This window comes from Saccopteryx leptura, chromosome 1 (genome assembly GCF_036850995.1).
Source record: "Saccopteryx leptura isolate mSacLep1 chromosome 1, mSacLep1_pri_phased_curated, whole genome shotgun sequence".
Classification (NCBI taxonomy): domain Eukaryota; kingdom Metazoa; phylum Chordata; class Mammalia; order Chiroptera; family Emballonuridae; genus Saccopteryx; species Saccopteryx leptura.
The window spans coordinates 147,389,221-147,461,309 of NC_089503.1; positions in this window are offsets into that span (position 1 = coordinate 147,389,221).

The following is a 72,089-nucleotide window of genomic DNA, read 5'->3' on the forward strand; positions in this document are numbered from 1 at the left end:
ATTGAAGAAATTGCTAGGACACATCAGGCTCATGTTTCTCATAAACACAAGAATAAAAAAACTTAACACATTCGTGCCAGGACCTGTCGAATTTATTAAGTCTTACTAAAAATGTATCTATCTATCTATATAAAGATAACTTTTTTGTTTTTTTTTATTTTTTAACCCCTCTTTTTTATGAATTCTAAAAAGCATAATTCAAAAAATATAACATAAAAATGTTTCTTAATGTCAGAATAAATTTAATTTTGTTGTATTTATTTTGTTTAATTACCATAAAAGCATGCTTGGGCTTTATATATTTTTCTTTATATTTGACTTAATTATTATAACATATTTCTCAGAAATTTGTATATAGTGTGCCTACAATTATTTGTAGGACTTTAAATGTTCCCCGACTTCAAAACCTTTGAGAACCACTAGGGGATGATGCTCTGCCCATTTGGGCCGTTGCTCTTTTACAACTGGAGCCATTATAGCACCTGAGGTGGAGGCCATAATGATAAAGCCATCCTCAGCACCTGGGCCAACTGTGCTTCAATGTAGCTTTGGCTGCTGGAGGGGAAGAGAGAGACAGAGAGAAAGGAGAGGGGGAAGGGTGGAGAAGCAGACAAGCACTCCTCCTGTGTGCCTAGGCCAAAAATTGAACTCAGGACTTACCCACACTGGGCCAATGCTGTACCACTAAGCCAGCCAGGGCCTATACCACAGCTTTTTAATCCACTCATCCACTGATGGACAATTAGGCTGTTTCCAAATTTTGGCTATTGTTAACAATGCTACAGTAAACATGGGGGGTACATATCTTCTTTTAAATCAGTGATTTGGTATTCTTAGGATATATCCCTAAATGTGGGATAGCTGGGTCAAAAGCAGTTCCATTTTTAATATTTTGAGGAAATGCCACATTATTTCAACAGCAGATGCACAAGTCTGCATTCCCACCAGCAGTGCAGGAGGGTTCCCTTTTCTCCACACCCTTGTCAGTACTTATTGTGTGTTGATATCTTAATGAGCAATATTCTGACAGGTGGGAGGTGGTATTTCATTGTAGTTTTAATTTGCATTTCTCTGATGATTAGTGACATTGAATATTTTTTCATATTTCTATTGGCCATCTGTATGTCCTCTTTGGAGAAGTGTCTATTCAGTTCTTTTGTCCATTTTTTAGTTGGATTGTTTACCTTCCTGGTGTTGAGTTTTAGAAGTTCTTTATAAATTTTAATTATTAACCCCTTATCAGTCATATTGGTGAATATGTTCTCCCATTGTGTGGGTTATCTTTTTGTTTTATTCACGGTGTCTTTTTTTGAGTGAAAGTTTTTTAGTTTGATACAGTCTCATTTGTTCATTCTGTCCTTTATTTAACTTGCCCATGGAGATAAATCGGCAAAAATATTGTTATGAGAGATAACGGAGAGTTTACTATGTTTTCTTCCAAGATGTTTATGGTTTCACAACTTACATTTAAGTCTTTTACCCACTTTGAGTTTATATTTGTGAATGGTGTAAATTAGTGGTCTAATTTCAATTTTGCAAGTACCTGTCCAATTTCTCAACACCATTTATTAAAGAGACTGTCTTTACTCCATTGTATGTTCTTACCTCCTTTGTCAAATATCAATTGACCATAAAGGCATAGATTTATTTCTGGGTTCTCTGTTCTGTTCCTTTGATCTGTATGCCTGTTCTTATGCCAGAACCAAGCTGTTTTGAGTACAGTGGCCTTGTAGTATAATTTGATATCAGGAAGTATGATACCTCCCACTTTATTCTTAATTTTCAAGATTGCTAAAGCTATTTGTGTTATTTTTTGGTCCCATATAAATTTTTGAAATCTTTGTTCTATATCTTTGAAGTATGCCATTGGTATTTGAGTGGGAATTACATAGAATTTATAGACTGCTTTGGGTAATATAGACATTTTAAAAATGTTTATTCTTCCTATCCAACATCCCTGTTTATACAAAGTGACCCCTTGCTCAAGTGGTATATGCTTCCACTTGTTTGTATCTTCCTTGATTACTCTTTTAAATGTTTTATAATTTTCTGAGTACAAATGTTTTACCTTGTTGGTTAAGTTTACTCCTAGGTACTTTATTTTTGTTGTTGTTGCAATTGTAAAGGGGATTGTTTCCTTAATTTCTCTGTCAGATAGTTTATTCTTGGTGTATAAAAATGCTACTGATTTTTTAATATTAATTTTATATCTTGCCACCATTCTGAATTCATTTATCAGGTCTAGTAATTTTTTGACTGAGACTTTAGGGTTTCTATGTACAATATCATCTCATCAACAAATAACAATAATTTTACTTTTTTTCAATTTGGATGCCTTTTATTTCTTTTTCTTGTCTGATTGCTGTGGCTAGAACTTCCAGAACTATGTTAAATAGGAGTGGTGAAAGGGGACACTCCTGCTTTGTTCCTGATCTTAAGGAAATTGCTTTTAATTTTTTCCCATTGAGTATGATGTTGGCTGTGGGTTTATCATAGATGGCCTTTATTATGTTGATTTATGTTCCTTGTATTACCACTTTGCTGAGAGTTTTGATCATAAATATGTGCTGGATTTTGGGGGGGGCAGAGACAGAGAGAGGAACAGATAGGGACAGACAGATAGGAAGGGAGGGATATGAGAAACATTAATTCTTTGTTGTGGTTCCTTAGTTGTTCATTGATTGATTTCTCATATGTGCCTTGACCAGGGGGCTAGAGCAGACCGAGTGACCCCTTGCTCAAGCAAGTGACCTTGGGCTCAAGCTGGTGAGCCTTGCTCAAACCACATGAACCTGTGCTCAAGCTGGCAACCTCGGGATCTCGAACCTGGGTCCTCCATATCCCATTCTGACTCTTTATCCACTGCACCACTACCTGGTCAGGCTGTGTGCTGGATTTTATCAAATGCTTTTTCTGCATCTATTGATATTATCATATGATTTTTATCCTTCCTTTTGTTTACGTGATGAATCACTTTTATTGACTTACAAATATTGTACCAGCCTTGTCTCCCCAGAATGAATCCAACTTGATCATGTTTTTCATGTATTGCTGGATCCAGTGTGCTAATATTTTATTGGAATTTTAGCATCTAAGTTCATTAGGGATATTGGCCTGTAGTTTTCTTTCTTTGTAGTGTCTTTAACTGGTTTTGGAATGAGGATTATTCTTGCTTTATAAGAGGAGCTTGGAAGTCTTCAGTCCTCTTGAATTTTTTGAAAAAGCTTGAGAAGGATAGGTGTTTTTTAAATATTTGGTAAAATTCACCTGTGAAGCCATCCAGTCCAGGACTTTTGTTGGCTGTAATTTTTAGATAACTGTTTCAATTTCATTTGTTTTTTTTGTTTTGTTTTGTTTTGTTTTTGTATTTTTCTGAAGCTGGAAACGGGGAGAGACAGTCAGACAGACTCCCGCATGCGCCCGACCGGGATCCACCCGGCACGCCCACCAGGGGCGACGCTCTGCCCACCAGGGGGCGATGCTCTGCCCCTCCGGGGCGTCGCTCTGCCGCCTGGGGCAGAGGCCAAGGAGCCATCCCCAGCGCCTGGGCCATCTCTGCTCCAATGGAGTCTTGGCTGCGGGAGGGGAAGAGAGAGACAGAGAGGAAGGAAGGGGGGTGGAGAAGCAAATGGGCGCTTCTCCTATGTACCCTGGCTGGAATCAAACCCGGGTCCCCCACACGCCAGGCCGACACTCTACCGCTGAGCCAACCGGTCAGGGCCTCTGACTGGTTCTTTTATATAATTTCAATGTCCTTTTTGATGCCTGCTATCTCTTTATTTAGGTGCTCATTATGTCCATTCACTGTTGCTCTAAGATCCTTGAGCATCCTAAAACTCATTATTTTAAACTTGGCATCTGGTAGTTTGGTTACTTCCACTTCATTTAGTTCTTTTTCTGGGGATTTCTCTTGTTGATTCATTTGGGTCACATTTCTTTGTCTGCCCATTTTGTCTGTGTATTAGGTAGCATTGTCTGAGATTGACTTTTTGTGGTGTCTTTATGAGGAAGATGGGCTCAATGGTACTGACCTCCAGGTGACCTGTTTTTCTTGTTCTAGGAGTTCTTCTTGAGGGTACTATTTTTCCTCCTGTTGTCTGGGAGTATTGAATTCAGTTGGTTCTTTCTTGGGTACAGTTATTACTTTAGTCTGGCTGGCTCTATGGGTCAACCTTGATTATGTGTATTACACTCTGTGCAATATCCATCTTGTTTGGTGTATTTATTCTCCAGTGTCTGGTGCCTGCTAGACTCCTCCCTTTTTTTCTGTGAGCTAGGCATGCTGCTTGTGTAGCTAGCTGAGTCTAGGGTTTGTGCTGTCTGCCACACACTAGCAGTAGTGTTACTTCTAGATCTTCTTGGGTTGGCATCAGCTGTTGTTTGTAACCTGCTGTGGGCTACTTGTCTACAGCTACTGCTCTTTTTGCTGTTTGTGTCTTTTTTTCTGGCCTGGGTAGTGTGGGAGGTGCCAAACTATTTATAAGGATCACCTTTCTCCTGCTTAGAGATGACAGCAGCTCCATAAAAGCCCCAAGCTCCATACAATTTGCCTCCACTTTTCAGCTGCTTCACCACCTCTTGTAGCTGCTTGGTCTTTCCACAGAGTTTTCTGTAGAAAGACTTTAGTGTGGGCCCAGACGAACCCCACCTGACAAACCCCTCTGCAGGTTGCAATATTATTTGGTTAGGGAAGCTAAGGTTGGGAATATAATGTTACTGGGACCTTCAGGGGTCTCTTGGTCAGTAGTTCAGTGAGGAGAATGTGGCTCCTACTCTAGAGCCTAATCCTTCAGCCACTGCTGGATGCTCAAATTTTATTTCTCCCCAACAAAGTGAGCAGCAGGTTCAAATCAAAGTGGGGCCGACAGTCCCCTCTGCAGAGGTTTTTACAGCTGGTGAGACCTTAGTCTCAAAAAGGAAGACTGTGAGAGTCCTCTCCTGGGGTTGACTGTGTCCCCCCAGAAAGTGGCTAAGCTCTTCAACCAGATCTAACAATAGAGTCACAGGGACCCATGCTTTAAATGTCCATGCTCTAAGTCTCTCTCTTTCCCCCTGTGGAATCTAGCCCAGCAGGGCAGGATATCCAGCACCCAGGCCAGCTGATTGTGAAACTCCACCCAACCCAATGCACATGAACCGCTATGTAGGTGCTGATCACAGAGAGTGAAATTAGCCTCAGCTGGGCCAGATGTGAGGAGGCCTTCCTTTGGATACCACTCTAGCAAGGGCTGTTAGGTCCTGAACTGATGCTCTCCACAGCTGGCCCCTGGTTGTGCCAGCCCTGGGCCTCCATGGCCAGAACCTGGCCAGACCAGTGGGAGACAGTGCCCATGACTGGCCCTCAGCAACCTTTTGAAGCTACAAGCAATACCGAGTTTGTGGCTGCCTCTACTGGGCTCAGGTGCCCATGAAAATACCAAATTGCACAGCTAGGTTGGCTTTTACCCTCTGTGGGCCTGGAGAATGGTCTTCTTAAAAGGGCAAGTTTCCCTGAATCCCACCTCCTACATCCTCTCTCTGCTGGCTGCTTGTTGGTCTCAGCCACTGAAAAAAACCTCTGCTAGAGTCTAGAGCCTGTGGCAATTCAGGGATTAGGAAGGGTGGTAAGTGTGGCTTTGCCCCAGATGTCAGTCTGTCCAGACTTTTTTTTACAGTCATCAATAGGGTGTGGCCCCAGGGACTCAGTGGGTATGGCCTCTGAGACCCAGAGGTGTGGTCTGCCTGCACTCTGGACAGTTTCCACTGAGTCTCCTGTGATATGGCATTATCAGTCTTAGACTCAGTAGCATGGGGTTGGCAGGGGGTAGGTGAAGCTCCAGCCTCAACACCAGGAAATTGAGTCACTGACATGCCCCTGCCTCCTGGCTTCTCAGCATGACCCAGTTACCATTTACTGGAGCAGGAGAGACTCCCAAAAGTGGAGCAGTTGCTTCCCCCAGGCTGGTGCCACTCAGAGGGGATTGCTCTACCCAAGAAAGATGGTGACTGCAGTACTGGAGAATAATTTAGAGACTAACTCAGCACAGGGGTTCTGGTGGCCATCCCCCACAGTGTCTCTCCCTGGACCTCCAACTTTATACTCTCCTCCTGCAACTCTAGTCCTCTCAGCTCTCACTTCATTGGAGCCCCGAGTAAGTGATTGTGAATTAGATTTTCTGTGTGGGCCCTTTAAGACAGAGTCTGCTCCTCTGAGAGTGCCGTCACTTTCTTGCAGACAGAAACCTGGCTTTTTTCACTGCCAAATGCTGTGTGGATGCCTCTTCTAGGCTCTGGGGCTCCAGGCTGGGGCTCCAGGCCTGGGGCTAAGAACCCACACCTCTCAGGGTGACCCTCCCTGCAGTGAGAGTCCCTCCAGACCCTCAGCCACCACTCGCTCCTGGGAGTAGGGCAACCCTTTCCGCATCTCTACCCTTCCTACTAGTCTCAGTGTGGCTTCTTCTGTGATCCTTGGTTATAGACTCCTCTTCATTTAGTCCAAAGTTGGTTTTTCAAGATGATTATTCTTAAATTAAGTTGTAATCCAATTTGGTCCTGGGAGGTAGCAGCTGAAACGTCCGCCTACTTCATCGCCACCTTTGAATCCTGGAATTTTATTCTATTTATAAGTTATCAAGTTAGCTTGCCAGTTTCATGGATGCTGGCAGAGGATGCAGAGACTTCTGGATCAGAGATGAAAGATATTTCTTACAAAATAGCTATAACTAGGGGAGCCTTCTTTTCTTATGTCAGTTCCCTAAGCTCCAATTTCCATGGGGGTGACATGAGGAGGCCCTGGGTAACTGCAGTGGGTTGTTCTGCAGTAGAGAAATTTTGAGCTTGGGAAACCTGGATCACTATAGTGAGCTATAAACAGATACTCCTCTTGCTACAAAGGGAGACATTATTTCTATCTGCTAAGACTGACCTCTATACCAGTATTGCGTTTGTCAGCTTCATTCACATTGTTGCAGATAGCTCTAGATTATATAATATTCCACTTATGAACATTCCACAACTTATTTTTTATCCATTCTACTGTTGATGGACATTTGGGTAATCTTCAGTTTATGGTTATTGTGGATAGTGTTGTTACAAACACTATAGTGCATGTCTTCTGATAAACATATGACTGAACTTCTGTTGGGTAGAGTGATTGGATTATATGTTATGCTTATATTTAGTTTTCATAAGTGCTGTGAAACATTTTTCCAAAGTGGTCGCAGTAATTTACACCACTCAGAAGTATATGAGAATTTTGATAGCTCCACATCCTTGCCAACACTTGATATTTTTCATCTTTTCATATTGGCCATCCTAGTGGCTATAAATGGCTATAAGTGAGTGTTAAGCTTGGTGTGGTTTAAACATGAAGCAATTTTATTTTTCTAGCCTCTGCTTTCAATCAGGCTGTCAAAACCAACTTTCTCATCACTTAATGGTATCTTGGGAAATTCCCATAACTTTTAGGTCCTTTTAGTTCTTGAAATTTAGTTTGATTCATTTTAAAATTTCAGCCCCTATCTGATTCAGAGTTCTTTCCCTTTAGTCCAGAGGAGTCTTGTGGCTTGAGAGGCTTGGAGTGGAGAGGCATGTGCTCTTTTACACCCTCTCCTCCGTTGTATATAGGTTCTGGTTAGGGGGCAGAAAAGAAGAATAGAATTTATAAAATGTCTTACTACTTAGTTATATGAGCTCACAATCATCTTCTGTTGGTTGCTGGCTGTTTTTTCAGCTATCACTGGTGAGATATAATGAAGAAAATATCTGGTCTTTGGTCCTAGTGCCTGGCACAGAGCTTCAGAAACCCTTGGAATCCCCAGAGTAATAGGAATGATGCCTTTGGTATGCTAATGAGATCACTCTACTGGGTTCCTAGATAGCTTCAGGATGAAGGCTGATCACCAGAAATACCAATCACGTGATTAGAGAATTGGAACTTCTGTTGAGCCTGATTTCTTGGAGAGGGAAGGAGCTGAAGATTGAGTTAAATCGTGTGGCAATGATTTAATCAACCATGGCTGTTCAATGAAAATCCAATAAAAGCTCTGGACACCAGTGCTCAGTGAAGCTTCATGGTTGGTGAATACACTGATGTGCTGGTGGGGTGCTGTGTCCTGATTCCAGGCAGAGAGGATGTGAATCTCTGCATTCCCTCCCAGAACCCACACCGTGTGTACCCTTTATAATAAAACTATTGTCATAATTATAGTGCTTTCTTGAGTTCTGTGAGTTATTCTAGTGAATTATTGAACTGAGGGGGTTGTGGGAACCACTGTATTTGCATTCAGTCAGTCAAAATTATAGGAGGCTTGGGGATCCCATATACAGCTGTTATCTGAAGTGAGTGCATTTTTTGCTGGGGACCATGCCTTTAATCTTGTGGAGTCTGATGTTAACTCAGGATAGTTAGTGTGAAAATTGGAGTTTAATATACCTCAGCTGGGGTGGAAACACAGTAACTGGTTTGTTACCAGTTGTCTTCATGGTCAGTGTCCAGAGGCTGGCTCTATCATGGAGTGGCATAGTGAATTCAACAGAAGCCTGCGAAGCCTTTCTAGCACATGACAGATCTAGCTCCAGGCTGACCACTGCCGCCTTCTTCAGCTCTCAACACTGGCAGCCCCACCACGAGCCTTTTGCTGCTACACTACCTAGAGAGCAGACAGTCCTAGTAGATGAGAGATTGACAATGTATGTGCCCCAGGAACCTCACAGGTGAGAGTGCAGAGAGCTCCAGCAATGCTCCTTCCTGCCTCTTGGCCATCCCACTCCTGATGCCACAGAGACAGGGCATTCAGCCCATTGGCTAAGTTGATGTCCAAACTAGGACAGAAATGCCAGTCACTCCTTGCAGGTGCTCCAATATCTTTACAAATAATGCTCTTGGGGCTTCTCCACACCCCATTTGGATTAAGAAAGGGAAATAATGACTCTGTCAAACATCCATGCCCCTCCCCCCACATTTAGATTTCCAGTAACTCTCTCTCTTTCCAATTTTTCAATATGAGCTATGGAGGGATAGTTGATTGATAATAGCAGGCCTCACTCTGCCAGCTACTAGTAAAACCTGCAGGGAGATGCCTCGGCCATTATTCTTGTGGAAACAGAGACCTCTTATGAATTAACAAACAAACAAATAAACAAAGGCCAAACCAATGAGCAAATATATTTTGAACACCTATTTCACACACTAGACTATAGAATAAAGATGAAAAAAGAATCTAGGGTTGGTTGTAAGAAATCTTAGGAGGGAAGATAAATAGCTATCTAAGAGATAGAATTTGGAAGGTGAATACAAGAGGGACAATTGGTCTTCACTGGGGACTAGATGTAACTCCATATTGGCAGTCTATCTGGTCCCCCTCCTGGTCTCCCGCTGTAGCGACACTAATTACAGGCAGGGGAAGGTGAACCCTGCGTAACTAAACTGGATTATTTTTATTGTTTCCACAGGAACCACACCATGTGGGAAATGTTTGTTCAGGGAATATGCTGTGCTTTTGTTCATTTCATTCAATTGTCCACAAGAGTGATTTAATTTTATGTCCTATAACTTTAATACCACAAAATAGGCTTGAAATACATTGACTTTAAACAGGACATAAATTTCCAAACTCCTGAATTCCCTCTTTGTACTGCCTTCCCGTGTCCTTGTGCTCTGTGATTATTTTATTTAGTTGAACTTTTTAAATCTCCCATTCAGCTTTTTAAAAATTTAGAAGCCCAGAGGCCATTTTGCAAACCCTGCCATTTGACTGGGGACTCAGCCTTTCTGCCCAGGGGTCATCTCCCTGAAGAGGCTCAGAACGCCATGGGGCTTCTGTTCCGCCATACTGTGGGACCTGGAAGGGCATGGACAGCAGGGCATGGAGAGTCAGGGGTGGGAGGTTAGGCTTCACCTGGCTCAAATTCATGTGCCCCCACTTAGCAGCCCAGTGACCTTGGGAATTTGCTTATGCTTCCTACTCCTTCATTGAATTATTTGTACATAACACGTTACCTCCCTAACAGGGCTGTTGGGAGGTTTAGATGAGATAATGCACAGAAATCCCTAAGGCAGTGCCTGAGACATAATCACACTTAATAAACATGACATGCTGTTCTGAATAGGAGGGGTAAGAAGGGGTGGAGAAGGAATGTTCTTAGTAAATGTGTACAGAGTCACTACAAATTTTATAAGTGCTACAGCATTTTTGTGGACTACGCTGTCTCCAAGAGGGATATATAGCTTTTCATTAGGTTGGAGGGCCTTCTCTGTGAAGAAGGAAATTATCTCATCAGGGTTCATGTTCTGCGGTTGCAGTGCCTGCTGATGTTGATTTAGCTCACTTACAAAGCCACACACCACGCAGCAGCGTTCATCGCCCTCCACATTAGCTTATTAATCCTCCAGTTACTCCTCTATGGTTCAAGGGCATATTTGCTTTCCAGTAGAGGCTCCAAGAGGCGAAATAACGTGTCCCTGCTGGGAGGGAGAGGGAGTGGCCGAGATAGCTCCGCTGCTCCTTCAGCCCATCTCGCTTGGAGTTTGCATCTGCACCAAAGACTTTGCTCCCTGAAATCAATGTTTTACTTGTAGGCTTTTTATTTGCTGAGTGAGAAAGAAGCAGTGGGGAATAATAGAGTGTAAACTGGACCGGTAATCAGCTTTGGCTTTTAGTCCCTTCCATGCCCTCCCTGTGACCGGGTACCAAGAATCACACAACTTTCTAGCCCTCAGTCTCCCATCTCTACAGTGCAGGACCAAGCTTATTCAATCTCACAGTTCCTTTCCTATGTGAATACTCCATGGTTTGACCTTTTGGAGAAGGGAAATGGCCCCTTCTAAGGGCTCTAAAATCTTATTAAATTAGGAGAGATTTTAATTTCACAACTATCTGCAAGTGACTGTAGAGTACTGTTCTGGGCATCTTTGGACCCAAAGGAAACACAAGGCAAACAAGAGAAAGGGGTCTCAGCTGCACCAAGGCTGAGCATCCCATTGTGGGCCACCTTGACCCTGCTGGCTTTATCCAGATGCTGTGGGTGGTGCTTCCTGGCAGCTGCTGCTCTGAGAGCCCTGTGTCTGAGGGTTGCCAAAGACAGTGAGCTCATGGCACAGCCACCTGGCCCAGCATTCAGCTCCAACTGTTCTTTTCAGCAAAGGGCTCTCCCCATCCCCCTCTTAGGCAAGTGTACAACTGGCTTACACAGCATCTAACTTTATGTAGTATAATCACTCAACTGTCCGCAGAAAATATTTGGGATGCAGTTCTATCCTCTTAACGCCATGACAATGCCCGTGGTTGTGTCTTCCAGTCCCTTGTGGTAGTGTGCTGTTGTTCCCATGAATACACCCAAAAGGCAGATGCTCCAGGAAGTTATTGGCAAGTCCGGGTCCATTGGCCCAGATTCTGCTTTCTCTGTGCTTAGAGTTTCTGAGGGAGAAGTCCTGGGTAATTCTGCAGAGATTGCAGAGGTTGGTCTTTCTCCCTATAGTTCCCTGCAAAGGTAAGTAAACTCCAATCTCCCTGACCTCCTCACTACCAGCTCTCCCGTGAAGCCAAATACTTGGCTATCCAAACTGGAAATATTGTTTCTGATGGGAAAAGTGAAGTGGATGGTAATAGTAGTAAGAACACTATTGTTTGAGCATCTTATATATCAAACACACCTGTTATTATCACCATCTTAGCAATCAGAAAACTAAAGACCAGGAGGATGCCTTTCTCAAGACCACAAAGCTTATAAATGGCAAAACTGGAATTTAAATTAGAGCGAATGTAGTTCAGAAGCCAAAAGGGAAGGTACCCATGGTGGGGGCTGGTGCTTAATCAGCAGACAGTCCCTGCAGCCCCAGAGGGACCGCGGAGACTCTTGTTTCATGGAAAGCTGCTGTCCTTACACAGGACATGTGGAGGTGCCTTGCACTGGTTACTCACTCCCTGGGCACTCACTTCTGGAAGTACTCATCAAGCTCCTATTAGAGGTAATATGAGGGCTGCTAGACCTTGTCCAGTGCTGGGGAAGAAAGGAGCCTGCAAATGAAGCTGCTGCTCTTCTCCAGAAAGGGCTCCCCACTACCCAAAATACCCACAAGGTGCTGTAGAAATCCCTGTGGAGCTGGGGCCAGCGCTCTATGGGGGAATAAACCAGCATTTGTTGTCCCTACTCTGGCTCAGCTTCTGCTTTCTCAATTTAAATTTTCCCATCAGTCTTCATATTTTTAAGTAACTTTTAACTATAGTATAACATATATATGCAAAGTATATAACATATATATATCCTAAGTATGCAGCTTGATAATTTTGTTCACACACTGAATGCTCTTGTCCTAATCAGCATCCAGCCTGAGAAATAGAGCATTAGTAACACCTCAGAAACCTCTGTTTACCCCCATTTGCAGAGATGACCACTCTCCTGACTTCTGTCACCATAGATCAGGTTGGTTGTTTTTGCACTTTGTAAGTACACTATAAGTAATTATAAGTAGACTAATATATTGGTGCTCCTTTATGTCTGATTTCTCCTGCTTACCATCACATTTGTGAGATTCACCAGTAGTATTGCATGAAGTTGTAGGTCATTCATTCTCCTTGCTACCAAGTGTTCCATTGTGTGAACATAGCAATTTATCTATCCATTCTTCAGTTGATGTACATTTAAGTTTTCATTTAGGGGCCGTTGTGAGTAGTTAGGTGCCTTAATTTTTTTTTTCTTTTATTCAGTGAGAGAAGTGGAGGCAAAGAGACAGACTTCCACATGCATCCTGACCAGGATCCACCCAGAAAGCCCACTAGGGGGCGATGCTCTGCCCATCTGGGGTGTTGCTCTGTTGCTCAGCAACCAAGCTCTTCGTAGTGCCTGAGACAGAGGCCATGGAGCCATCCTCAGTATCTGAGCCAACTCACTTCAATTGAGCCATTAGATGCCTTAATTTTTAAAAAGAATTTGGTAAAGCTTCACCTTAGGTGCTGAGTAATTAAGATTCTAGCATGATCACCTCTGTCTCTCCTCACTTTAACCTTAGGGTTAGCAGGTAAAGTCAGTAAGTATGGGAAGCCTACAGTGCCAAGTTTATTTCAGATAGGTGCTATAGAAACAGACCTAGGTGGGAAAGAATATGGGTCAGCTCATGTCCTGAGATGCTATCAAATATACCATGGGTGCCTGAGATCTTCTGGTAGCCAAAAATCTTGCTGGTCTCTTCTCTGTAACACAGAGAAGACTGTGTTACAACCAAAAGTATTTGAGACAATCAGGAACATTATAATTAATGGCCTAGATCACTCACATTTCATGACATAGAGGATAGGGATCTTGGAGTCTGCAGATTACGGTTTGAGGTAAAACTCTGTGACCACAAATTCAGTGTTGTTTTCTGCAGCAAGCATTTCAGGGAAGGCTGGGCTACAAGCAGCCTTGAATGGCCAGCATTTTAAGCTACATATTTTAAGTTACAGCATAGCTTGCAAGATAGAACTACATAAACAAAGGATGTTCTACTAGTTTTTAGTCTTTGGAAAATATCCAGTTACATATCAGACTGTATTCGGAAAAACAGAACAAAACCAACAGAGCCAGAGAATCTGATAGTAGTGAACAGAGTATGAGGAAAAGCACTGTAAATGGTGGCTTTATACACACGACTACCTGAAACAGAAGGACATATTTTAAGTTATTGTGATTTCATAAATTAATTTTTTCTTTCTTCCCTCATCCCACACTGCTTTTTACAAAAACGGTAATAGATATAAAATTTCTCTGACCTAATGGCATTAAAAATGTGTTTTCTGACTCATAAGTAACACAAAATCACTTGAGCAAAATTAGATCCTAAGAAATGTATAAAGAAGAAAACAACACCGTGGTCCCATCATCCGCAGATAGCTCTGTTAGCATATTGGTAGCTTTCTCACAGTCATCTTGGTTTTCATCTCTCTCCCTCACAGAGTCTATACATACGATCCCTGACTTGACGATGGTTTGGCTTATGATTTTTGACTTCTCGATGATGTGAAAGTGATACACATTCAATAGAAACCATACCTCGAATGCGGAATTTTGGTCTTTTCTCAGACTAGCAATATGCTGTATGATACTCTTGTGATGCAGGGCCGAGGCAGCGAGATCATTTTGCTCTGCTGCCGGCTGACTAAAGGAAGTGTTCTGAGCATGTTTAAGGTAGGCTAGACTAAGCTTTGATGTTTGGTAGGTTAGGTGTATTAAAAGCATTTTTTCTTTCTTTTTTTAAATTTAGAAATTAAATTGAATGAGGTGACATTGATCGACAAGAATACATAGGTTTCAGGTAAACATCTCTATAACATTTGAACAGTTGATTGTGTTGTGTACCCATCACCCAAAGTCAGATCATTTTCTGTCACTGTATATTTTTACTCCCCCACATCACCCTCCCCCTGGTCACCACTTCACTTTTGTCTGTGTCCATGGGTCTCAGTTTTATATCACACTTATGTGTGAAATAATATAGTTCTTAGGTTTTTCTGATTTATTTATTTCACTTAGAATAATGTTCTCAGGGTCCATCCATGTTATCATAAATGGCAATATGTCATTATTTCTTATGACTGAGTGGTATTCCATTGTATATATGTACCACATCTTCTTTATCCAATACTCTGTCAAGGGCCACTTTGGTTGTTTCCATGTTTTGGCCATCGTGAATAATGCTGCGATGAAAATGGGGGTGCATGTGTCTTTACATACCAATGTTTTCAAGTTTTTTTTAGGTGGATACCCAAAAGAGCATTTTTAACTTATAATATTTTAAATTTAAAATGGGCTTATTGAGTCATAACCCCATCATAAGTCAAGGAGCATCGGTAATTGGAGTCATACTGCATAATAGCCATTTAAGTCCTCTTTATAACTTCCTTTTAGATTATGAATATCTTCAACAATTTCATTTAAATAGACTTGAAAAGAAGCATTTTTGTTTATCATATCGATGTGTCCAATTTATTTAATTTCTTTCCACCCAATATTATGGGTGATAGTATTACCTACCTTGCTGCTTTCTGGTTCCATATTATCAGTTAGATTCTCCCAAATTATAATTTAAACATATGAAATTACTCTTATTAGTTAGTTAAGAATGTAACTGTGTATCTTCTTTCTTGTTTTCTCTGAAGGGAGGCAAAACTGTGATTTGTGTCTTTTCTTATAACAAACATGTCTGCTCACAATTGTGGTGAGATCTATTTACTAGAGCTCTTGGTTAAAAAGCCCATGAACTTGCTACCCAGAATCAAGATGTCAGCCAGGAGGGGGGTCAGGGGGGTTGACATGCTGAGGGGCCGGGTACAGTGCCACTCTTCTCGCCCTTCTCCAATGCAGGTATCCCTCACAAGAGAAACTGAACACTACCACATCCACTGTGTAGCTGACAGTGTGCAATAGAATGAAGCGGACTAATGCATTACCTACAGTGATACTCTGAGATTATCATCGGAGCTTCTCTTCCCAGGCCCATTGCTTCTCTCACTCAACATTCAGGAGGTCCACTTCCCTCCCAGAGCCTGCAGACCAAACATGTGAAACTGATATCCAGATTAGAGCTAGCTTCAGAGAATCACAGGCAGGTTAGCAGCCCAGTAGCTGTCCCTGAGAGAGGAAGGAAACAGACTTCCCAGGGAAGTGGTGTGGGTCTCCGTCTAGGATAAGAAGGGAACACAACTCAACTCAGGCAGACTGTGCAGCATAATCGCTCAGAGGATGCGGGCCAGTCCTGGTGAGGTCTGAATGACCCCCAGGAATTTGTCCAATGCTATATAGGCTTTCAGTCCCCTCAGAGACACAGCGGCCTCTGGACAGGCCAAGAATCTGACATCACTCATTCTGCACACACCCCTCTACACACCCCAGCTCTAGCTTCAACTGGGCCAGGATGTGTTTCCGTGACATGCAGACAGGCAGAGTCTTGCTGCAGCAAGAGTTAAACTGCCTCTTCCAGCAGAAGCATGTGGTCCCCCAGATGGCTGTGTCCTTTTCTTGGTGTGTATAGCCACACCACTTTAGCCTCAGGCTACTGGTGTCCTTTTGCTCCCCTTCCAGTTTCTCTGTTCAACCAGAATTGTTGGCCTCTTCTCAGCCTCCCCATCAGATTATTACTAATGTTGGTGTAGAAACATTCCTGCTACCTGGAGTCACCTCTCTGTAGTTTCCCTTTGTTCCCTTTCAAAGCACAGCAGGGCACCACAATTTTCTCCCTTTCTGTTAATAAAAACTAAGCAATCAATTTCCTTCCCCTCCATTACACCTAATTCCCTCTGTAACTCAATTATTACTGCAACTCTGGCAAGTGCTTTGCAAGGCAGATGGCAGGGAAGACACATTGCCAAAATAAAGGGCATTGTTTACAGAGGAACATTGTGTATGTAGAGGTGATGACACTCCTTCCAGCACATATAATGCACTATAAGAACCATAAAAATACTTAATACACACTATATTTCTTATTTGGTGGTTTTAAGAAGTTAGGATCAATGTATTATATGACTTTTTATTCTGAGAACAATAAATCCAATGGATGCACTGATGTGTGTGTGTGTGTATGTGTGTGTGTGTTAAAATATCTGACTTGTAAAGGTGTTCCAGACTCTACGTATTATATTTGTCACATTAGAGAGCAAGCTTGGTAAGTTGGTCTTCTGTAATGATACTCAAGAAAATCCAGTGTGGTCAGGAATGGCAGAAGGGCCCCTGTGCTAGTGTAAACGCCAAGTGGTTGATTGTCAATGACCACCACGCTGAAATGGGAGGGCGTCCAGAGAGGAGGACAAGCATCCTTTGTAATGTCTGGCTCCTGGGAAAGCCCAGGGACACAGGAAGGGAGATCATTCTAAGGCAGTCTTTCTGTCTAAGGTGAGGCCCTGCAGAGTTTCAGTGGGCACTTTCTGTACTGCATTAGGTATGACTGTAAAATAGGCTGTTTTCTCTAAGCTAGCAATAAAACCAATTTTCTTATTTTATAATTGCACAATATTTATATCATTCTCTGCCTTGTTTGTAGAAACACCTGCATTTCTCCCTGCCCCTGACTTTCTGAGTCACTGCTTCTAGTAACTTGGTTCTCCCAGAAAACATGGGAGTACCTGAATATCAGATCTCAGGATCAAAATTTCTACCAGTGTAGATAGAGTTCTGCTAACTCACCTCCCTGCATTCAGGAGAACCTAGACATCTGTGTCCTGGTTGTTCTCAGAGTGCATGTGAGCTTATCAAAACACATGAGGCTGTAGCATTGGGCTAGAATTTTCCTTCTTCTTCTAAAATAACTTGGGGAAGGCCCTGGCTGGATAGTTCAGTTGGCTAGAACATCGTCCTGAAGCGCAGAGGTTGCTGGTTCGATCCCTAGTCAGGGTACATACAGGAACAGATTGATATTTCTGTCTCTCTCTCCCTTCCCTTGTAAAAATCAATAAATAAAAAATAAAATAATTTAGGTAAAAATTATATAAGTAATCAGTGAACAGAATTGTAAAAAGAATACATTTTCTTTGTTTTAGTACAGCAAGAAAGCATATTCATTATTAAGAAGCCAGAAAATATAAGTAAGCATAATAAAGATAATAACATCAGCTATAATTCTACTGCATAGAGATAACAGCCATCAATATTTTATTATATCTCAATAGTTTTATAAATGTCTATATGCTCTTAAAAATGGAATTAGTCATATATATTCCTTTGCAACTGTTTTATTCCTTCAGTAGTATATTATTATTTCCATTTGATAAAATATATTTACAGAGCTAGATGGACTAGGCACTGGCATTCTTTAGGAGTGATCAGAATTAGCACTTCTTTAGTGTACCTGGTTTTAAAGCTTACCAGTTATTTTGAAAAGTATTCTTCGTTTATACAACTACTATTACATTTAGCATTACAAATCAGTGACCTTAGGCTTGCAATGAGATTCAGATGCCTGTTCACTTAGTCATTTTCACAATTTATTTGAATAACCTTTTTCAATATTCATAAAGCCAAATGCTCCAATAGTTCATTTCCCAGGCTACTATGGCCCTATCATTGTATGTGTGGCCCTTGTGTCTGAGGCAGGACTGGCGGCCACGCCCCAGCTCTGGGAAGCACAATACAGGTTACGTTTCTTTGGCTCAGCTCCCAAAACCACAGCACACAGATGGTGGAGAACAAAAGGCCTGCGTGGCCCACCATGTTTCAGCTGCTCCCTCAGCCTTCTCCCCAGTTCTCCAGGGTTTGCTCCCTCTCCCCCTTCTCTGCTCCTCCTCTCCAGAGAGCACTGCACCACTCTCAGATGGACAAAAGGCCATGCTCAAAACACCCCAAATATGGGCAGGCCGAAAAGGGAGCCATTTAATGTCACTCAGTCTTCTCATTAGACTTTACTGTCTTCTTCAAATGTCAGAGAAATAAAGTCCATCTAGGTGCCAACAAATCCTTCTGATAGAACGGTTGCTATAGCAACTGTATAGCGAGGAATTAAACAGCAAACCAGTCAGAAAGTATTGGCTCCAAAACTGCTCTGCGTGGTCCACCACCTTCTTTTGAAAGTAGATTGTTTTCTGTGTCCTAGCATCTATTTTGAGTTACTGTGTTTCAGGCACACTCTTTTGTTAAGGTATTTGATTTACTATAGAATTAAGACTCCCAGCAGGGAGGAGAGGTGGGGTGGAGAACAGATAAAAGACTAGAAAAATAGAACAAATATAGAAAGATGATTTTCAAAATGGGAGAGAGGGGGTAAAAAAGCTTAAATAGAATCAATTCATTCAAAACCAGGTGCAGAAGAATAATGACAATTCTGTGCTCTGTGAGACGGTAAAAGAAAATCAGCTCTATCTAATGTATGGGCTGGTTTAAAACAAACCTCATGTTATTATTAATATAATCCCTGCTTTGTAAGCCATGACATTTAAATGGGTAATTAAATAATAATTGAATAAGTCTGCAAGGCATAAAACCAGGCTGAAAGGCACATTCCCGTGAGGCAATTTTTATCAAATATTGACTTACTCTTCAATATTAATGATGGGAATTTAATGTTATATTTTACATTTACATACTAACATTGTTTGAAAGACATTTTGTAATTCATAGGTTCTCAGGTTACACATGAGACTTGAATTAAAAGCACAAAGGCAAAACCTAGAGGCTGGGGAGTACGCAGACGGAAGGTGCGGGATGCAGTGGCAGGCCTTTGCTGCAGTTAGCCCCGCCTTTATTTGGTCTCTTGTTAGATTCAGGGAGTACTGGGGCTGCCAAAGAGTGTAACTATTGAGGGAACAGGGAGTGTTGCAAAGAGTGTAACTATTGAAGGAACAGTAAGTGCTGATATGGCTCCTGTGAGGCTGAGAACAAAGAAGATCAGAAACCCTTATCAGAAGTTTATGTTTGAAATTCGCCACTAAGCTAAAACCGGCCCCTGTTGCTATGCCGGCCCCTGTTGCTATGCTGCGTGTGACCCCCCTAGCCAATAGCTAAACTGCCACATCTGCTTCTGTACTATGCTTGCTCACTTAGGATATATAAGGGTCTGGCTGTAAGCTCCAGGCGCGGCTCCCATTTGCAGCTCCTTGTGAGCACGGTGTCTCCGGACATCTCGGGAGTTCGCCCCTGCGCAGGTTAAACTGGCCAATAAAGTAACATCTTAACTCCTGAAAGTCTCCGACGTTTGTTCTCGTACCCGGTGGATGCTACATCTCTCACCTATCCTGGTTTTCATATATGCACTGTAAATACTTTAATGTTCTTATTCTTCAAAGATACTCGATGCTGGGCAGAAATGGAGCACCCTCTCTAAGCAGCCTTCTTTCCTTGGGCTGGCTTTCTGGAGGACACTCTAGAGAAGGTATGGTGTTCCAACCCTAGTGCTGTGTTGGTCAGAAAAAAAGTGCACATATGTGTAAATGTACTTAAGTTTATTCTAAATTTTACTGGTATGAAGTACATGTCGCATCCTGTTTCAGAAGAAGAATAAAATATACAATATTTTTTTCTCTAAAATTCATAAAGCCAATTTATTCTTACAGAGGTTTTTGGTTTCGCTGAATCTTTATTAAATCTGTTGTCAGCCTATGGTGATAGGCTTTGTTAATTACTTGCAATTAACAAATAAGAAAAGGTCCTACATAAACGTTGGGTGATATGCTCATGTATGTTGAGTGTGATGGAAGTTAAACAAGAAATGCATGTTGGAACTTTACTCTGGTCAATGATATGAGTGACTTTTTTGCAGAATCAGATGGTGACTTTCCAATATTTTGTTTTGAGCTATTCACAATGTAATAGCTATAAACATAACACACTTTTAAGTTTATTTTGCATTATTAATATTTTCATCACATTCTTAAGTCTAAATAATGGAGAACACAGTAATTTAAGCTCTAATTTGTAGCATCTGCAATTTCTACTCTTATCCTGAAAGATCGGAAGCTCCCAACATGATACTACTACACACAGAGTTAAGAAGAGATTAAGTATTCAGGAGAACTTTTAAGATTGCTTTTTCCCTCACTTTGCTCCGTGATTCTATGAGACACAATACTGTTGGCTGACTCTCTAGGAGTCAATGGTAAATGAGTCAACAGAGAGACTTGTTCATCAGAGGACAATACACACATACGGTCTTTGCCCTTTTGGGTTCTATGAAGGACCCTGAATTTTCTTAGTCTTCCAATTTCCTCTTATTCTTTCCAGAAGTTCAAAGTCAGTCATATATTTTTGTAACTTTAAAATTTTTTCCTCAAAAATTCCTTTCATATATCTCAGCATTTCTCAGCAAGCAAAGTTCAAAGCAATGAGAAAACCAGCCAAACCTGAGGCTTAACTTTGGGTAGACTCCTCCCATGTCTAGGGCTCTGGCCTTGAAACCACATGATTTTCTACTTTCGTTTAAAGAAAAATATTCAGAAAGTTTCTCTATACATGCAAAGTTCAGAGAAATCTGCCATTGCATGTGCAATACAGTGATGTTCACCTCTCTTAGTGTGTTGATACAGCTCATTATTATGTTGAGCTGTATCAGCATATTATAAATATGTATCATAAAATACCAGAGTATGTGAATGTCAGAGGATGTGATTATTTAAGCTTTGTGCAAGTGGATGTTAGTAGAGTAATAACAGATACTCTGTGTGCCTTTGCTAATATAATAACTTTTCTATTAATTTTGTTAATCTGTTGTCTTTGGGGTAAATTGTACTCTCCATCTGAATGTAGAAATTTAAAATTTAGAAAAATTTAAAAAATTATGATCATATTTTTGGAAAATATTTTTTAGATGCTTTGAATTTTTTCCTGTGTATTTTAATTTCTATTTATTTTGATGTCTTAATGATTTAGGGTTATCATGATAAACAGCCATCATATCATTATCTTCAAAACTATAAGACAATGATGTTCTCAAGAATTTTCAAAGTATCATTTCATGCTCCCTTAAACTGATCTTAGACCAGTTAGTGTGCTTTATGAGGTCCCCTCCTTCTGTTTCCACCCTTTCTCCCTTTCTCCCTTCCTCTTCCTCCTCCTCCTCTCCCTACCACTCCCTAGCAGACTGTCCCTAAAAGCCAATGCTTTCCATTGTTGTCATTAATTCATTCAGCAAAAAGTTTCTTAGCACAGACTCTAAGCCTAATATTATTCTAGGTACTGAATCTTTGGCAGTGAACAAAACAGACCAAGACTTTGTCCGCATGGAGTGTATCTTCTGACAGATAATGCCTACCTATCTTTTTAGTCTTCTCCCTTTCCATGTCCTCTTCTCATCTTCTAGACCAGTAGTTCTCAAAGTGTGCGCCACGGTACACTGGTGTGCCCTAGAAGATTTCCAGGTGCGCCCTAAGGTATTCCAGAGAAATATGTGCCTTTTGGGGACCAAAAAACCAACAGGGTTTTTAGAGTTACATTTTTGGAGGACAGAAGTTTGAGGAATTGGCTGTAAGCTGACAGTCTGCCCAACTCTTCACCTCACTTGCCTGATTAGGTTGCAAAAGGCTTAAAGCTATGGTGCTGAATTGTTTACACTACCCCCCATGTTCTCCAGAAAGACTGGAGGCAAGTTTCTTCTAACCTTTGTTCGGTGTAAAGTTAAGATGATATGTATGATGGGGGTTTTCTGCACTTGGTAAAATCTTGTGTTGCCTTGGAAACATGATCAGAGACCATTGATTTGCTAATAGCCTCACTTTGCCCTATAAATAAAGCAAGATGCAGTTTCTGGGCACACTTTATTCTTGCCAACAGCAATTACAGGGCCCTCCCAACCCTATATTTTCTTAATTCCACGTATTTTCTTAATTTCATACCATTCCCACTTGGGACCTGGAATTACTAGCTGTGCTGGTTCGTGGCATGTGCCCAGATATAAAATAAATATAGTTTCTCTATTATACCATTTCATTATGGAAATACTGCTCTTTTTTTTATTATTTTTTTTATAACTTTATTTCCTAAGCTGGAAACGGGGAGAGACAGCCAGACAGACTCCCGCATGCGCCTGACCGGGATCCACCTGGCACGCCCACCAGGGGGCGATGCCCCGCCCACCAGGGTGCAATGCTCTGCCCCTCTGGGGCGCTGCCCCGCCTCGACCAGAGCCACTCCAGCGCCCGGGGCAGCGGCCAAGGAGCCATCCTCAGCGCCCGGGCCACCCCCGCTCCAATGGAGCCCCGGCTGCGGGAGGGGAAGAGAGAGACAGAGAGGAAGGAGGGGGGGGGGTGGAGAAGCAGATGGGTGCTTCTCTTGTGTGCCTTGACTGGGGATTGAACCCAGGACTTCCACATGCTGGGCCAATGCTCTGCCGCTGAGCCAACCGGCCAGGGCAATATGAATTTTTAGGTACTGAAAATTCTTCCGGTTTCTCATCAATGTGCCAAATATTTCAACGTAGGAGACAGTGGCCTCTGGATAAATGCAATTGTGTTTGATTCATATGAATATGCATTCTGAGGGAGCCATTTTCCTCTCTTGCCCAATGGAAAAGTATAGCGATAGATTACATAATGAGTCTTAAGGACTTTTGCTTAGTATTTAAAGGAACTAGTGGAAACCTTACCTTCTAGATTGTCCCATGCTGGGTAACAGTTTGGCAGCTGCCACCTGGTCAGTCCCTACAGATATGCAGCCTGGAACAGGGCAGCCTGCCAGCCTGCCACCTGAAGGCTATTTTTCTTGCTGAGTTGGTCACTGATTTTTTTTTCCCCACTTGTTTGGTTTTCTCATGTGTTTGAGTTTGGCCAAAAGGAAAAAAAATGGTCTTTAGTTAATCCAAGTGATCATGCATGGGAGAGAAAGCCTGAATTATTTCCTGGCTGCCGTACTGACTGCCATAAATTGTCCTCTAACACATGTAGATAGAGAGGAGCCAGGATTTCCATAGAAAGACTCCAACCAGGAAAATCTGGATGTGCCTCATTTTTTAGAGAACTACTCTGATTTTCAGGTCCTCTTGCCAACTCCACACCCTTGGAAGAAACTGGACTTGTTGTTTTCAAGAAGACATTGTTGACTTCAGACAAAAATAAAAATGCAATCCAAGGAGTCAGAAGAGAGCAGAACCTATGCAGGTTCGATCCCCAGTCAGGGCACATACAGGAGCAGATTGATATTTCTGTCTGTCTCTCTTAAAAAAAAAAAAAGTAAAGTAAAGTAAAGACACTTACACATTCTCAGTTACAAAGGGAAATAAAAGTCTCTTAAAATACTTTCAAAACCAGATATGGCATTCTATTTCTCTAAACTATCTTCAGGTAATTAAAATGACCAATTATCCTCCCCCAGAAAATCTGAGAATGTGCGATTTTAATTATGCAAAGGCAAGAGGAGGGAAGGTAATTGGGGGGTACTATTTTCCTCCCTCAGCACCTGAGTTGCTGAGTGACACTCACAGCTGTAGTCAGGAGAGAGGCAGTGAAGCCCTGGCCAGCTTTTGAACACATGAGACTTGGTGCCACAAGATATGAGACGTTTTCCTACGGGGGATTAGGAAGAGAAAGGGTCCACAGTTCTCTGCAAATGTAATTAAGGTGTCAAGGACAAATACCAGTGCTGAATTTGGACACTAAATCATTCATCTGGGCCAACCTTTTACCCAATGTCAGAAAAGGGGTCTCCAAATCCCACTGAATTTGAGTTAGGCCCAGCAGTCGCAGGAGAGGAGAGGCTGATGCTAACTCACCCGAAGTTCATTTCAGCCCAAAGCAGGTAGCAAGGTGAGTGGAATCCCACAGAGTTTACAGCAGATCAGGGTGAGATGGGAAAAGCTTTGCTCCCGTATTTGAACCCTGGAATCACCAATGCACTTGAGAGTTCAAGTTGAAAGTTTCAATTTGAAAATTTTCTCATCTCCACACGCTCCCACTTTTGCACCCTTCATGTACAGGTAAGAGGGAAATACTGCTAATAGATGATACAACATTTTCACTAATGGGGTGTGGGGGAATGCCATAAGAGAGGACGAACACACTTGAATGAAAAGGCAGCTTAGTGCTCAGAGCCTATTTCGTTTGTCCACCTATGCACTAACTCTTGGTATTAGTGTTTTTAACGTCAGTCACTCTTGAGAGTGTGCAGTGGTTTCACGTTGTGGTTTTAATTTATATTTTCCTGGTTAATGATGTTGAGAACTTCCCATGTGCCTACTAATTATCTGAGTTTCTTCATTGGTGACATGTCTGTTGAAGTCATTTGCTCATTTTCTATTGGGTTGTTTGTCTTTCTGTTATGGATTTGTAGTTTTTTATACATTCTGGGTATAAGGCCTTTGTCAGAGTTCTGTTAGCATCTTCTCCCAGTCTATGGCTTGTCTTTTCATTTTATAGATGTGGTGTGTTCAATGAACAGGAGTGTTATTTGGGATGAAATCTAATTTATCAGTATTTAGTACTTTTTCAATCTTTGTAATAAATCTTTTCTTAACCCCTAAAATCATGAAAATACTCTCCCACATTTTCTTATAGAAGTTTTATAGTTTCAACTTTATGGTTTAGTTTGTGACTCAGCTTGTCTTAATTTGGGGGATCATATGAGGTAGAGATCAATGTTAATTTTTTCCATATATTCATCCAGTTTTCCTAGAACTGTTTGTTGGAAAAATTAACTTTCTCTATAGACTTGCTTTGACAACTTTGTAAAAATCAATTGACCATATATATGAGGGCATAATTCTAAATCCTTTATTCTGTTCTGTTAATCTTTGGATTGTCCTTAGGCCAGTGTGAGAATATCTTAATCATTGTAGCTCTAAAGGAAGTTTAGAAATCAGACAGTGAGTCCTTCAGTTTTATTTTTATTTTTCAAGATTGTTTTAGCTATTCTAGGTCTTTTGCTCTTTCTTATAGATTTAGAAAGAACATTTCCATTTCTTTAGAGAAATCTGTGGGACTTGATTTGTATTACATTGAATTATAAAATAATATGAGAAAAATTTATCTTAAATTATTGAGTCTTATAATCCACAAAAACATTAAATATTTCCATTCATGTAAGTCTTATTTTCTGTGGCAATGTTGTATACTTTTCTATATAAAGCTATTATAGGTCTTTTGTTAAGTTTTTACTAGTATTTAATTTTTTGAGGCTATTGTAAATGTAATTTCTTTTTTTATTTTATATTTATTTTTATTTTTTTTATTTTTTTTGTATTTTTTTGAAGCTGGAAACGGGGAGAGACAGTCAGACAGACTCCCGCATGCGCCCGACTGGGATCCACCCAGCACGCCCACCATGGGCGACCGCTCTGCCCACCAGGGGGCGATGCTCTGCCCCTCCAGGGTGTCGCTCTGCTGCGACCAGAGCCACTCTAGCGCCTGGGGCAGAGGCCAAGGAGCCATCCCCAGCGCCCGGGCCATCTTTGCTCCAATGGAGCCTTGGCTGCGGGAGGGGAAGAGAGAGACAGAGAGGAAGGAGGGGGTGGGGGTGGAGAAGCAAATGGGTGCTTCTCCTGTGTGCCCTGGCCGGGAATCGAACCCTGGTCCCCCACACGCCAAGCCAACGCTCTACCGCTGAGCCAACCGGCCAGGGCCTAAATGTAATTTCTTTATATTTCATTTACCATTTGTTTGTTGTTATTACATAGAAATAAAATTAATTCTTGCATTTCAATTTTATGTTCTGTAGTCTGCCAGATTCACTTATTAGTTCTAGTAAGTGTTTCATAGATACCTTAGGCTTTTCTATGTAAACAATGATGTCATCTGCAAAGATAGGGAGCTTTACTTTCTCTCTTCTGATCTATGTGCCTTTTATATCTTATGTACTGGCTAAGATCTCTAGTACAATTTTGAATAGAAATCATGAAACTGGACATTACTGCTTTGATCTGGATCTTAGAAGGAAGCATTCAATATAAATCATTCTTAAGTATGATGTTAGTTCTAGTTTTGTACATCCTTTTATCAGATTGAGGAAGTTTCATTCTTTTCTTAGTTTGCCAAGAGGTTTGGTTATAAATAAACATTGAATTTTTAAAAATGTTTATAAACAGGAGCCCATGTAAACATAAGCATGTTTATGAAATAAAGCATGCTGAATTTATCGTTTCTGAGAGGACTGTATACCTATTAACTTAGTTTTGTCCAGTATCACAAAATCTCCCCAAAGCAACCTCACCTGCTTGCCATGAAAGAGCACAGAACAAGCAAGTCCTTCTGCCTCCTACCCTCCCTCTTACCCCACACTTTCCAATGAAGGATGCAAGAAAGCTACGCACCCAGAGTACAAGGGTTCTTGCCTCCATCAGCAGTTCTCCAGAATGATAATTCAGTATCATCGTGAATCTACATTTAGAGCTCAAATTTTTATGCTTCATATGTATTTCACTAAGTTGATAAATGAAACACAGGCAAAGAATAAATGAAGCATTAGGGGAGTAAGAAAAGCTGCTTGTTCATTGCTGCACCTTCACATTCTTGCGCTCAAATCACAAGACCTCCATGTCCTCATTGCCCACACCATGCCTCCGCACACAGACCCTACCGCATACACACTCACTCCATTTTTTGCCATCTGTTCAGAAATGTAAAATTGTAATGCTCTAAATAGATTAGAATACCTCTAAAATGCTTAATAAAAGTGCTTAGCTATTTAACAGATGAATAGGACACTTTGTGAGAAAAATAGGGGTGGCACCGAACTGTCATTACGTCCCCCACCATCACGATTTTGCACCTGCCCGTCTGCTCAGGCAGTGCTGCTGACAGTTGGCAATGCGCTGGGGTGTAATTTGAAAGACCACAACTTCCTAGCGCTTTCTCTCTTGCTTTCCACACATCATGGTGCCTTTTTGATTATTCTCCCATCTATTCCTATGGCTTAACTGCAGTCTTAATTTTTTTACCACCTTGCCAAATGCTCACTTCGATTAGTCTCCATTTACAAATGATACACGAATGGATATTATGTTGTATATAAATTAGAAGACACTTCAAGCTGTGTAAAGAGTCAGGGTTAGGACAAATAAGGAGACTATGGTACAATCTGATGAGCCATGAGTTGAAAACAGTGCAGCAAAGTTGTTAACAGCAGGTTCCTAGTGGGTCTATGTGGGCTTGAATACCACCATCACTGGTCACATTAAATTAAAAGAAACAGAGATGGCTACACAATTTGTGGGGCTCAATGGAAAATGAAAATGTAGGACCCCTTATTCAAAAAGCAGGAAAAAAGTGCCACTAAGTTACTAAAATATAAATATTTTTTCTTTCTTCTGTGAGTATAAGACACTGCTGGGTGACTGACTATATGCTCTCACAGATGCCTGAGGACCTCTCCCTGTGAACTGGCCCCTGTACATGGCCCACTGGCTGTCAGCTGGGGCCATGAAATCATACTAGGTATCTCCCTTTCTCATGGGCCTGCTGTCTGATCCACAGCAGGCAGATTGTAACCTCTTCAAAGGGACCCATTTAGTACTGTATCTGGCATGGGCAAGAAGTTCTCTCTAGCACATGAATGCTCATGGGGCTGCCTGCCCAGGGTGGGGACAATTACTGCCATGTCATGCCCTACCCCAAGAAACAATAGGCACATGCACTTGACCGCTGTCCTCTTCATGCCTGGAACTGCAGGGCCTCGGTGGTTGTTGTGTGAGGTGGAGAGGCTGAGCATTGTCCTGGGCACCAAGGCTCAGGGCAGTCAGTGGCTGAGAATCCATAGATAGGGCAGCAGGGAGACAGTGGGAGGCAGACATTCAGCTGAGTCTCTTAGCCCCTGATGCATGCTCCTTTGTTTATCTGACCTCACAAAATGCAAATTCAAAGATAAAATGATTAAGAATTTCAAAGAAATGCATATTATTAAACCCCAAGAATAGGATTCTTTCAGCAAAGGACCCTGAATAACTGTACTGGTGGCACACCATGAAACCAGTCCTTGGTATAATGACTGAGGCAAACATAGCCAATAAATATGTTGTTGCTATTATTATTATTATCATTAACTAGGTCTGTATGGAACAGAATATATAATATACATTACATATTTCAAGCATGTTTATGGATGTGGCTATATTGGTGTCTGAGAAAGCAATAATGTGCCTGACTGGTGTTGGTGCAGTGGATAAAGCATCAGTTTGGGACGCTGATGTCCCAGCTTCAAAATCCTGAGGTCACTGGCATGAGGGCGGGCTCACCAGCTTGAGTGTGAGGTCACTGGCTTGAGACCAAAGATCACTGGCTTGAGCCCAAAAGTTGCTGGTTTGAGCAAGGGGTCACTGGCATGGCTGGAGCCCCCCAGTCAAGGCACATATGGAAGCAATCAATGAACAACTAAAAGGGCTGAACTTCAAATTGGTGCTTCTCATCTTTCTTTTTTCCTGTCTCTGTCTCTTTCTGCCTGAAGAAAGAAATAAGGAAAGAAAGAAAGAGAGAAAGAGGGAGGGAGGGAGGGAAGAATGAAGGACAAAAAGAATGCTCAGTTTTAGGAGAGTGTGACTGCTTCCCAGAGAGCTTTGACCAATCCCAACCCTGGGCCTGTGGCCTCAGACTGACCCAACAACCAGTCAGCGAGGTACTTATAATTGTTTTAGTATGATTTGGAAATGCCAAAAAAGCTACATAGATTTTAGGTAGACAAAAATGAATTTTCCAAAGTCAGCTGCTAAATTAAGTTCAACCTCAGCTCACCCTTCAAAAACAGTGATAAGAAGAAGGTCCAGTTATCATGGGATTAAGCAAAGCTTTTTGTGTGTCTTCTTTTTTAATTATTATTAAATTTAATGCAGTGACATTGATAAATCAAGGTACATATGTTGAGAGAAAACATCTCCAGATTATTTTGACATTTGATTGTGTTGTATACCCCTCCCCCAAAGTCAAATTATCTTCTGTCACCTTCTATCTGGTTTTCTTTGTGCCCCTCCCCTCCCCCACCCCCTCTCTCATTCCTCACCCCCTCCCCCCACCCTCCCACCCCCATTGCCATCACATTGTTTTTCATGTCTCTGAGTCTCATTTTTATGTCCCATCTATGTATGGATTCATATAGTTCCTAGTTTTTTCTGATTTACATATTTCACTCCGTATAATGTTATCAAGGTCCATCCATGTTATTGTAAATGATCTGATGTCATCATTTCTTATGGCTGAGTAGTATTCCATAGTATATATGTACCAAAGCTTTTTAATCCACTCGTCCTCTGACGGACACTTGGGCTGTTTCCAGATCTTCGCTATTGTAAACAATGCTGCCACAAACATGGGGGTGCATTTCTCCTTTTGGAGCCGATCTATGGTGTTCTTGGGATATATTCCTAAAAGTGGGATAGCTGGGTCAAAAGGCAGTTCAATTTTCAGTTTTTTGAGGAATTTCCATACTATTTTCCACAGTGGCTGCACCAGTCTGCATTCCCACCAGCAGTGCAGGAAGGTTCCCTTTACTCCACATCTTCGCCAGCACTTATTCTGTGTTTTGTTGATGAGCGCCATTCTGGCTGGTGTGAGGTGATATCTCATTGTGGTTTTAATTTGCATTTCTCTAATGATTAGTGATGTTGAGCATTTCTTCATATGCCTATTGGCCATCTGTATATCCTCTTTGGAGAAGTGTCTATTCATTTCTTTTTCCCATCTTTTGATTGGACTGTTTGTCTTCCTGGTGTTGAGATTTACAAGTTCTTTATAAATTTTGGTTATTAACCCCTTATCAGACGTATTTTCAAATATGTTCTCCTATTGTGTAGTTTGTCTTTTTATTCTGTTCTTATTGTCTTTAGCTGTGCAAAAGCTTTTTAGTTTGATATAGTCCCATTTGTTTATCCTATCTTTTATTTCACTTCCCCGAGGAGATAAATCAGCAAATATATTGCTCCGAGAGATGTCGGAGACCTTACTGCCTATGTTTTCTTCTAAGATGCTTATGGTTTCACTGCCTACATTTAAGTCTCTTATCCATTTTGAGTTTATTTTTGTGAGTGGTGTAAGCTGGTGATCTAGTTTCATTTTTTTGCAGGTAGCTGTCCAATTTTCCCAACACCATTTGTTATAGAGGCTGTCTTTACTCCATTGCATTTCCTTACCTCCTTTGTCAAATATCAGTTGTCCATACAGCTGTGGGTTTATTTCTGGGTTTTCTGTTCTGTTCCATTGATCTATATGCCTGTTCTTATGCCAGTACCAGGCTGTTTTGAGTACAATGGCCTTGTAGTATAACTTGATATCAGGAAGTGTGATACCTCCCACTTTATTCTTCTTTTTTAAGATTGCTGAGGCTATTTGTGTTCTTTTTTGGTTCTATATAAATTTTTGGAATATGTGATCTATATCTTTGAAGTATGTCATTGGTATTTTAATTGGTATTGCATTGAATTTATAGATTGCTTTGGGTAATATAGACATTTTAATGATGTTTAGTCTTCCTAACCATGAGCACGGTATATGCTTCCACTTGTTTGTATCTTCCTTGATTTCTTTTATCAATGCTTTGTAATTTTCCGAGTACAAGTCTTTAGTCTCCTTGGTTAAGTTTACTCCTAGGTACTTTATTTTTTTGGTTGTAATAGTAAAGTGGATTGTTTCCTTAATTTCTCTTTCTGACTGTTCATTGTTGGCGTATAAAAATGCCTCTGATTTCTGAGTATTGATTTTATATCCTGCCACTTTGCTGAATTCATTTATCAGGTCCAGTAGTTTTTTGACTGAGACTTTAGGGTTTTCTATATACAATATCATATCATCTGCAAATAATGATAGTTTTACTTCTTCTTTTCCAACTTGAATGCCTTTTATTTCTTCTTCTTGTCTGATTGCTGTGGCTAGGACTTCCAGGACCATGTTAAATAGGAGTGGTGAAAGGGGGCACCTCAGCCTTGTTCCTGATCTTAAGGGTATTGCTTTTAATTTTTGCCCATTGAGTATGATGTTGGCTGTGGGTTTCTCATAGATGGCTCTTATCACATTGAGGTATTTTCCCTGTATTCCCACTTTGCTGAGAGTTTTTATCATGAATTGGTGCTGGATTTTATCAAATGCTTTTTCTGCATCTATTGAAATTACCATATGGTTTTTCTCCTTCTTTTTGTTTATGTGATGAATCACATTGATGGATTTACAAATATTGTACCAGCCTTGCCTCCCCAGAATAAATCCCACTTGATCATGGTGTATGATTTTTTCTATATATTGTTGGATCCGATTTGCTAATATTTTGTTGAGGATTTTAGCATCTATATTCATCAGAGATATTGGCCTATAATTTTCTTTCTTTGTGTTGTCTTTGCCTGGTTTTGGAATCAGAATTATGCTCGCCTCATAAAAGGAGTTTGGAAGTCTTCCTTCCTCTTGAATTTTTTGAAATAGTTTGAGCAGGATAGGAGTTAGTTCTTCTTTGAATATTTGGTAGAATTCTGTTGTGAAGCCATCGGGCCCTGGACTTTTCTTTGTTGGGAGTTTTTTGATAACTGTTTCGATCTCATGTGGTGTAATCGGTCTGTTTAGGTTTTCTGATTCTTCCATATTGATTTTTGGAAGATTGTATGTTTCAAGGAATTTGTCCATTTCATCTAGGTTGTCTAGTTTTTTGGCATGCAGTTTTTCATAGTATTTTCTTACAATATTTTGTATTTCTGTTGTGTCAGTTGTTATTTCTCCACTTTCATTTCTAATTTTATTTATTTGAGTCCTCTCTCTCTTTTTCTTGGTGATTCTAGTTAAAGGTTCATGAATCTTGTTTACCTTTTCAAAGAACCAGCTCCTAGTTTCACTGAACCTCTGTATTGTTTCTTTAGATTCTATGTCATTTATTTCTGCTCTGATCTTTATTATTTCCTTCCTTCTGCTCCATTTGGGCTTTACTTGCTGTTCTTTCTCTAATTCTTTTAGATGCAGGGTTAAGTTGTTTATTTGAGCTTTTTCTAGCTTCTTAAAGTCTGCGTGTAGTGCTATGAACTTCCCTCTCAGTACTGCTTTTGCTGTGTCCCATAAATTTTGAGTTGTTGTATGCTCATTGTCATTCGTTTCTAGGAATTTTTTAATTTCTTCTTTGATCTCATTCTTAATCCATTTGTTATTTATCAACCTGCTATTTAGTTTCCATGTGTTTGAGAATTTTTTAGCTTTTCTGTTGTGGTTCATTTCTAGTTTCATGCCATTGTGATCGGAGAAAGTGCTTGATGATTTCAATCTTCTTAAATTTGTTGGGACCACTTTTGTGCCCTAACATGTAGTCTATCCTAGAGAATGTACCATGAGCACTTGAAAAGAATGTATATTCTGCTGCTTTAGGGTGAAAAGTTTTGAAGATATCTATTAAATCGAGTTGATCTAGTATGTCCAATAAATCTGCTGTTTCTTTGTTAATTTTCTTTCTTGAGGATCTATCTAGTGATGTTAGTGGCGTATTGAAATCCCCTACTATTATAGTATTGCTGTTGATCTCGCCATTTACATCTATCACAGTCTGCTTTATATATTTAGGTGCTCCTATATTAGGTGCATAGATATTTATAATAGTTATATCTTTCTGTTGGATTATTCCCTTTATCATTATGTAGTGGCTTTCTTTATCTCTTACTATATTCTTTGTTTTAAAGTCCAATTTGTCTGATATAAGTATTGCTACCCCAGCTTTTTTTTCATTTCCAATTGCCAGAAATGTTTTTTTCCATCCTTTTACCTTCAATCTATGTGTATCTTTTGTTCTAAGGTGTGTCTCTTGTAGACAGCATATGTACAGGTCCTGTTTTCTTTTCCATGCAGCTACCCTATGTCTTTTGATTGGATCATTTAATCCATTTATATTTAAGGTTATTATTGATATGTAGTTGTTTATTGCCATTTTATTCTTTAAAACTGTATTTCTTTTTGCTATATTCTTTTCCCACTTTGATTTGTTTACAACAGGCCCCTTAACATTTCCTGCAGCATTGGTTTCGTTGTAATGAATTCCTTGAGTTGTTTTTTGTCTGGGAAGCTTTTTATTTCTCCTTCGATTTTAAACAATAGCCTTGCTGGGTAAAGTAATCTTGGTTGTAGGTTCTTGTTCTGCATTACTTTGAATATTTCTTGCCATTTCCTTCTGGTCTCAAGTGTTTCTGTTGAGAAGTCAGATGTCATCCTTATGGGGGCTCCTTTGTAGGAGATTGCATTTTTTTCTCTTGCAGCTTTTAATATTTTCTCTTTATCGCTTAGCTTTGGTATTTTAATTATGATGTGTCTTGGTGTAGGTTTCTTTGGGTTTCTCTTTAATGGAATCCTCTGTGCTTCTTGATCTTGTGAGAGTTTCTCCTGCATTAATTTAGGGAAGTTTTCAGCTATGATATGATTGAACAAAGTCTCTATCCCTTGTTCTTTTACTTCTTCTTCAGGAACCCCTATGATGCTATGTTATTTCTCTTCATGTTGTCACAGAGCTCTCTAAGAGTTTCCTCAGACTTTTTGAGGCTCTTTTCTTTTTTCTTCTCTGCTTTCATGCCTTCATTCCAGTTGTCCTCCAACTCGCTGATTCAATCCTCAGCTCTATCCATCCTGTTTTTAATTCCTTCCATTGTGGTCTTTATTTCTGATATTGTATTTGTCATCTCCGACTGATTCTTTTTTATACTTGCTATTTCTTTATTTAGGTGTTCATAGTGACCATCCATTGTTGTTCTAAGATCCCTAAGCATCCTTACAATCATTATTTTGAACTCCGCATCCGGAAGTTTGATTATTTCCATATCACTCAGTTCATCTCCTGAAGGTTTCTCTTGTGGTTTCATTTGGATTGCACTTTCTTGTCTTCTCATTGTCTATGTGGGTGCTTTGTTTGTAGAGTTGGTTGAGTCTAGGCTTGGTGTTGTCTGCCTCCAGTTTTCAGTTGTGTTATTTCTAGGTCTTCTTGGGTTGGTATCAGCTATTATTTGTAATCCACTTTTGGATTTGGGCAGCTTTGAAGTCTTGATTTGTTTGCTTTCTTAACAGGTGATAGTCTTGTTTACCAATCTCAGGAGGGGGCTTCCTTGAAACTGTATCCAGAAATGTGGTGGGTGTAACCTGAGACTCTGAAGGTCTCTTCCACCAACTAATCTTTCTGGGGGGAGGGTGTTTTCTCAGGTTCAGTAGGGGGAGGTGTATCTCAGATCTCCATGGAGACCTGAGTTACTGCCCCTCCTCCCCACTTCTTTTCAGCTGTGTCTTTTTGTGCTGATTGGAGCTGGAGAGATGTCTGGAGATCTCTGATCTAGAAGCAATTAAGTACTGTTTTGTGGGGAAGGATCAGTCCCTCCCCCAGCCTTGGCCGCCTCCAGCACAGATGAGTCAGCTTTTTTTAGGTCATCTGCATTCCTTAGCCCCTCACAGTCTGTCCCTCTCTCTTTCCTTTCCACTTGAGAGATAAGCTGGTCTTTTCAACACACCTTGCTCTCTGGTTGCCAGGCAAGTGGCTGTGAGCAGAATTTTCTGCTCTTTTCTCTGGAGTGAGATCCCCTTTGGGCTCTCAGCCTCCCCCCTCCCTCCCCCCATTCCTGTAAGCAGGGGAGATTCAGGTGCTCCCTATCAGGTTTGTTGTGGCTTCTTCTTTGCTCCTTGGTTTTTGAGAGCTGTTCTTTTAGTCCAGAGCTGGTTTTTCACACTGATTTTTCCTAAATTGATTTGTATTCCAGTTTGGTGGTGAGAGCTGGGTGTCTGTGCATGCACCTACTCCACTGCCATCTTCAGGTCCACTTGTGTGTCTTCTTGATCATTTCTGCAGCTTCATTCAACATTGCTGGGTGGAGTGACTTTAAACACTTAATCCGTGAAATAAACGTATGTCCGGGTAAGAACTATCTTAGTTGTAACTGTCAATCAAACTTTTGCTAAAAGTAAAGTGAGCCCAGGTAAGGTGCCGGCCATGTACCATCAAAGCCCCCAGATTTTGAAGGCCTGCTTTACTGGAGTCAGGCTTCCCCAAAGCCTGTAAACATGAGTTCATCCACTTTCTAAGCACATCTAAGAAGATGTGAGTTGTTTAGGCAGCAGTGCTTATTGTGAAAGCCCCATCTTTTCTTTTTGTGCACACTGATATATCCACACACTGTCATGCCTGTGCTGAGAATGTTTACACAGCCTTTTTGAATGTTTCCAGGATGTAAGTGACTGCTTATCACTCAGACAGCAGGATAGTCTTCAACATCCAGAAATCAGGGAGGCATAAAAGGAACTTTCAGAGAAGAAAATCTGTGAAACATCAAGAAACATTTGAAAATACATTAGAAATGGCATCAAATAAGAGGGAAGACCTTTCATTTCCCCACCCAGTACCTCACTTACAAATAACTTTCTGTTCCTGTAAACTTGTTCTGTTGAGCTGACATTCTTCATGGTTAAGTTCAACTACAAATCTCCCTTATGACCAAGGGAATCCAAAAAAATTTCTGGTCTGCAGAACAGAGAGTATAAAAAACAAGTAAGTAATTCTGTAGTATCCTGAACTGACCAATAGCTAACTATCACAAGTATAATTGAGCAATGTTTTTATGTGCCAGCTACTATCTAAGACCTTTATATGAATTAACCCACAACCTCATAAAGAGATGAAAAAACTAGTGGAGAATACCACGCCCAAGGTAATAGTAGAACAGAAGCACAAACCCTCTAGTAGTCTTCAGAGTGCACACTCTTATCTACTAGGACCAAGTTCGAATTCTATAATAGTGAAGAAGTTTCATTTAAAGACTGTGCCCAACCACAGTGACATAGAAATTAAGTGTTGATGATCTTTTTATGATAGAGCTTGTTACTTCTATATACCTAGTACATTATTCATGTAATGGTCACTTTAAAAAAAATCAAAACCACAAAACACTGTATACAAATGAAGTTGCACAAAAGCTGAAGCGAGGACATAATGTTTCCAGGTGTAGTGGCACCAGAAAGTACCTCCCCTCATCTCAGTAGTACCCTAGGATGATGTTTTAAAAGGGCCCGGGCCCACCTGAATCACTCCAAGTGCTTTTTTAAGAATATATTGTAGCCCTGGCTGGGTGACTCAGTGGATAAAGCACTGACCTAGAAAAGCAGAGGTCATGGGTTTGACCCTCAGTCAGAGCACTTATGAGAAGCAATCAGTGAGTACACAACCAAATGGAAACTAAGTGAAATGATGAACTGATGCTTCCCTCTTGCGCATGTACTCTCTATCTCCCTTCCCTCTCTCCCCCTTCCTCTCTCTTGTTCTCTATTAAAAAAAAAAAGAGGCCTTGGCCAGTTAGCTCAGTGGTAGAGTGTCAGCCAAGCATGTGGAAGTCCTGGGTGTGATTGCTAGTTAGGGCACACAGGAGAAGCAACCATCTGCTTCTCCACCCCTCCCCCTCCCCTTCTCTCTCTCTCTCTCTCTCTCTCTCTATCTCTCTCTTCCACTCCTGCAGTCATGGCTAAATTGGTTCAAGCAAGTTGGACTCAGGTGCTGAGGATGGTTTCATGATCTCACCTCAGGCACCAAAATAGCTCAGTTGCCAAGCAATGGAACAATGGCCCCAGAACATTGCCCAGGTAGGGGGCTTGCTGGGTGCATGCAGGAATCTGTCTCTCTGCCTCCTTGCCTCTCACTTAATAAAAAGTAAATAAATAAAATTGTTAAATAAAAGAATATATTGTAAAGAATGTAGAAAGTGAGAGACCAGTTAAAAAATTATTATTAGAGTTTCTGTCAAGATGGCAGGGTAGTTGAACATAGTACCCAGATGCTCCTAAAACCACATAAAATATACAACTAAACTACAGAAAAATCATCATTCAGAACTGCCTGGAATCTAGCTAATGGAAGTCCTACAACTAAGAATATAAAGAGGAAGCCATATTGACACTGGTGTGTATGTGTGTGTGGGGGGGGGGTGGAGACACAGAACAGGCTGGTAGGCCCTATGCACATGTCATAGATAAAAAATATAGAGGAATATCTCAGCTGTTGAGGTCTCCCCTGAGAGACAATGGGTCCATACCAGGCCCCCCATCCCAGGATTCCAGTGCCAGGAAGAGAAGTCCTTATAACTTCTGGCTGAAAAAAACAATGGGAATCTCAGAGCTGCTCTTCAAGGACCCATGCATAGACATACTCAGACTCACCCTCTCTGAGCTCAGTGCTGGTGCAGCAGCTCAAAAGGCCCCTGGAACATACAGGAAGAACTAAAATGTCTGGCAACAGGATGAGAGCTGGAGGGGCAGCTTTCTCCCAGACCGAAGTGCTGGCAGAAGCCATTGTTCCTTTTCTGAGCCCTCCTCTCACAGAGCTTTCAGGAAGATGCCTCATCTGAGTCTCCATCAACTTGGCTAACATTGTTCACTTTGCCCTGGTGATTGCCTGGGACCCTGCTCCACCAACTTACAGGCCCACCCAGGCTGTTTCTAGTGGCTTTTCCTTATGAACGACCTGACTTCACTCATGTTTCAGACTTTTCTAAAATCTCTCACACGAGCTTCATACCTCTTGCTAAGTGGCCCCAGGCCTGGCAGTAGTGGCAGCCAGCTTTGCTTAGTTACTAGCTTGGATTTTTCTGTGTACCTCCAAGCACAGCACAAGTAGCAGCCATCTGCAGATTACTCTGTAGCTCATGTTGAGTAGTCTCAGACAGAATACAGGCAGTGCCTAACTGCCTAACTTGGGCCTACACTACCTGGGAAGCCCCAGAGCTAGCACATCCAGTGGACAGCTTCCAACCTTGTCAAAGCACCACCCAACTACTTCTACAAACAGCACACTCAAGAGGCAGACTCAGCCTGAGCAGGTGGTGGCACAATGGATAGAGCATTGGACTGGGACACAGAGGACCCAGGTTCGAGGCCCCAAGGTCAGGCTCATCTGGCTTGAGCGCAGGCTCACCAGCTTGAGCGCAGGGTTGCTGGCTTGAGCATGGGATCATAGACATGATTCTATGATCACTGGCTTGAGCCCAAATGTCACTGGCTTGAGCAAGGGGTCACTCGCTTTGCTATAGCCTCCCCAGTCAAGGCAGATATGAGAAAGCAATCAGTGAAAAACTAAGGAGACTAAGGTGCTGCAACAAGGAATTGATGCTTTTCATCTCTTTCCCTTCTTATCTATCTGTCCCTATCTATTCCTCTCTCTGTCTCTCTCTCTCTCTGTCACCAAAGAAAAAAAGAAAAGAGACTCAGCAGGCACTAGAGCCCCAATGAACTAAGTCCTGCTCTGTGGACCCCTGCACAGTTAATTTGTTGCAGCCAGCCCTTGCAGCCAATAGGCCTGAGATTAAATCCCTTACATTGATATGCCAACAACAATCAAGGCTCAAGTACAATAGGAAGATGGACACAGCCTACATGGGGTTGGGGGAGGGACACACATGGAGTGCCCAGCTCAGGTGATGAGGAGGCTCTGCCACTGGACCCTATAGGACAACTACTACATTAGGCCATTCTTCCAAGCCTGGTAGATGTAGCAGTTCTATCTAATACATAGAAACATACACAGGCAGGCTGCCTTAATGAGGAGACAAAGAAACACATCTCAAATGAAAGAACAAAACAAAACTCCAGAAAATTAACTAAACAAAATGGAGACAAGCAATCTACTAGATGCATTGGTTATAAGGATGCTCATTGAATTTACTAGAAGAGTAGATAAACTTAGAACTTCAACAGCATAAAAAAAGGACATGAAAACCATAAAAAAGAACCAGTCAGAAATGACATATATACTAACTGAAATAAAGAATAATTTACAGGGAATCAACAGTAAAGTGGATGAAGCCAAAAATTAAAACAGCAATTTGGAATGTAAGAGATTAAAAAACACCCAATCAGAACAGCAAAAAGAAAAAAAAATCCAAAAAAATGAGGATAGTGTAAGGAGTGAGACATCTTCAGACCTACCAACATTTGCATCGTGAAGGTGCCAGAAGGAAGAGGGAGAGCAAGAAATTAAAATTTTATTTTAAAAAAAATGACAAAAATTTCCCTAGCTTGGCGTAAGAACTAGACATATTATACAAATCCAGAAAACACAGAGAGTTCCAAACAAGATGAACTGAAAGAGGCCCACACCAAGACACATCATAATTAAAATAAAAAGGGATAAAGACAAAGAATCCTTTTTAAAAATTTTATATTTATATATATATATTTAAATGGAACTTACTAGTCTACAGGTTCAGGTGCGCAACTCAATTAAACCTCTACACGCTGCATCGTGTCCCCATTGCCCCAAGCAAAATCTTTTTTTGTCCCAATTTTCTCCCCTTTGGCTCACCTCCTCCTACCCTCAACCCCCTTCCCCTCTGACTGTCACCACACTGTTGTCTGCATCTGTGTGATTATATGTATTTTTTTTCTTAATTTCTTCACCTTCTATCATCCGGTCCCCCAAACCTTCTCTCCTCTGACAGTTGTCAGTCTGTTCCATGTATTCATGTCTCTATTTCTATTTTGTTCATCAGGTTAATTTGTTCATTAAACTCCACATAAGAGTGAGGTCATATGGTATTTGTCTTTCTCTGACTGGCTTATTTCACTGAGCATAATAATCTTCAGGTCCATTCATGCTATCACAGAAGGTAAGATTTTCTTCTTTTTATGGTCAAGTAGTATTCCATTGTGTAAATATACCACAGCTTTTTTATTCATTCGTCTACTGATGGGAACTTGGGCTGCTTCCAGATCTTGGCTATTGCAAATAATGCTGCAGTTGACATGGGGGTGATATCTTCTTTTTCATTATGGTGTTTCAGGATTCTTAAGATATATTCCCATCACATATTGCTGGGTAAAAAGCAGTTTTAATTTTATTTTTTTGAGGAAACTCCATACAATTCTCCACAGTGGCTGCACAAGTCTGCATTCCCACCAGCAGTGCAGGAGGGTTCCCTTTTCTCCACATCCTCGCCAGCACTTATTATGTGTTGTTTTGTTAATGAGCACCATTCTGACAGGTGTGAGGTGGTATCTCATTGTGGTTTTAATTTGCATTTCTCTGATGATTAATGACCTTGAGCATTTCTTCATATGTCTATTGGCCATCTGTATGTCCTCTTTGGAGAAGTGTCTATTCAGGTCCTTTGATCATTTTTAAAATTAGATTGTTAGTCTTCCTGCTATTAAATTGTATAAATTCTTTATATATTTTGAAAATTAACCCCTTATCAGATGTATCATTGGCAAATATGTTTTCCCATTCAGTGGTTAGCCTTTTTATTTTGTGGATGATTTCTTTTGCTGTGCAAAAAATTTTTAGTTTGATGTAGTCCCATTTGTTTATTTTTTCCATTGCCTAAGGAAATGTAGTATTGGCAAACTTATTGCTGCAAGAGCTGTCTGAGATTTCACTACTTATGTTTTCTCCTAAGACTGTTATGGTTTTATGACTTACATTTAAGTATTTTATCCATTTTGAGTTTATTAGACACAATGTAGTTGGTAGTTTAGTTTCCTTTTTCTTTCTTTTTCTTTTTTTTTTTTTTTTTTGCATTAGCCTGTCCAATTTTTCCCAACATTATTTTTTTTAAGAAACTGTGTTTACTCCATTGTATGCGCTTGCATCTTTTGTCAAATACTAATTGACCATAAAGGAGTGGTTCTATTTCTGGGCTCTCTACTTTGTTACATTAATCTGTATGCTTGTTTTTATGCCAGTACCAAGCTGTTTTGATTACAATGGTCTTGTAGTATAGTTTCCTATCAGGTATTGTGATACCTTCAACTTTGTTCTTCTTTCTCAAGATTTCTGAGGCTATATGGGGTGATTTTTGCTTCTATATAAATTTTCAGAACATTTGTTCTAGATCTGTGAAATATGCCATTGGTATTTTAATACGAATCAATAGATTGCTTTGGGTAATATGGACATTTACCCAATAGATTGCTTTGGGTAATATGGACATTTTAATGATGTTAATTCTTCTAATCCATGAACATTGTGCATGCTTCTACTTATTTGTATCTTCCTTAGTTTCTTTCTTCAATGTCCTATAATTTTCCAAGTACAAGTCTTTTAACTCTTTGGTTAAATTTCATCCTAGGTACTTTATGTTTTGTTGCTGGATGTTACAGGGGTAGCAGTAAGACCTCAATTCTGGTAGTTTTCAGCATGTAGAAACATTCAAAACTGAAAGTGTGTAATAACATCACTGAAGTAAACACCGATAGAAAGTTTAGGCAGTGCTGCTCATATGATTCACTGAATAAACAGCAGCATCACCTGGGAACTTCTTAAATATGCAACTGCTTGGGTCCACCTATACCTATTGAATCAGAAACTTCATGGGTGAGTCCCTTTATTGCGAGTATTAATAAGCCCTCCAGGCAAAGTTGGATTTAATGGCGGGTGCACCAAGCATGTGCCTTAGGCCCAGATTTCCGAAGGGCCCTGAAAAACCCAATTTTACACATTTTTGTAATGTAAGGGGCCCAAATTTTCTTCTGCACACAGGGCCTCAACCAACCTTAATCCACCTCTGCCTCCAGGTGATTCTTTTGCCTACTAAATGCTGAGAACTACCAGTTTAGAAGTTAAGAAGATAATAGGAGTCTGATCAAGGCCAGCCAGAAAGGAGAAGCAGAACTAAGAGGGTGCAGTGTGTTGAAAACCAAGCCAGTGTCACATGCAAGAGAGTGAGTCCTCACAGTCTCTTGAACATTGTGCAGTGGATTAAACAACATGAAGTTATTGGTGTTGGCGACAGGTAAAGTTTTGGTGGAGTTGCATGTGGTCATAAGCCTGACTGGATGACTCCACGATGTTAAAGAGGTATGGGGGGAGGAGAAATTGGAGATGATAAAAATAGGTCTTTGGAGGAGTTTTGCCTCAAAGGTAAATGTAATGCCGGTGGCTGAAGCCAGGCAAGTCCACATTGGATTCAGGCAGATGGTAGAGGAACTGCAGAGCCAAAAGTGTTGGGCCTTTACTATTTATTAGATTCTCACAACAGCAGATGAGCAAACGGGGAGGGGAAACTCTCTTCTCTCAGCAGCAAGCGAACAAACAGCAAACAGCCCCTCACAATGGCAGACAGGCAATCCTCCATTTGCCATACATAATCTGCACTAAGCACAATCACCCATAGCCTTACAAAAAGTATCCAAACATGGTGCTGACACGTGCTCACCCACTAATCAAGCAACGTGCTTGCAGTCGGTAAACCAGCAAGCAAGCCTAACACAGATGTTTTCCCAACATTCCACCCCTTTAAGGTTGCTCGCTTCACAATCTATGCAACAAGTATCTTCCACAATGGTCCCTATGTGAGGAGTGAGGTACATTACAGAAACAAATAAATTATAGAAACAGCACAAATGATACAATAATTACAGTAATTACAAAGGTGCCCTTCACAATGTCTCAGTGTCTTCCTGTGCACTCTTCCCAGGGCATTAACTGGAGGCCCATGTCTAGACCCCTACCCCATGGTAGGTGGGAGGGCCTGTATAGTCCAGGACTGTGTCCATGGAAACCATAAAGTGTCCTTGGTGTGTCTCTGCAACTGAATGAGAGAAGCTTCCCACTGCAGAAGGGCCTCCACAGGTGCCAGCTTCCCCACCAGGGTCTCTCATAGTACTGTCCACAAGTGGCATGTCCATCCAGCAAGGGAGCCAGTGCCCCTCTCTGGTTACAGTCCAAGAGTATCAGTCCAAGATAAATAGCCCAGCGGTCTGTACAAATCACCAAGGTAAACGTCTATTACAAGCCATTGTCACAAGCCCCATCAGAACCCCTCAGAGGTATAAGCTCACAAGGCCTGGCAGGTTCAAACACATTCAAAGGCTGTGCCATCCTGACAGTCCTCTCAGTTGTTGCTGCTGCACAAAAAGCACTTATTTTCTAACACCAACACCTGCTCCAAATTAGAAGGGCACCAGTGGATTGCCAATTTCACATGGGCTTTCCGGCCCCCTGCCTATCACTGTTGGGCAGGTTCTTCAGCCTTCCCCCTATTCAAACTGGAATAACGGGTCTTGGGGGAATCTTCCTCTTCCATAGCTGTCTCCAACAAGTAATCCTGCAACCGTGCAACCCAAACACCAGCCATTTTCTTGTCAGATGCCGGGGCTGCCTGCTTCCCCTGCTATTTCAGTGGCTGGAGCCTTTGTCCTGACTCAAGTTTCTGCCAAAGTACTAACAGAACTTTATCAGGCTTGCCATCTAATTTCTCCCTATCTGCCATGGCTGCAATCAAATCTACCCACATTTGTGTTCAGATAACCTTTACAAGCCCATTTTTCTTGTTAGTCAGGGGAGCAGCACAGGCAACAGCCCTCACAGCTTTATGGTCCATCTCTGTTCCAGAGAACATGATGCCATCCACCCCTGTGTCCCACAACCACAGCAATCAGACTGCCAAGGGCTTGGTGGGTTTCTGCCTGAATGTCATCCCTAACTCCATCAGTCCTGGCTGGGTGTAGGGCCGAACCACAGAGGTATGGAGGGTGATGTGCCTATCCCTGAGGAATTCTTGGCTGCTGAGTCTTTACTTTCTTGGAAACCACTGGCTGGGCTGAGTCTGTGGATGGCAGCTTCAGCTTTAGCCTCCTCCTCCTCAGAAGAGTCAGAAACACCTGCTCCCACCAACTCAGAGCCACTCCACTGGTACGAATGCTGCTCTGTTCTTGGAGCCTGCTTCAGCTTGTGAGGTTGCCAGCTCTTAGCCTAAAGCTGGAACTCGAGCTCCTGAACCCATAGCTGTTTCTCTAACAACTGCTAGTGCCAATGTTCAGCTTCCAGGGCAAACTGCAGCTCACCAAACCACAATTGCTTCTTTAGAGATTGTTCCAGTTCCAGGCACTGTTGGTGCTCAGCCTGCACCTCACACTGTAGCTCTGAGAGTGTTCAGTCTCCTTCTCCAGCAACTGTTGCAGTTCCTGCTGCTGGCAGTGCTCAGTCTGAAGCTTATCCTAGAGGTTTCAAACTCAGGCAGCCTCTCTCACAGAGCACTCTGTTTTTGTTTGCAGGGCCATAAAAACCATCCAGCCTGTAACCCCCGAAAGGACAGCCACCAGGAACAGCCACTCCTCTATTCTACCCTTCAAGGGTGTTGGCAGCTCTATACTGATCTGATCTGAATCCTGCCCACTATGCCAGGTGTAATGCTGGTGGCTGAGGCCAGGCAGATCCATATGGGATTTGGGCAGACGGTGGAGAAACTATGAAGCCAGAAAGCATTGGGCCATTACTGATTATTATATTCTTGCAACAGCAGATGAGTAAAGAGCCAGGAGAAACCCTCTTCTCACAGAAGCAAGCAAACAAACAGTGAAACGGCCTCTCACAATGGCAGGCAGGCAATCCGCCATTTGCCAACCACAATCCTCACTGAGCACAAGCACCCATAGCCTTACATAGACTGTCCACACATCACGCTGCCACATGCTCATGCACTAATCAAGCAAAGTGCTTGCAGCTGGTAAACCAGAGAGCAAGCCTAACACAGCTGTTTTCCCAACAGTAAAAATGATAATAATTGAGAGTATATGGAGAGAAAACATGAAGTTAAAAAAGAACTTTTTTTTTTTTTTTTTTTTAAGAGAGAGGCAGGGAGGGAGAGAGAGATGAGTACATTGAGCTGTTCATGACTGGGGACTCCAACTGGCAACTTCCATGCTCCAGGAGGACACTTAAACTAATGGAGTTATCTGGCCAAGGCTTAACTTTTATTGATTTTTAGAGACGGAAAGAAAGGGAGAGACGGGGAAAGGGGAAAGGGAAGCATTCCTTTGTTCCACTCAGTCGTGCATTCTTTGGTTGCTTCCCATGTGTGCCCTGACAAGGGATGGAACCCACAACCTTGTCATTTCCAGATGACACTCTTAACTGACTGAGCTAACTAGCCAAGGCCTGTTTGTTTTGTTTTTTAAAAAGGGAGGTACAGAGGAATGAATGAAAATTCAGGAGACAAAGACAGTTTGCAGGAGCAATGTCTTTGAGTAGGTGGGTATGGAAAAAACAGCTGTGTTAGGCTTGCTTACTGGTTTCCTAGCCGCAAGACTTTGCACAATTAGGGCATGAGCACATGGCAGAAAGCCACATGTGTATCTCTATGAAAAGCTGTGGGTGCTTTTCTTCAGGGGCAGCTGTGTTAGGCTTACTCATGGGATTATTGGCTGCAAGCACTTCGCCTGATTGGTACGTGAGTGCCGTGTGTGTATGGCCTGTACAAGGCTATGGGTGCTTGTACTCGAGAGAGAGATGGGGGATTGTGGATGTTGGATTGCCTGCCTCCCACTGTGAGGGGCCATTCCTGCTGTCCGTTTGCCTGAGAAGCAGTTTTCCCCAGCCTATGTGCTTGTCTGCCATTGTGAGGCCCTATTAAACAGAATGGTCCAATGCTTTTCGGCCTCACAGTTTCTTTACCATCTGCCCAAATCCAGTGTGGACCTGCCTGGCCTCAGTCACTGGCATTACAAGGGGCGAGTCTCCTGGATTAGATTGCTCTCCCACTACTGTGAGGTGAGGTTCCCTGATTCCCTCAGCTGCCACCATGAGGGGCGGTTTTCTTCATCCCTTGCCCTCCACTACGAAAAGCAGTTTTCCTTTGTTTATTCACTTGCCTGTTTCTGTGAGCCTCCATTAAATGGGTATGGCCCCATGCTTTCCGGCTCCACAGTTTCTCTACTGTCTGCCTGAATTTAATGCAAACCTGCCTGGCCTCAAACACCAGCATTACAATAGGGAAGATGGGATCTGCTCAGTCAGAGCAGAAAAGAGGCTTACCTGGGCCAGATGTAGGTGGTGGGTGGATGTGGTGGTGAGGGTCATAAAAGCTCTATTCTCCTTGCTTCCCCTTGCTTAGTTACTTAGGAAGCAATGTCTTCAGCTGAGGGTAAAAGTGGCAGTGGAGTCTATTTGTCTTGGAGAATGAAAGGACCAAGGGGAAAAAGTACAACTGCCAGGCAGTGCAAAGGGCCCAAGGAAGTCATTCCGTTTTAACAGACTTAGCCAGAATCAAAGTGGTGATTTTTTTTCAATGAAGTCTTCTGAAAAACATTAAACTGGTATATTCTAACACACACACACACACACGCACACACACACACACACACACAATCATACACAGAAGAGGAAAGAAAGATCAGAATACCTCTATGGAAAAATTCTGACCATTGAAAGCAAAAATGCCAGAGCATGGGAAGAAATGAAGGTTGTTGGTCCAAAGAATGACTTGAAAGGGGGCATTTGAGCACATTCCCTAGATAGATATGAAATAGGAGAATGAGAAAGCTAGGATATATGCCATTCCTGTTAGCGACACCCTCTACAGAGGAGGGATACAATAGACTTGGGTAGAGGTGAGATCCTAAGCATGTAAGCATGTGCATGTGGAGCACAGGGTAGGGGAGAAGAGCATAGGGTAGGGAAGAAGAGCTTTTAACCAGCTAAAAGAGGTCAGGAAGTACAAAGTGGGACATGGTTAGAGGTGATATATACTGGCAGCAGATATTTCCATCTGAGTCCTGGCTTCCCCATTCCTGGCTATGTGACTTTGGGCAAATTATTCAAATTTTCTAGGTCTCATTTTCCTCCTCTAAAATATAATGTCATGATACAAGTGTTTTGCAGAGGTCATGGCATATACTGAGTACCCAATAGATGCTAACTGCTATTACTGTGGAGCAATAGAATTGAATATGGACAAAAAGAGAAGGAGAAAATATAATTATATTTTTAAATATGAAAATTTTAGGGGGAAGTTAGGAGAAGAAAAAGAGAAAGGAAGAAGAGAATTAATTTAGAGAGAAAAGTAACATAAGAAAAGAAGAGAAAATGAGAAAAGAAATCATAGAATTAAATAAGAAGAAGAGGGAAAGAAAGAATTATGTAGACAGTGAAAGTGAAAAACATACAAATAATAAAACAGTGGAGGAAAAGAAGGAAAATGCAAATATAATACACAATTTTAAAACAGTCTCATCAAAGTATAACCCAATCATAGTTTTGATAAATACATGATAGGTTTTAGAGCACTCATGTCTATTTGGAATGTGTTTTTACAATGTACTGTACATATTTAGATCTTAGAGACAATGTCAATGTCATGATCAAAACCTTGAATTTCAATAGGAAATCCTAGGATTGACTGGTGAATAGCAACATTATCACATCATACTCCAGTAAGTCACTTGATAACTTGATAGCATATATGTATGTATGCTATATATATTTCTATTTTTAAAGGTATTTTACACCATTTTTCAGGAAGTAATCAAAACACCCTTTGTATAGGATGAGGCCACTCCATATTATATTCACCTTAGTAAGGTTCTGTGAGTCACTTTCCGATGGAGAGAAGGTAAAGAACAGTTACTCACCTCACCCAAAGTTCATCAGTAAATCATCCATTCCCCACCTATCACATTATCAGGAATCCGGGACGGACTATACGAGCTCTTCTCTGGATCCTTTTAAGAACCAAAAAAGTGGGTTAGAACTCTGAACAGGAAAGGTTTTCCAGCCTCAGAACTGTGGCTTTAAATCCTTTTTAGCATGTCCTATGTGCCTTTTAGAAACTTTTTAAAGTTAGTAAAAAAAAAATATATCAGAAATGTAGAGATGCAAAAAAAAAGTGAGTTTCTTCAAACTTTTGGAAACTCCCTGAGCTTCCTTTCCATTTTGAGCCCCTGTTCTACTGAGTGGAAAAACCCAAATCTTAGTCAAATCAGGTTTTCTGGCCCCCTTTTCAGAATCATGTCCAAGTCCCAGGTGATTATATGGTACTAAGCCATAGGGTGTGGGGAGAAATTAATCCGAGTCATCCCTTCAGGCTGACGTTCTCTGTTGTCCCATCCAAACATGTTGCATCCATCAGTTTATTTCTTAGCCATTTCTCTTGCTTCTGGAAATATTGGGTTGTCCTCCCAGGATGCTTGGGGGTCTAAGGAGCTTGTAGGGCTGCTCAAGGCCCTTCACTGTTTCCTTTGCTTATCCGTGGCCTGGACCTGGTGCAGGTCTTACCTCCACTGGCATTTCTCAGACTTAGCTTGGGGCTTGACTAGCGGTTGTGAAGGGACCTACAGCAGTGGTCACTGGATTGGCATCTTACTTCCTTTGGTCTGGGTGGCCTTCCCTAGCCCGGGGGTGATGGGTGGCATGGGGGAGAATGGAAAATAGCTCTAACTAATTACATATTTATCCAAATCTTTTGTTTATGTCCTGGGCGTAAGCTTCTGCAGGAGAGAAGCTGGGATATTGACACCTTTGTCCTCCTCACTTGGGCAGCAGCGTCTCTTCCCAGAGGCAACAGGGACAAAATGTCCAGCTGCTCAGACCAGTGTGGAGGTGAGTTAATGCAGGAGCACCCGGACCAACAACTGTCACCTTAGATTTATCCTGCCACGTGGGCACATTCACTTCACTCTGAAGATGATTTCTCAAGTGTATCATCCCAATTGATAAGACCAGCTCCATGCCCAGTATATCATGAAGTCTGCCCTGTATGCCTGCATGTCACTGGTGAGGAGCCCACCAGCCTGAAGGAAGCTGGTAGCCCTGATGACAGGAGTCTGAGGCAAGAGACCCAAGCAAGGGGTACAACACATTCTCGTACGAGTTCTGGAATCTCACTCAGAGCACACTTTCTAGTGTAGGGGAAACTTGCTCGTATGTTTCCACGTGATGGAGTCTACCTGGGAGGCCCCATCCCACTTGGCATCCTCCCACTTCACAGAGTCCGTGCTTGAAAACCTCATTTTTCTTACAACAGATGCTGGGTTTCAGTCCAGATGCTTCAGACATGTTTGTAGTATGTGCACCGTGCTCGAGCTGGAATGGAATTAGAGCCAAAAAGAGCTGGACGAGTGAGTGAAAGCCCCTGCTCCACACCAGGCTCTTTGAACACTTCGTTTTCTCCTAGAAACTTGGCTGGTGGCAACATGGTTACCAAAGTGGAGCATGAGCCAGGCTTGGACCTGCTTCTGGATCCCTGATAGCTTCCTGGGGGAAATACACTTGAGTTTCTTAGTGGGGCTCTGCCATCTCTGGGGTAACAATTTCAAACTTTCACCAGCATAAGAATCAGCAGGGGAGTCTATTAATTATGCAGATTCCCAAACCTTGCCCCAAGATGTGAGGTGCAGCCCAAGAATTGGCATTTTTCTGATCTAGGTGTTCCCACACAATGTGTTGAGAATCATGGTGATGGGGCCTCTTTGGTGGCCCTTCATGAGGCCGGTGATGGGGATCCTGGGTTTCTCTCCAGCTGCCTGGATGTTTCCCCCTATAGTTAGCTGTAAGCCCTAGGACCCATTGATTCTTGTCACTACAAAGCCAGGTAAATACAAATGCCTCCTTTTTCTGCCCAACCTTTTCTCATGAACAGAAACAGCATGTGGGCAATGGTGAACAGCATGGGTCCCCAAGACCTAGCAAAACAGGTATCTGGAAGCTGATGTACGTAAACAGTGCAAAAGACAACTTACTGACTTGCTTCTGCAACTCTGAGGCACTCACTGGCTAGTCTAACAGAAGGTCAGACTTCCTTGCAGACTGCCTTGCCTGCTGGTCATGTCTTATGTATTTTTATCTCCTAAACAAACTATAACTTCTTTGGAAAAGACCACGATCTTATTTTCTCTTCTGTTAACCCCACAGCATCTACTGTATAATTGGTGTTCAATATAGGATGAGAGTTTCTAAATTATAATCAAGTTGCTTTCAAAAGTTCAATCTTAAGTCAGTTGTTTGGACCTTGTTTCTCATTAGGACGTTATAAAAGGTAATTATGTTCCCAGGCAGCCCCTAAAATGTCTATTTAGCCAGCAATGTAACCGAACTATAGTTCTAATAGTACTTCATAACCTAAAATCATCTATAATAATTGCTTTTATGGGAAAATGTGTTCCAGATTCCAATCGAAAATGCCAGCAACTCAATTTTCTGGCCACAACTCCAGGACAGACCTTGACCCATATGCAGTTAGGATACGCCCCCTTCCACCATGTGCGTACACACACACACCGCACATTGGCCTGCCTTTTGTAATGGGGTTCCAAAGGCGGGGAAGGGGGGGTGCCAATTCCTGCTGGGAGCTGGAATGAGGAGCCAGGGCCAGGGGTGCTCCTGTCAGGAATCTTTCCAGCAGGCCTGACTGAGTCAGGAGGAGGGATCTGGAAGAAGGTGAATTTCAGGGCTGTGGGGTTAGGGAGTGATCCATAGGGCACGGACTTCCCGGGCTGCTGTAAGGAGCCAGTCGGGGCTGCTGCGGCAGCCACCGCAGTAGCAGCACAAGCCATGGCAGCCACATTGGCCAGGATCCTAGCTCCAGCCTGTACATATGTTTGGGGAGGTGGAGGTGTTTTGATTATTTATCACTAGATAGAAACCAGTCCCAAAATGGTGGTTTAAAACAAGCACCATTTTATTTGCTCACGATTGTTCAATACGAGCTTTCCAATAGTCATGTCTGCCTTCAGGTGGCAGAGAGACTGCGGTCTGGACTTTGCTGGGTGCTAGGACTCAGCCTGGTCTCACTCTTGCCCTTCAGGTAGCCTTGGGGCTTCGCCTTCTCTCTATGCCCTCACCACTGAATCTCTCCACATGGCTAGCCAGCAGAGTAGCCAGAATTCTGACATGGCAATGCAGGATACTCAAAAAGCAAAAATAGAAACTGCCAGTCCTTTTATTTTTTTAATTTTTTTTCTCATTGATTTGAGAGAGAGAGATAGAGAGTGAGAGCATCAACTCATTGTTCCACTTGGTTTGTTACATTTAGTTGTACACTTATTGGTTGCCTCTCCTATGTGTCCTGAACGGGGATGGAACCCATGACTTGGTGGGTAGAGTTAACATTCTATTCACTGAGCTGCTGGCCAGGGCTGCCAGTCCTTCTTAAAACTAGTCTGGCCACTGGCACAGCTTCACTTCTGGTTACAGTGGTCACAGGATAGCCCCGGATTCAAGGGAGGGGACTACACAAAGGCATGAAGTCCAGGAGGCATGGCCCATTGGAGGCTACTAAAGGAACGGACTACCATGGGGAGGAGTGCATTCCATTAGTGTGAGAGGCTCTAAAACCAAGAATGTTTAGCCACAGGTTCTCTATTAACAACCACCACAACCACATTGCTGACGTTCCTAGAAGAAATCTCTAAATAATGTTTCACTCGTTGTTTCTCTTCATGTGTAAAAGATAGATTGGCTGCAAAATCCATCCTGTCACTTTTTCCTCCACGTCTTTTCAGCCCATTCTGTCTTTTCATAGGCACAGCTACCCTCTTTATATAGGTAGTGTTCTTAGTCTTAATGTTATAACACCTTGATAAATTATAATGGGCTTTGAGGCATATCCAAAAAATAGTATGTTTAAGCCGCAAAGTTTGCAAATGGTTTATTATATTTAAAGAGCCAAGTAAAGTAGATTCAAAGCTGGCGTTATAATAATGTTTCTCTCAGCTTCATGTACTTACCTGAGGGGAAGAGAAAGAAGTGGAGTTGGTGTTAGTGCTCTGGAAATTATATGTAACCCTGGCAGGAACAAACCTAGCTGCTTCCCCCATCTCCTCTCCTCCAGCCAAAACTTCTCTTTTATTTGGGGTGGCAATATACCCAGGCTCTCTTCCAGTTAAGTGTGGCCATATGACTAAGCTGGCCAATGAAATAGTGTCTGCAACTTCCAGAAAGGTTGGGTTGCTTAAAGGGAACTGACTTAACTGAGAAGGAACCCTTGACTCTTTGGGTTTCTTCTTCCTGTTGCCTGCACTATGGATGCAATGGTTGGATCTCTAGCAGGCATTTGGTATCATGAGGTGACATTAGAATAAAAGCCACACTTCAGGATTGTAGAGTATAAAGCAGGGGTCCCCAAACTACGGCCTGTGGGCTGCATGCAGTCCCCTGAGGCCATTTATCCGGCCCCTGCTGCACTTTCGGAAGGGGCACCTCTTTCATTGGTGGTCAGTGAGACGCAAAGTGCTGCGTGGCTCACGTATAGTACTACCTCTGGTGACGCGGGACGCATGCGTCACGGCTCCAGAAGCGCATCATATCACTTGTTACAGCTAGCAGTGACAAATATGGAACTGGACATTGACCATCTCATTAGCCAAAAGCAGGCCCATAGTTCCCATTGAAATACTGGTCACTTTGTTGATTTAAATTTACTTGTTCTTTATTTTAAATATTGTATTTGTTCCCGTTTTGTTTTGTTTTGTTACTTTAAAATAAGACATGTGCAGTGTGCATAGTGATTTGTTCATAGTTTTTTTTTATAGTCCAGCCCTCCAATGGTCTGAGGGACAGTGAACTGGCCCCCTGTGTAAAAAGTTTGGGGACCCCTGCTATAAAGGTAGACAGACTCTGAGTTAGTGATGAGCATGATGTTTCATTCTAGCCTTGAATTTTAGAAATAGAGACAGAGTTCTAGATCAAAATAGAGATAGAGAGGCCGATTATCTGTTACAATTAATTATATCTTACGTACCTGGTCACAGTCCATTATGAATGCCATCTGTTATGTGTATTGTATAAAAAAAAGTGATTAAGAACCACTTGTCAAAACCACAGGGAATTTTCACCTAGACTCTATCTCCCAACTTTTCTTTTTTTTTTTTTCATTTCTTTTTTTTTTTTTTTTTTTTTTTTTGTATTTTTTTTCTGAAGCTGGAAACGGGGAGAGACAGTCAGACAGACTCCTGCATGCGCCCAACCGGGATCCACCCGGCACGCCCACCAGGGGCGACGCTCTGCCCCTCCGGGGCGTCGCTCTGTCGCAACCAGAGCCACTCTAGCGCCTGGGGCAGAGGCCAAGGAGCCATCCCCAGCGCCCGGGCCATCTTTGCTCCAATGGAGCCTTGGCTGCAGGAGGGGAAGAGAGAGACAGAGAGGAAGGAGGGGGGGCTGTGGAGAAGCAAATGGGCGCTTCTCCTATGTGCCCTGGCCGGGAATCGAACCCGGGTCCCCCGCACTCCAGGCCGACGCTCTACCGCTGAGCCAACTGGCCAGGGCTCCCAACTTTTCTATGTTCATCAACTCTGTTGTCTAATCAGTCCTTAATGGATTAAGAAAGTGTTGCTTCTGTTTGGACTATAAATGATTCCTGGTAACTACTGATATTTTTACTATCTCCATAGTTTTGCCTTTTCCAAAATGTCATAAAGTTGGAATCAGACAGTATGTAACTTTTTCAGATTGGCTTCTTTTGCTTAGTAAAATGCACTTAATATGCATGTCTTTCCATTGATTGACAGCTTATTTCCCTTTAGTGTTAACTAATATTCCATTGTCTGGATGGATCACAGCTTGCTTATCCTACTGAAGGACATCTTGGTTGCTTTAAAGTTTAGCAACTGAGAATAATGTTGCTATAAATATCCATGTGTACTTTTGTGTGAACATATGTTTTTAACTTCTTTAGGTAAATCCCGAAGAGCTCAATTGCTGGATTCTGTGGTAAGAGTATGTTTAGTTTTCTAGGAAGCCACCAAACTGTCTTCCAAAGTGGCTGTACAACTTTGTATTCCCAACAGCAATAAATGAGAGTTCTTGTTGCTCTACATTTTCTCTTTTTTAATTAATTTTAATTTATTGTATATACATGGATTCAAGTGTCCCACTGAATATAACTCCCTCACCCTCCACCCCTGTGTCCATTTTTATACCCTCTTTGTCCCCCTCCCCCTAACTCCTGACCCACTTCCCTCTGACTGCTGTCCCTCTGCTCCCTGTGACCCCACCTCTGCCTCTATTTTGTTTCTCAGTTCACTTTGTTAATTAGATTCCACATATAAGTGAGATCATATGATATTTGTCTTTCTCTGTTTGGCTTTTTTCACTTAGCATAATAATCTCCAGGTCTATCCATGCTGTTGCAAAAGGTAGTATTCCATTGTGTATATGTACCACCGTTTTTTAATCCACTTGTCCACTGACAAACACTTGGGCTGTTTCCAGATCTTAGCTATTGTAAACAATGCTGCAGTAAATATGGGGGTGCATAACTTTTCTTGAATCAGTGATTTGGTATTCTTAGGATATATTTCTAAAATTAGAATAGCTGGGTCAAAAGGCAGTTTCATTTTTAAGCTTTTGAGGAGACCCCATACAGTTCTCCACAGTGACTGCACCAGTCTGCATTCCCACCAGCAGTGTAGGAGGGTTCCCTTTTCTCCACACCCTCGTCAGCACTTATTGTGTGTTGTTTTGTTAATGAGTACCATTCTGACAGGTGTGAAGTGGTATCTCATTGTGGTTTTAATTTGCATTTCTCTGATTGAACATTTTTTCATATGCTTATTGGCCATCTGTATGTCCTCTTTGGAGAAGTGTCTATGTAGTTCTTTTGCTCATTTTTTAATTTGATTGTTTACATTCCTGGTGTTCAGTGTTAAGGTATTTATAAATCTTGGTTATCAACCCCTTATCAGACATATTGGCAAATATGTGCTCCCATTGTGTGGGTTGTCTTTTTTTGTTCATGGTGTCCTTTGCTTTTTAGTTTGATATAGTCCATTTGTTTATCCTGTCCTTTATTTCACTTGTCCATGGAGATAAATAGGCAAAATATTGCTACGAGAGACATTGGATAGTTTACTGCCTATGTTTTCTTCCAAGATGTTTATGATTTCACAACTTATATTTAAGTCTTTTATCCATTTTGAGTTTATTTTTGTGAATGGTGTAAGTTGATGGTCTAGTTTCATTTTTTTGCATGTACCTGTCCAATTTTCCCAACACCATTTAATAAAGAGACTGTCTTTACTCATTGTATGCTCTTACCTCCTTTGTCAAATGTCATTTGACCATAAATGCGTGGGTTTATTTCTCGGTTCTCTGTTCTGTTCCATGGAGCTATATGCCTCTTCTTATGCCAATAAAACCTCCTTTGATCACAATGGCCTTGTAATACAACTTAATATCAGGAAATGTGATACTTCCCACTTTATTCTTCATTTTCAATATTGCTTATGCTATTAGTGTTCTTTTTTGGTTCCATATAAATTTTTAGAATATTTGTTCTTACATCTTTGAAGTATGTTGGCATTTTAATAGAAATTGCATTGAATTTATATATTGCTTTGGGTAATATAGACATTTTAATGATGTTTATTCTTCCTATCCATGAACATGGTATATGCTTCCAGTTGTTTGTATCTTTCTTGATTTCTTTTATCAATGTTTTATAATTTTCTGAGTACAAGTCTTTACCTCCTTGGCTAAATTTACTCCTAGGTACTTTATTATTTGTTGTTGCAATAGTAAAGGTGATTGTTTTCTTAATTTCTCTTTCAAGCAGTTTATTGTTGGTGTATAAAAATGCCACTGATTTCTGAATATTAATTTTATATCCTAACACCTTGCCAAATTCATTTATCAGGTTTAGTAGTTGTTTGATTGAGACTTTAGGATTTTCTATGTATAGTATCATATCATAAGCAAATAATGATAGTTTTACTTTTTCTTTTCCAATTTGGATGTCTTTTATTTCTTCTTCTTATCTGATTGCTGTGGCTAGGACTTCCAGAACTACATTGAATAAAAGTGGTGAAAGGGGTTACCCCTGCCTTGTTCCTGATCTTAAGGGGATTGCTTTTAATTATTTTCCATTGAGTATGATGTTGGATGTGGGTTTGTCATAGATGTCATTTATTATGTTGAGATATCTTCCCTGTATTCACATTTTGCCAAGAGTTTTGATCATAAATGGGTGCTGGATTTTATCAAATGCTTTTTCTGCATCTATTAATATTATCATATGATTTTGATCCTTCCTCTGGTTTACGTGATGAATTACATTTATTAATTTGCAAATATTTTACCAGCCTTTCCTCCCCAGAATAAATTCCACTTGATCGTGATATATTTTTTTCATATATTGCTGGATGCGGTTTGCTAATATTTTTTGAGCATTTCAGAATCAAAGTTCATCAGGGATAATGGCCTATACTTTTTTTTCTTTGTTGTGTCTTTATCTGGTTTTAGAATGAGGATTATGCTTGCCTCATAAAAGGAGCTGGGAAGTCTTCACTACTCTTGAATTTTTTGAAATAGCTTGAGAAGGCTAGGTGTTAATTCTTCTTTGAATATTTGGTAAAATTCATCTGTGAAGTCATCTGGTTCAGGACTTTTGTTTCCTCGGAGTTTTTTGATAACTTTTTCAATTTCCTTTGTTGTAATCAGTCTGTTTAGGTTTTCTGATTCTTCCAGATTTAAATTTTGGAAGATTATATGTTTCTAGGAATTTATCCATTTCACCTAGGTTGTCCAATTTTTTGGCATACAGATCTTCACAGTACTTTCTTACAATCCTTTGTAAGAAAGTCAGTTGTTACTTCTCCACTTTCATTTCTAATTTTATTTATTTAAGTCCTCTCTCTTTTTCTTGATAAGTCTGGTTAAAGGTTCGTTAATCTTGTTTACCTTTTCAAAGAGCCAGCTCTTGGTTTTATTGATCTTCTGTATTTTTTTTTTTAGCCTTTATGTTCTTTATATCCACTCTGATCTTTATTATTTTCTTCCTTCTACTTCCTCTGGTCTTTATTTGCTGTTCTTTTTCTAGTTCTTTTAGATGCAGGGTTAAGTTGTTTATTTGAGCTTTTTCTTTCTTCTTAAGGTATGCCTGTAATGCTATGAACTTCCCTCTCAGGACTGCTTTCTCTGTGTTCCATAAATTTTGAGTTGTTGAATGTTCATTTCATTTGTTTCAAGGAAATTTTTTTTCTTCCTTGATCTCGATGTTAACCATTCATTACTTAATAACATGCTATTTAGCCTCCAAGTGTTTGAATGTTTTTCAGGTTTTCTATTGTAGTTGACTTCTTGTTTCATGGCATTGTGATCAGAGAAGATGCTTGATATGATTTCAATCTTCTTAAATTTATTGAGACTCATTTTGTGGCCTAACATGTGGTTTATCCTAGAGAATGTACCATGAGCACTTGAAAAGAATGTATAGCCTGCTGCTTTGAGGTAAAAGGTTCTGAAGATATCTACTAAATCAAGTTGATCTAGTGTGTCATTTAAGCCTGCTGTTTCTTTGTTCATTTTCTGTCCAGAGGATCTATCCATTGATGTTAATGGGGTATTTAAATTTCCTACTATTATAGTATTGCTATTGATCTCACTCTTTATGTTCATCAAAATCTGCTTTATATATTTAGGTCTCCTATATTAGGTGTATAGATATTTGCAATGGTTATATCCTCCTGTTGGATTGCTCCCTTTATCATTATGTAGTGACCTTCTATATCCCTTACTATAGCCTTTGTTTTAAAGTCTATTTTGTCAGATATAAGTTTTGCTACCCCAGCTTTTTTTTTTAAATTTCTATTTACATGAAATAGTTTTTTCTATCCTTTCACTTTCAGTCTATGTGTATCTTTTGTTCTGAGATGGGTCTCTTGTAGAGAGTATATGTCCTGTTTTCTTATCCATGCAGCAATCCTATGTCTTTTGATTGGAGCATTTAATCTGTTTACACTTAAGGTTATTACTGATATGTAATTGTTTATTGCCATTTTATTTTTTAAATCTACAATCCTCTTTTTCTAGATTATTTCTTTCTTTGCTCTTTTACAGCAGTCCCCTTAACATTTCTTGCAGTACTGGTTTGGTTGTAATGAATTACTTGAGGGTTTTTTTTTTTTCTGGGAAGTATTTTTTATTTCTCCTTTAATTTTAAATGACAACCTTTCTGGATAAAGATGTCTTGGTTATAGGTTCTTGCTTTGCATCACTTTGAATATTTCTTGTCAGTCCCTTTTGGCCTCAAGTGTTTCTGTTGAGAAGTCAAATGTCATCCTTATGGGGCCCCTTTATAGGTAATTAACTGCTTTTCCCTTGCAATTTTTAGTATTCTTTCTTTGTCTCTTAACTTTGACACTTTAATTATGATGTATCTTGGTGTAGGCCTCTGTGGGTTCCTCTTTAATGGGACTCTCTGTTCTTGAACTTGTGTGATTTTTTTTCTTTTCATCAGTTTAGGGGAGTTTTCACCTATGAATTCTTCAAACAGGTTCTCTATTCCTTGTTCATTCTCTTCTCTTTCAGGAACCCCTATGATGCTGATGTTGTTTCTCTTCATGTTGTCACAGAGCTCTCTTAGAGATTCCTCAGACATTTTGAGCCTCTTTTCTTTTTGCTGCTCTGCTTTCATGCTTTCATTTATCTTGTCCTCTAAATTTCTGATTTGATCCTCTGCTTCATCCATCCTGCTATTAATTCCTTCTAGTGCAGTCTTCATTTCCGATATTGTAATTTTAATTTCTGACTGGTTCTTTTTTATGATTTCAATGTCTTTTTTTATTTTTGCTATCTCTTTATTTAGGTTCTCATTATGTCCATTTATTGTTGCTCTTAGATCTTTGAGCATCCTAAAAATCATTGTTTTAAACTCTGCATCTGGTAGTATGGTTATTTCCATTTCATTCAGTTCTTTTTCTGGGGATTTCTCTTGTTGATTAATTTGAGTCACATTTCTCTGTGTACCCATTTTGCCTCTGTATTAGGTAGCACTGTCTGACTTTGAAATTTTTGTGGGGTCTTTATGAAGAAGTGGGCTCAGTGGTACTGACCTCCAAGCCACTTGCTTTTCCTGTTCTAGGAATGCTTCTTCAGGGTACTATTTCCCTCTTGTTGTTTGTGAGTATTAGATGCAATTGGTCCTTTTGAGGGTATGGTTATTTCTTCAGGCTGGCTGACTTTAAGGTCGATCTTAATCTCTGTACAGTGTCTGTCCTATTGGGCATATTTATTTTCTGCATTGTCTGGTGCCTGCTAGACTTCACCTTTGGGTGTGCTGCCTGTGTAGGTAGTTGAGTCTAGAGTTGGTGCTGTCTGTCATCCACTACCAGTAATGTTGGCTCTAGTTCTTCTTGGGTTGGCATCAGCTGTTGTTTGTAACCCATTGTGGGCTACCAGTCTACAGATACTGCACTTTTTGCTATTTGTGTCTGCATTTTCTGTGCCTGTGGAAGGGGCCAACCTTTGTATAAGGATCAACTTCCTCCTGCTTAGAGTTGAAAGCAGCTCCATAAAAGTCCCAAGCTCTTCACTTTTTAGCTGCTCCTCCTCCTTTTGTCGCTGCCTGGTCTTCCCACAGAGTCTTCTGTAGTAATACTGTAGTGTGGACTCTGATTGGCATCACCCAACAAACCCCTTTACAAGTTGCATGGTTGGTGGGTTAGGCCAGCTGAGGTTGTAAATACAATGTTTGTGGGACCTCCTACTTCAGGGGTCCTTTGGTTAGTAGCTCAGTACGGGAAATGTGGCCCCTACTCCAGAGCATGAGCCCTCTGCCACTTCTGGATACTCAAATTTTATTTCTCCCCAACGAGGTGCACAGCAGGTTCAGATCAGGTGTGGCTGACAGTTCCCTCTGTATAAGTTCATTCAGCTGGTGAGAACCTGGTCTCAAGGAGGAAGACATAGAGAGTCCTTTCCTGGGGTTGACTGTGTGCCTCCCAAAGGTGGCTAAGCCCTTTGACCAGATCCATCAACAGGCTCACAGGGACCCACATGTTAAATGTCTATGCTCCAAGCCTCTCTCCCTTCACCCTGTGAAATCTAGCCTAGCAGGAGAGAATACTCAGCGCCCAGGCCAACTGACTATGAAACTCCACCCTATCCAATGCACATGATCCACTATGCCGGTGCTGATCACAGAGAGTAGAACTTGCCTCAGCTGGGCCAGGTGTGAAAAGCTTTTCCTTAGGATGCCACTCTAGCAAGGGTTGTTAGGTCCTGAACCAATGCTTTCTGCAGATGGCCCCTGGATGTGTCAGCCCTGGGCCTCCCTAGCAGGAACCCAGGACAGACCATTGGGGGACACTTCCTATGACTAGCCCTCAGCAACCTTCTTGAGCTGCAAGCAATCCAGAATTTGTGGCTACCTCTGCTGGGCCCAGGTGCACATGGAAACACCAAGTTGCACTCATAGGCTGACTTTTACCCACTCTAGGCCTGGGGAAGGTCCACTCAAATGGCCAAGTTTCCCTGAGTCTTGTCTCCTTCAAACCTCTGTCTGCTAGCTGCTTGATGGGCTCAGTCACTGAAAAAATCTCTGCTAGATCTAGAGTCTGCGGCAACTCAGGGATTAGGAAGGGTGATGTATGTGGCTCTGCCCCCTTGGCCCCAAGTGTCAGTCTGTCCAGACTTTTTTCACAGATTTCAGTAGGTGGTGGCCCCAGGAGTCCAGTAGGTATGACCTCTGAGACCCAGAGGTGTGGTCCGCTTTCTATCTGGACAATTTTAACTGAGTCTCCTGTGAGACTCAGTTGAGTCATAGACTTGGGAAGTGTGGGCGGGATCTCTGAAATCAACACCGGAAAACGAAGTCGGTGACATATTCCCTGCTTCCTGACCTTTTAGAGCAACCCGACCCATTTCCATCCCTGGAGTAGGAGAGACTCCTAAGGGCATAGCAGCTGCTTTTCCCCAGGCTGATGTCTCTCAGAGGGGACTGCTTCACCCAAGAAAGATGACAGCTGCAGTATTAGAGAATGACTCAGCACAGGGGTTCCCATGGTCATCCCCCATTGTGTCTCTCCCTGAGCCTCCAACTATACACTCTCCTCATGCAACTCTAGTCCTCTCAGCTCTCTCTCCACTGGAGCCCCAGATAAGTGGCTATGCATAAGATTTTCTGTGTGGGCCCTTTACAAAGGAGTTTGCGTCTGAGTGCTCTGTCTTTTTCTTGCAGACAGAAACCCTGCTTTTTTCACCACCAAATGCTATGTAGGTGCCTCTTCTAGGCTCTGGGGCTCTAGGCTGGGGCTCCCGGCCTGAGGTTGAGCACCCACACCTCTCAGGGCGCCCTTCTCCATAGTGAGAGTCCCTCCGGACCCTCAGCTGCCTCTGGCACCTGGAAGTGGGGCAGCCCTTTCCACATCTCCACCCTTCCTACCAGTCTCAGTGTGGTTTCTTCAGTGATCCTTGGTTATAGACTCTTATTCGTTTAGTCAAACATTGGTTTTTCAAGATGATTATTCTTAAATTAAGTTGTATTCCAGTTTGTTCCTGGGAGCTGGCAGTTTGAACACCCACCTACTCTGTAGCCGTCTTAGAATCCTCCATTTTGCTTCTTTTTTATTTTATTTTTTTATTTATTTTAGTTTATTGTGTTTACATAGATTCTAGTGTTGCCTCAAATGCATCCCTCCTCCCCCATATTCCCCTCAACATCTCTCTTGCCCTCCTCCCCATAGTGCCCTTTCCCCTTCCCTTCAGGTTTATCCCCTTTCATCTGTCCTATCATCCCCTTTCCCTCTGTCCTCTTTTCCTCTGGTCCCTTTGATCTCTCAACTGTCTCAATTCCGTTTCTCAATTCTCATTGTTCATTGGATTCCTCAAATGAGTGAGGTCATATTATATTTTGCTTTTTCTGCCTGGCTTATTTCACTTAACATAATAGTTTCCAGGTCCCTCCATGTTGTCGCAAAAGGTAAGATTTCCTTCTTTTTCATGGCCCCATAGTATTTCATTGTACATATGAACCACCTTTTTAATACACTCATCCACTGACAGACACTTGGATTTTTTTTCCAGATCTTCATTGTTGTGAACAATGCTGCCATAAACATGGGGGTGCATTTCTCCTTTTCAAACAGTGCTATGTGAGAAAGCAATCAATGAACTACCAAAGTGTTGCAACTATTAGTTGATGCTTTTTGTTTCTCTCCCTTCCTGTCTGTCTGTTTGTCTCTCTCTCCCTCTAAAAAAAAAAGAATGGCTTAAAAATTTTTTTTTTAATTATGAAGGATACTCACTGTAACAATTCAAATAGTAAAACTGATAGTCCTTCATTCCTGTTTTACTTATTTTTTTAAATTTAGGATTTTAGGAAGATGATAAAAGGATTTGAGAGTGATTGGACAGATACTCTGAAGTACAAGCAATATAATATAGATATTAATAGCATATACTTAATAAAAGGTACACCTTGAGTTCCATATCAGCCCTAATCCCTTCTCGCTGGAGCCAGAGACAACCTGTAACACATGTGGCTAAAGGGAGCCATCTCTGGGTCGGTCTGGTCTAAAACCTGCTAGATGGCTCCGTGGTGATTTTGACACAAGCAGTCTCATCTGTATAAAAACATCTGCTTCTTGTTTCAGTATCCTCATTATTAAATTTTACTTTTGGCTTATAGTTTGTCTGAATGCAGGTTTTGAAGACTATGTCTTTATGAATTGATTTCTACAGAAGATTTCACTTCCTTCTAATATGTTCTGTAAAATATTGGCTGTCAGTCAGGGGTATAGCAGCTGTCCATTTCTCTAACTCGAGGGATCATGGTTGTTTTGAAAAAATTAACACCCTTTGCTCTGGTACAATTTTGAAGCTCTGCCCAGGGAAGGAGCCCTTTACCCATTAGCTGGGAAGAAACTCTTTCTGCTTGAACTTTGAACTAAAAAAGGAGCAAGCTATGTATTACTGAGGACTAGCCTGGTGGGGGAGAATGTGGAACACTTGGGCAGCCTTCCCCCTGTAAAGAAGGTCTCCAAGTGGTTCTAAGACTATGAAGAATCTGTATGTGTGTGTGTATTAAAGAGGTTGTGCCTTTGAAGCTTGTAATTCCTACCACTGCTCTTTATATCACATTATGTACAACTTCTGTTTGTTCATAATGTTCATATTTCTTAAAGATGCTTGTTTTGTTTATGTTTGTGTCCAAACACAGTTCAACTAATAATATTAGGATGGGCAAAAGCAGGTTTAGGTTGTGCGTATGTAAAACAGAATTAATAAAACTATTGTATATAATAATCATAATTTGCATGTCTTTTTCCATACAAACAACTGTACATCTGCTTTTGCCCCATTCTGTATATTTCTTTAATGCCCATCCTTTTGAGTGCTATCTCAACTACTAAGATTTTAGAAATATAACAGTTTCTGTTTTTGATGGTCAATTATATAGCATGGAGCTTCATGACAATTGGGAGTTTAAAAACAAATTTTTATGATGAAGGCAACTTATCAGCATCTTCATAGACAGACCCTGAGTTGGCCTTTGGACAGGGCAGAGGTGTTGGTACAGCCTTACTGCTGGAGTTTCTTACTTCAGGAGGTATAGGCATTTTGGATACAGACAGAAGCACAATGTAAAAAAAAAATTTTCTTTGTCACACTTTCCAAGGGATTAACTGAACTAGAAAAGAGTATAAACATCTCAACTGGTTGGCAATGATGCTGCTGACAATGGTGATTTTCAATCTTTTACTTTGAGGAATCAACATTTTTTTTTAAGATAAACACATCTGGACAGGCTAGAAGCTAATTATGCAAATAATAACTAGCATCATGTTCCTGTCCAAAAAGAAATCTAAAGGGGCTGGTTGAAATTTCTGGCTGATCTTAAAGAAGTTAAATAACATCTGCCTTTCCTTTCCCTTACCTTTATTGTTTATTTGATTTCTTCTCATAGGAATCTGTATCATCACTCCAACATGTTTCAAAAAAAAAAAAAAAGAAAACAACTCAGCCCTCAGATCTAAATATATTGACTTCTCAGCTCCTGTCATACAGTCAAAGTTGGGAATGAGTACCAAACATGTTGTAAATCCCCACATGCTGAATGCTGCGCCCTCTGCACAGGCTTGGCAATGACAGGGTCTGGACTGAGGACGGTGGGGCTTGTTTGGGGCTCTGCCCTCCATGGAGAAGCGCTGGCTACCCTTTGAACCTTAGTTGTAACCCTCAAAATGATACAGCAACATCTGTTGTGTTCCTTGTTGAGTTTTAGGAATCTTTAGAAATTATAATTAAACATTAAATTACAAATTGAAAACTCTCCACTGTTGCCACATATGTGAGAAGGTGAAATCATTTTCATCACTTTGATGCTGTCAATTTCTCCATGTGTTTTAAAATATTTACTTTTAGTTTCTTTTCAACTTGCTTTCAACATTTAGCTAGCTTTCACATGTCATTTTTCCCAGGCTTCCAAGTTCATGAACACATTGAATGAACTCATTGCATGGTAATTAAGGCTGTGAGAGAAAAACAATTTTATCTGTAGCATCTCATCTTTACCAAGTTGTCACCTTCCTTCATAAGAGCATTGGTTTCAAAAGCAAACCATTACTTTTTTTTTTACTATGTTTACCTTATGAAGGGACCAAGATATTTATCATTGGATTCTTATCCCCTGGGACCATTGTTTGACAAGACATTTTAAAAAGGAAAATTGGTGTTTTCGGGTCAGTTCTGCAACCTTAAACATCATTTTTTATTTAGTATAAATTCTCCTTTAGAGATGGAAAGTTACTTCACCAGCAACTTACTGAGATTTAAGCTCAGATTATTGTTCCAGAAAATGTGCATCTTATTTTTTGGCTTTTTAGCAGTGATCTAATTCTGATGACTATATCTGAAACACATGCACACACACACAGGATTTGAAGAACCTTGTGTGTCATGTTGGGAAAACACTTCAGTTTATGGCCATGTACTTAATCAAAGTGCTCTATCTCAGTGCAAGGAACTATAAATTTTATACCAAAGAGATAACTAAAGATGTCCACTAAATGAAAAGGCCAGGATTATCTGAGAAAATCCCAGTCTGTTTGTTCTCCTGCTGGTGAAAACAAGACAGTGCAGCCTTTTATAACACTGGTCTTGGAGGACAGGACCAAAGGCCATGATCCAGAGTGTTAGATTCTAGAGCTCTTTAAAACAGTCTGTTGGCCCCACCTTTGTGGTCTCTGAGTCAGTAGGTCTGGGGTGGGGCCTGAGAATTTGGATTTCTACCGAGCTCCAAGGCGATGCTGATGCTGACCACACTTTGAGAACCACTGGCCTAGAGCTTGGGCAGGTAATGACTGTCCGTGGTCAAAAGAAGCAGACTGGGAAATGTCGGAGCCTGAAATTAGATGCACCAAGGGAGCGAGGACACAAATTAATGAGGGAGGTCAGGTTTACAGGTAGTGTGATGAAACAGAGACGCTGAAAAGAAAGCAAACCAGCACTGAGATACCACATCTGCTAAGGCAGTGCAGTCCAGTGATGAGGAAACCCAAAGGAGAAGGTTCTTCCCAGGCCAGACAGGGAGAGATCATGGAGATAGGTGATATCAGGCTCCAGTCACCAAGCTGGGGGTCAGGAAGGGCTCTAAGCCCAAGGCGACAACTGATAAGAGCAGTACAAGACCCTAGTCCTCAAGGACTTGGAGAAACCCAGATTACCAGAAAAGAATTCAATGTGATGTTAGGATAATTCTTGCTGCTGAAACAGAAAAATTCTCAAGTTACAGTGCCTCAACTTGTGAGAGATTCTCTCTTGCTCAAATAAATTTCAAACCATGTATTCTTGATAGCTAGGCAGCTTTCCTCCAAGTTAGTGACTCAGGGATCCAGCCACCGTACAATCTGTAGCTCTTTCATCATCAAATGTGACTTTTAAAGTCATTGATAGGAGGAAAAAGCATAGAGAATCACGCATGGGAAGCTTATAATGGGCAAGACCTTATTACTTCTGCCTAAAATCCACTGGTCAGGAATTGATCACACAGCCACATTAACTTAGCAAATTTAGATGTGTCTAGGATGAAGAAAAACAGGTTTGTTGGACAATCTGTACAACAATCAGATAAAGGGGAGCAAGGCAGAATTATGATTATTATAATTCAATCACAAGAAGAACATTCTCCTACCTACCAGTGTGATTCAACCGAATGTTCTAGCTGGGGTTTTCGCTCTGTCAGTCTTGTCACTGTACTGAGCTTGCACGTGGGGAGCAAAGGTGAAGAAAGAGGCTGTGAATCAGACAGGGCCTAGAGACCAGCTATGGATTACCAGCTTTTACTGAATATACTTGAGTGGGGTTGTGTTCTCTGAACAAACCCTCTCTTATCTAAAAATATCACACAAGGAACTCAGGAGTGACCTGCAGCTACAAAAGAAGATGAATGTTTTCTCCATCTTATATCGTTTGAATGAACCCATCTAGAATTTCCTAGATAGATCACTTTTGTGTTTTGAATGTGGGTACACATTTCTTGCTTTGGGTGTTTTTTAAAAGTTGGTTGTATTATTTGGAAATGTTAACTTAAAAAGCCTACCACAGACTTTCCTCTATTTAACAATTTAAGAAAGATCTTCAAAGATGACATAATTGCACATGAGGGGTTTTTAATGGACTGAAGGCTGTTCATTTTGGGAAAATGAAGACAGTAGGAATATAATCACACAGAAAGATCTGGAAGTATCTTACTCACTGTTCCCTTTTTGTCATTGCTTAGGAGACATAACCTTCTCCCCATTTTCTTAACTTGCCTTGAAAAACAATATCTTCACTGAGTTTTGATTTAATAAACAGCATTTCTTCAGTGTTTATTGCAGGTCAATGTAAGAAATGGCTGTAAGAAAATTATGTCTGCATTTCTGTAAGCCATTCTTAGTCTATATTGTCATTTATATAAAAATCAATTCAATAAAAACTTCAAGAATTTATTTCCAGGAGAAAACAGGTCCATACCAAAGAACCCATAAGCTTCCTTGATCAAACACTGAAAGCTGTAATACTCAACATCTCTCTCCTTTTCTTCTGAGTGCCATGAAGCTTAAAGCTCAGCTTAGTGAGCTGGTGTAGCAATTCTCTTTAACTGAGGTCTCTGATGTATATATATTTGTCTTCTCTTTCTTCTAATTTCTAGCCTTTCATGACTTTGATCCTTATATTAGTGGTTCTAATGCATGTCTTCTTTGGAAATTGTTAATTTTGGAAGTGGGCTGAGGCATCCAAGCCTCAACTGCTTGATCTTCCTGACTCTGAGGCTCAGGTAGCTCTCATCATCCCAAAGGAAGTTTCCGTGGGAGCAAGATGGAAGTCATGTGCATTTTGATAAGGCTTGGTACTTTCCATAGGAGACTAGACCCAAATAGCAGACTGTGATGGTACTAACTATGTTAGGGAAATCATTGTCTGAATAGAGAGGCCAAGAAACTGAATAGCCCAGAATAGTAAGATATGGGAATCCTGAAGACAAATGTGTAATTAGTTGTGTGTTAGAACATCAGCTCTGACTTAGAACATATAGACTACACATACTTTTATCTTATAAAAATGGTAATGCTAAAATGTTCATATATTTCAGTCATAAAAGAAGCACTTACTATTGGTGCATTATTTTTTATGTCCTTCTCATGAACAAACCAAAAGTAAGAGGCCACACTAGGAATAGTTCTGTCAGAACGTGCTGCCAGGTCAGTGGGTTTTGAATAGTCCTCCATGAGATCCAGTGAATATGTGTCCAAGACCACCTCTATCCGTAATAACATGTAGCCCTTTCTGCAGGGCTGCAATACACCCTGTAGAATTTTCATCGGTGAAGTACCATAGATAGAAAGAAGAACAATAAAAGGAAGAACAACCTGAAAGCCATTTGTAAACATGGGTAACAAAACAGGGCAGAAGGGTAATGGCAGAAGTTTACAAGTGGGAATTTATCTTGAAATAAACACTGAATTTGGTAGGAGGTGGGTGTTGCAGAAGAAAAGAGAATGATAAACGCTTGGGACACTGAAAGCGGAAGTGAGGGGTTGAGGGCTTGCAGACACAAGGTTAAAACAGGGAGAGAGAATTAATTGCCAATGGAAAAAAGATGCTGAATGGAGATGATACTGTAGCAACAAAGATTATACACATGACCCAGGCAGGTGAGACCCAAAAGAATGAGCAGGGAGATGTAGATTCTGAAACATCTTTTTAAAATCAAATCAGTGAAATTCATCTTGCCAGATTGTAAAATTACTTGCATTGGGCAGGTTCTGATTTTAGACCTGAATCCAGGTTTCTATATAGACATAACAAGACCTTCAGGTTGAAAAAAAAAAAGGAGAGGGGGAATTATTAATGAGAATCAAGAGTATTTTCAGACAGCAAATAGTTCTTACAAAATGGCATTTTGATTAGTTAAGTATAAATGAATCAAAAACATATGGATAAAATTTCTCTTGAAGTACATAGATATCTTTAAAGAATTAAGAATAGAAAATGTTGACCTAATGCATTTGGAGATCTGATGAATGAATGAGATGGAGGATACAGTTTGGGAAGTTCTGCTCAACCCAAACCACTACACAGGATTTCATAATCCTACTTTATCATTTTCATGGTAGAATTTCTATTCTCTGACCGTGTCCATGTTTTGGTAAGTGTTCTTTATGGAATGACTCCTACTTTAACATCAGCTTGAAAGTTTTTAAAACTTCTTTGAAAGTGTTTTCTGAAAATATTCTTTAAAAAGAATTTTCCCCCCTTGATTGAGAGATAGAGGGGGGAAGGGAGAGAGAGAGTGAGGGAGAAAAGCATCAACTTACTGTTCCAGTCAGTTATGTACTCATTGATTGCTCCTTGAATGTGCACTGACCGGGGATTAAACCTTGGTGCACTGGGATGATGCTTTATCCCTGAGCCAGCCAGCCAGGGCTGAAAACACTCTTTCTTAATTTCAGATTAAATCACTGATATTTCCTTCATCTATGCGCACCTAGCAGAATTTATCACTTTCTTTGTATGTCTTGGAAATGGTACCTACGATTTGTATCTGCCCTTGTCTCATCCTTCTGTAATATATTAATCATATGAATGGCTTTTTTAGTGATGCCTCCAGTGGCAGATACAGTGATGACCCAGACTTGAGGGCCCCAAATCTCAGCCAGCTGCCTACTGCTGTCTCTCTAGGGAGGGATGCTGAGGCAGGAACAGCGGTTGTTTGCTGAGAGTTCTGTTCCAAATGTGCAATCGCTGGTCCTGGTGTTCTGAGAGGAACTGTAGATTCATGAACTCTAAGCATTACTTTTGAGTCTACACATCCCAGTTTCCTAGACCACTGCCATCCAATAAAAATATAATGTGAGTCAAAATGTGAGCCACATATGTCACTTAGTTTCCTAGTAGGTGAAACTAACTGTAACCATATATTTTGCTTAACTTGATATATTTAAAATATTAGCCTTTCAACATTCAATATTAAACATTTCTTAAGATACTTTAAATTTTTTGATTTGTACAAAATCTTTAAAATCCTGTGTATATTTTACACTTAAAGCCCCATATTTCAACTGCTTACTGGCTGCTTGGCTACCATATTGGACAGTGCAGTTCTGGTTCTATATTTTAGTATTAGCCTTGAGGTTGTATTACTCATGGTGAGAGGAAGAACAAAGGAATTAGAGGGAGTGAAGAAGCTAAGGCAAAAGGAATCTCAGAGTGGAATCGATGAACCTCCTGTATCAAAATCACCTGGAATACATTTTATTTTTAATAAAAGTGCAGAATCCTAGGTTTAATCCTTACTCTTCCTAATTGGAACCTCTAAGGTTGTGACCTGGGAATCTGCACTTTTAAAATTTATTTTTAATTTATTTTGTTGACATGGTTTAAAGTGTCTCACTCAATATAATGCCCTCTACTCCCCACATCATGCCCCCCATACCCCATGCAAAGTCTCTTTCCATTCCCATTCCACCCCCTTTTCCCCTCTCCCTACCTCAATTCCCCTTTTCCATCTGGGAATTGCTACCCTGTAGTCTGTATCTATGTGTTATGTCTGTCTGTTCCCTGTGACCCTGCCTCTGTATCTGTTTTGTTCCTCAGTTTATTGTGTTCATTAGATTCCACATAGAAGTGAGATCATGTAATATTTGTCTTTCTCTGCCTGGCTTATTCCACTTAGCAAAATAATCTCCAGGTACATTTATGCTGTCATAAAAGGCAATATTTCCTTCTTTTTCACAGCTGCATAGTATTCCATTGTGTATATGTGCCATTACTTTTTTTTTAATTTTTTTATTATTCATTTTTAGAGAGGAGAGGGAGAGACAGAGAAAGAGAGAGAGAGAGAGAGGAGAGACAGAGAGAGAGAAGGGGGGAGGAGCTAGAAGCATCAACTCCCACATGTGCCTTGACCAGGCAAGCCCAGGGTTTCGAACCGGCAACCTCAGCATATATCCAGGTCGACACTTTATCCACTGCGCCACCACAGGTCAGGCCAGCCATTACTTTTTTATCCACTCATCCACTGATGGACACTTGGGCTATTTCCAGATTTTGGCTATTGTAAAAAATGCTGCAATGGACATGGAGGTGCATATCTTCTCTTGAAGTAGTGTTTGGGATTCTTAGATTATATTCCTAGAAGTAGAATAGCCAGGTCATAAGGCAGGTCCATTTTTAATTTTTTGAGGAAATGCCATACTGTTTTCCACAGTGGCTGTATGAGTCTGCATTCCTACCAGCAGTGCAGGAAAGTTACCTTTTCTCCATACCCTCAGCAGCACTTGTGGTTGGCTGATTTGTTAATGACAGCCATTCTGAGGGATGTGAGGTGGTATCTCCTTGTGGTTTTAATTTGCATTTCTATGACAATTAGTGATGTTGAGCACTTTTTCATATGCCTGTTGGCCATCTGTATGTCCTCTTTGGAGAAGTGTCCATTTAGCTGCTTTGCCAATTTTTTAATTGGATTGTTTACCTTGTTGGTGTTGTGTTTTAAAAGTTTTTTTTTTTTATAAATTTTGGTTATTAACCCCTTATCAGAACTATTAGCAAATATGTTCTCTCATTGAATGGGTTGTCTTTTTATTTTGCTAATGATGTCTTTTGCTATGCAAAAGCTTTTTATTTTGATATAGTCCCATTTGTTTATTTTGCCCTTTATTTCACACAAATATATCAGCCCACACAAATATATCAGCAAAACTATTGCTATGAGAGATGTCCAAGAGTCTACCGCCTATGTTTCCTTCCAAGATTTTTATAGTTTTGTGACTTACATTTACCATATTTCCCCATGTATAAAACACTCTCATGTATAAGACGCACCTTGATTTTGAGGCCCAAAATTTGAATATATATATTACATAAAGTTATTGAATTCAAGTTTTATTCATCATAAAATTTATACAACTTCTCATCACTGTCAAAACTCCCATCCATTACCTTTTCCTCATCTGTGTCTGGTGACAAGTCACTTGTCATACATTGCCTCATCCTCAGTTCCATCTATGACATTTGAAATGCTACACTTCTTAAATGACTTGACAATGATCTCAATCTTGATATTATCCCAGGATCTTTGCACCCAGGTACAAACTTCTCCTATAATTGGTTTCTTTACTCTCCTTGCTGGTGTCAAGTTGTCCCCAGAAGACTTCATCCATTGGTTCCATTCATCTCTCATGGCAACTTTGAAGGGTTTGTTAATGCTGACATCAAGTGGTTGGAGCTGGGATGTCAAGCCTCCAGGTATGATGGCAAATTTTGTTTTTTTGCTCTGCACCAATCTGCTTTGTGTTTTTTGTTCTGTGTGCCCTGAATTGATCAAGCAACAATAAGGCAGGTTTACATAAGAGCCCACCTGGTCTCCTTCTCCAAACTTTCTCAAACCAGATCTTCATCCCATCCTGATCCATCCAACCCTTGTTATGAACATGGACAATCACTCCTTGAGGAATGTCTTCTTTTGGCATGTTTTGCATTTGAAAATCAGCATAGGAGGCAGCGTCATTCTATCAGCACAACAAGCTAGAATAACTGTATAATGGCTCTTTTCATGTCCACTTGTCTTCACAGTTACAGTTTTTACCGCCGCCTTATCAATGTTCTGTTATTTGGGACATCAAATTGAAGGGGGATTTCATCCATATTTGCAGCCTGTCCCAACTCAAACTGATGTGTCTTCCAACATTGAACGACAAAACAATAAAATTCAAGGACCTTCTGCTCATATCTTTTAGGCATCTTTTGGGCAAGTCTGGTGTGTGTACACATGCTTAGTCCATTCTGTTTCATGAACCTGAAGC